The sequence below is a fragment of the Temnothorax nylanderi genome, unplaced genomic scaffold (assembly GCF_030848795.1).
Source record: "Temnothorax nylanderi isolate EJ_2023f unplaced genomic scaffold, tnyl_v1.0 TNYL_tig0040_pilon, whole genome shotgun sequence".
NCBI classification, from domain to species: domain Eukaryota; kingdom Metazoa; phylum Arthropoda; class Insecta; order Hymenoptera; family Formicidae; genus Temnothorax; species Temnothorax nylanderi.
This window is the reverse complement of record NW_027249102.1, coordinates 1-67,953: the sequence shown is the minus strand read 5'-3', so window position 1 is coordinate 67,953 and position 67,953 is coordinate 1. Positions and strand designations below refer to the sequence as shown.

The window sequence follows — 67,953 nt, the reverse complement described above, 5'->3', positions numbered from 1 at the left end:
TATTAAAATAACTATTATGTATGTGCTTAAATTCAGATACAGTTAACTTAATTATTATTTAATAATATCATTAAGTAATTAGTTTATAATCCTAATTAGATTTTTGCACAAGTTTCTTCTGTCTTAATAAATTTCTAATACACGGGTTATCAAGATGATTGTCGCGGAAGAGTTAATTATAGTGAGAAGTTTCAAATCACTTCATCTTCGAATTCCTCGCTGATCGATGTAGAACATTAACGCATGTTAACGGGTAACGAACTCTTACTCAAGCTAACGGACTTTTTCGTTCGAGTGTTGTTGAACGAAAATCTCAGATTTCGAATAATCTTTCTGTTCGTGTATGATCCATCTTTTGCAATTATTAGGAGGCAAAAAAACTTGCTTCAAAAATGTAAACGTAAAAATAATAGAAAGTGTTAGTCTTTCTACAGAATAATTTAATTATCACGTGAGAATTGTTTATCAATGTTTTACCAGAAAAGTTTATTATTCTCGACTTTTATTTCTATTATCAATGTTTTAATTCAAATAATTTTTATTATAATTTCAAATGTTGAGATTAATATAAATAATATATAAAAGTAATGAAAAATGTTTATTTGAACTTAAAATAATTACAATATTGTAATTTTTTAACTATTTTAGTTTCTCTATCAAAAATATTTTTTCTTTTTTTGAAAATAGATATTGCCCGTATAATAGTTAAAGACATTTTAGAATAATTGATAAATACAAAATCAAAGTAATATTTCATAAAGTCGTTTTCGATCAAACATTAAGCAGAATTGAATATGTAAATGTTACATTAAAAAAGAGATAATGATGATTATGTAGGTAAATTATACATATATGTATGTATAATAAAAAATGTTAAAGAGAGAAATTTAAGAATAAAAATAATCTTAATCTTCAGTCAACGTGAATCATAGAAGTACACGTGAGTAATAGGCATGTCATCGTGAAAAAATGTCAAGTTCCTTTAGAGAGAGACACCTGCCTCTCTATCTCCGATCGATGTTTCGCACGGGGGTCGGAAAACGTTCCTGTAGATCGTAAAAATGTTGGAGGAGACATGGTCCAGGATCGGCTCGGAATGGAGTAATAGCAGTAGCAGCGGTAGTATAGTAGAAACAGTAGAACGGAAAGGGAGGGAAAGATGAAACGGGGCGCGGGTGGGGGTGGAGTAGTAAGAAACAGCTGGTGGGTTGAACGAGTCGCGCGAGTTCAATGACTGGAGAACGAAGGAACCTGGTTTTGAGTTAGGTAGGTAGGTAGGTAGGTAGGTAGGTAGATAGGTAGGCGCGACGAGTGGCGCAATTACGCGCGTAGCTACGCATAATGTATGTACGCGCGCGTCACCCGTCGGGGTTGCTACATCGATATCGATACTACATCGTGGTATCGATATTTGGAATCGAGTGAAAGTACCGACGCTGAATTTCGTGCAAGAAGGAAGAGACAAGAGGGTGAAGAAAATGAAGAAAAAGGCTTGGTATTAATATCAACTCTTTATAGGATATCTTGATGGTTTATAATTAAGACTATTGACAGCTTTTTAAAATGTCGAAAAGGAAAAGTAAATATCAATGCGCAAGTATCAAAGAAGGTAGGTTTCTATTAATAATCGAGTGGCTTTGTGGTATCGTTAGTATATTCCTAGTTACGCGTAGCAACGGTCTTTCGATGCTGAATTCGTAATGACGATTGTTCACTGTGGTGTAAATGATCTTATTTGCGCGATATTTCAACATGATTTAATCCTTTTAATACAAGAAACGTATATGGAAAATCATATGGAATATCATTTGGAAAAAAATTAAAAAAAATTAATTGTTTATATCTATTATACTGTATGCGATTAAGCTCGCGATTACCTTTTAATTAAGAAAAAGTTGACAAAAGTCTGAATTCTAAAGCTATATGTTATTAGAAGAAAATCGTTATTTTGTATATATTTCTAATTTACACAACAAAGAAAATGCAATTGTTACGCAATTAATAATTAAGTCATTTCATAGGCTAGAGTAACTGCAACTTATGAATCATTCTTTCAAATATGAAATAATTCCAGTTTATGTTCTCGCTGTAAAGCAAAGTTACCTATAATTTCGTAATATATCGCAAATTGCGACAAGCCTATCGTGACGCATGAATCTTTCGATTGTTGCTCGAGGTACGGGAAGAAGTACTGCAAGAGACGAGGCTCGAACTCGCTTCAAGTCGCTCAGAGTCGCTCGGTCATGGGCCTACCATAACGGTACCCGGCAGCGTAATTTGGGTAGAGGCTCCCATCGACATATACAGGCTCGGTTCATCGCCTGCTTATACCCTTCGTGCGTTTCGATGTACGCGATGCGATATGCTTGGGTAATGTCTTTACATCGGTCGGGCCGTATGCGACTTATGCGACTCTTGTGGGGATATAAATAAATATCCGGGGTTACCGCCCTCTTTCTCGCGCATTCTGGAAAACTATAGTTTAATAGGGTGATTTTATATCCTTTGAAGTAGTTGCGGTTTGAGGATACGGATGGTTTGTTCGCCGATAACAGGCAGTCTTCTATACTTGTATTATTTTATATAGAACAAAAATTGTTTTTTTAAAAATATTTTTTATTTTAAAAATTATTATTATATTATGGAATAATAGAACGCTAATATATGTGTACGTAATCATTATATCGATAGTCTGTTTGAACTAATGATATATTTTTAATACTTCATTAAACTTAATCTTATTTAGAAAAAACTTAATTTAAAAAGATTGCCTTTTAGTGTAAAATGAGAAATTTAAATATATCGTTATCTTAATAGTTGAAATTAGAAGTAATAAAATTGGTTAATATATTAGATCCATTATTTAATTAAATAACATTATATTCATGATTATCATATCAGTCATAAATCTTCAAAGAATTTTTTTTAAATTTATTTGTTAATCAAAAACTCAATAACGTTTGTATTGATTGGTGATATAGACCTGTATTGTTTAACTATATTCCGAACGGCAAGGCAGAGAGGACTCTGATGATTGATTTTACTAGCACAGAATTGATCCTGTTTTAACAAGTAACGAACTGTACTCGGTATATACTTCATTTCCTGGTTCCGAATTTATCACAATCAGAATTTTATTTTTTTAAATTCTACCTATGATTAAAATTTAAAAGAGGGGAAGATTGGCGTAATTAAATAATTCCTATATTAAAGAGTAATAGAAGAGTAATAGAACAAGTAGAAATAATTACATATATAAAAAAGATTATTTGCAAAGTAAAAAATTATTAGAATTATATTAGAGATATTAGAGTTTTAACAACCAAAATTTTTTGCAGATAATTACATTAAAATATATATCGGGACTATCGGGAGAGATAGTTACATGAGCAACTGCTGTATATCTATATTGTGAATTTATTTTCACGTGACGCCAAATCTTTCTCTATACGTATACATATATGTATGTGCATTTACATTGCATGTCATTGCAGTATGACGCCTTCATTTTTCGATATCACGACATGGGTACCCTGAATTTTCATAGCGATTTATGTCATGAATTTTCATAGAATCTCGTATCACTTTACCTCACGGAAAAATACGACGTCAGTGCCACGTGAAGCTGGTCCGCAATCTCATCTTTCTATCACGATGGAATTCTCTCTTACATATCTCAATTTACTCCCATTTTCACCGAGCTCGAATAAACTCTTCTTCGCTTTGCCAACGCCGAAATTTTGTTCACGACACCGCGCCATATCGCGCGTTCTGCGCGATAAAGATAAAGAAAAATGGAGAGACTCGAGGACAAAGACGGAGAGCGGGCGCGCACGAATGCGTGGAGGGATCACGTGCGTGCGTGCGTTCGTTCGTGCGTTCGTGTGGTATGGTGTACGTTCAAGAAGGTTCATTGACCCTCGCTTTTGTTCGTGTACCGAGCGGCGAGCTTGTCGGCGCTTAGTTCGGCAAGCGGGCGCAGGCCCATCCGAGGCCCGCGGGACCGGGAGGGCATCGGGTACCGAAATCTGCTTCATGGCCGTGCCCGGTTAGGTAATCGATCGCGCAACGCCCTTAAGTTTACCAAGGTCTTTGCCACCTGTCGCAGGAAGAGAATCTCGCTTTTCATTACCTGCCCTTCCCTTCGCTCGCGTGTACCTTCCCGCTCCCTTTTCTTCCTCCCACTTTGCCTGCTCATTTTTTGTGCGTTGCTCAATTCTCGATTACGTAATATTTCTTAAGGTATAGACCCTAACGTTTTAACTTCTTTTCGGTAATTTTAAATTACGTAAGTTCTTTAATATTTCATAATTCGTTTGGTTTTTTATTTTTGAAATATTTTTGGTAGTATTGGCCATTGTATAGCGTGTATTCTGTTTTGTTTGCTTTATTTTTATCACATGATTTCACATTAAAATGCCTACGTAGTTATTGCTTTCATTAGCGTAATTTGACACGTTACATCTGCTTTCGCATGCATTCCTTTAACATCAACTCATCTACGCTTTGTCATGTAATTTTTACACCTATACTACACCACCAAGTACAAAGCATGATTTATTGCTACTACTATTACCTTTACATTTCTGATTTCTCCCTTAGATATTGCTTTATATTCTATTTTCTGTTACGGAAATTATCATATAATAAAAAATTGTGTGTGTGATTCGCGTATAAATCTTATAAAATATTATTAATATTATAAGTTCATTTTAGTTATTTTATGGATTTGTTTTAGTTTTTACAATTTTTAATATTCATGAAGTATTAGAAAATAGAGAGTAAATTGGAGGAATAAATGATTTAAACATTTCAACGAAGGGTGGACAGTTTTAATCGATATATTTCCAAAGTTAATCTCACTAATATTTTATTTAATTCTATCAAGCGAACCTGTATAACGGATTCTCCATTATCATGGATATATATATATATGTGGACGAAATTACCTTCGTTTAAATATCATCGTATCCCATTTGATTTTTCGATAATTCGCGAGACAAGACATCGATTAAGAACGTAGTGTAATTTACAGGATGATCAGTTTATTTAACTATTTACGTTCATTGTAATACGCGCGCGGTATAACTACTAAAATCAATCAGCCGATTATTAATTAATTCTATTTGTTACATTTTTCAAACAATTAAATTCTTGATTTCTCTACAATGAAAAGAATTAAATATTGGCCGAATTATTTGTTTTTGGTTAAAATTAGACTGTTAGTTATCGTATTCAAAGAAAATATATTCAAAATTACACTAACTGTAATCCATTAGTCAACATGATGTCGTGTCATAATCATCAGAGATAGATTCGGTAATAACGATAATTCCATCATTGAATGCGTATATCTCTATACAGAGATATACAGATATATAAACTCAAAAGATGTGTTCTAGAACTTTAGCTGTTAAACAACTATAAATTACTTTTATTTCGCAAAAATTAATCAGTTTTCTACGTAAAATATATATAACTATATTTGTCTAATTAAGAGATTCAGAGATACATCAAATTACGTTAATTTAATAATGTAATATTATCGCTGGATATTTGTGTATCGACTTTCTTTCCCAGTTAATAATTAAAGAAAATTTGGTCATTCGTAATTAAGAATAATAGGCATCAGAGCGAGTGATATCGATAAGTCCAGACAGATGATCGATGGGACGAAGAGATTGAAGAGCGCACACTCGATGGATCTCGGAGAGGCAGAAGAGCGTCGCGGATTACGCGACCGCGTCGTCAGTGTGTTACTGACCTCGAGTGACCCTGCCATCGTGACCGCAACATCGCGTACTGTTACCTTCTGCGAACGAGCCTATTTTTCCCCAGGCAGTATTCCTTTTCATTCCGATTAAATATTCTTTTCTGTTACTACCCTACTCTTCCGAATAATTCGAGAATTGACTCGCTTGCCTTAATCCCTCCAGGAAGAATCAAGAAGCGCTTTGTATAAATCTAGGTAGAGTCACGGAAGAATAGGATATCGTGAAATCTTAATCATTCGTTTGTCAAGATGTACATATGAAATAGCCTTCTCTTTAGCGTCACCGTTATTCTTTGCAACGTATAAATGGAAATTGTAACATTAACTCCAGTTTCAGCGAAAGAAAAGAAGTAAAATATAATTTACGCATTTTTAAATTAATTAAAAAATTAGAAGTCTGGATAATTAAAAACAGGTATTTATTTTATAAGGTAGATATTAAACTGTCACGCGCAACCTGAAAATATCTTATCGAAAGGATAAATTCGTGTGATCATTGTGTCGCCAGAAATTAAATGCATGATGCAAATTATTAGATATTGCAATAGACAATGTCAAATCATTAATTTGTCATTTCAGGAATTAATTTAGCAACAACAGATTTATCAATGAATTTGTGATATCGATGAGAGAATGTTTAACAAACGTTCAATTTTTCATTGAGATTTTCTTCTGTCAATTATGTTATGATTTTTATGAAACATAAAATTCTTAGTGCAAGTTATTACGTAATATACAACTATATTTCATCTTATTTGTTATTAATTTAACCCAAAAAGCCAGATATCGCAGGATGCGAGTGTCTTTTCCGCTAAATCAATAGTCCGCAGTGTGAAAGGGTTAAAGCGCTGAAAGGATCGATGCCATGTGAATCTTTGATAGCGCCCATTAAATCTACACACTCGGATTCGTATTTATCTTTCGCGAGAGACTTCCCGCAAAGTCATTAACCCTTACGCCCAGAATAAGTATCATCGTAATATTTACATGTCGCGAAAATATTTGATCAAGCAAAATTTTATGTAATAACGCGTAACGTTTTATTAACATTTCTTGTAATTATTATTAAAAAGGATAAATTGTTGCAATTAAAAAATACCCGTGTTGCACTTCACAACACAGAAAGTGTCACGAGATCGTCGTGAGGCCTGACTTGCACGTAAGTTCCTATTTATTTTCGATAAACCGATTTAAAGTGTCACTCACCTCTTATCGTGCTAGGCATCTTGTCCGAGATCGCATATCCTGGTATCCACAACGCCGCCTTTCCCGAAAATCGCTCTTATCTCTCACCTCGACTCTCTCACTTATCACCCACTTAAGTAAATCCCGTTAATCACTATATATACGCGTTAAGAACAATTCCGTTTCTTCCGGGTTCCGTCCTTTTCGATCGATTTCTCACTGATCATTCAATCGTATATCCATACTCCACCGTTCTCGGGAACACAAATCAAAGAACGCGCCGCCGCCACATAGCGATATCGAGCGCCGCGACGCTCGATACAGGATCGATCAGGGTTCCGTCTTCCACCGATGATTTTCTCGACTCCTATTCGCACTCTCGCACATTCGATATTATCCTTTCCTCTCTCCCTCGTAATTCTTCCGATCTCAAAGATGCAAGTACGAATTTTGCCTGAGGAGGCCACGGTTCTGTATTTCTTCAGGTTCTCCACACAAAATCTAATTGATCCTTCGAATTGATTATTGGAATTGATCACTAGCTTAATGATTTAAATTATCACAAATTCTGTTTGCAGGTTGCAAAATCAATTTTGCGTTAATATCAATTAGATCGCGATCACGGATTCGTTCTGGAAGCGAGCTCGTCGCTCCTCGCGGATCCGTTCCCGCGAACGTCACTGCTGACAATGACGCCGCCTTTGAAATCGGAACTGGCGCGATTACAAACCGCAACAGCTGAATGAAAAGTCCAAGATTGCGATCGTCTTTTTGATTTTTCGCACCGGGGTCAATGCATACGTCGTGCCGCGGGTAAGCCGTACTCCGATCCTTTACTTTGCGTATCACTGTAATCCCAAATTTACACTCGTAGTGCACGATGAATTCTTTCGCGATCGCCTTTATCTTCTTTTCCGTATGAGATAAATATTTCCCGATATAATCAACCATTAGATATTATCTTCCTTCATCTTCTCGTTCACCGTGCCCTTCAGCCTTTCTGGATCTTCACACACGCGATCGGGAGACGGTTCTTTTCTCCTCAACGTCAGCACGGCTAATAAAATCGCCGCGGTCGACCGCAATCACCCTTATCCCCCACCTTTTTTTTCGGGGTAAGGACTGCCAGGTATCTTTAGGCGATCGTTTGCCTTTTGTTTTCCAACTTTTTCTACTTCTTCCTCCGTCTCCTCACGTTTCGTTGGTGCGCGCGGCGTTACCGTTTCCGTTCGGTTCTACCTGTACACCTCGAGGTTCGGCGGTGGTCCGGTGGTGGTAGCTGGTGAGTGACTCTACCGCAGAGATCCACAGGTGCTCGCGCACGGTGCTGCTCGTCATCATACCCTCACCACCGTCGGCTGCCGCCGCCACCGCCGCCGCCGTCGCTGCCGCCACCGCCACCGCCACCGCCACCGCCGCCGCCACCGCCGCCGTCACCCTGCCCCCTCCTACGTGGGTTCACCGGTTCACTCTTCTGCCTCCATCACCGGTTCGTCGTCGTTCGCGTGCCCCTACCAGACGAGCGGTAGCATAAAGCGAACGGTCTTTCTTCATCCCCCACCCAAAGCCCTCCTCTCTGTGGTCCTCTCCTTATGTTTTTCCTCCTCTTCCTCCTTCTTTGTCCTCTTCATCTTTTTTTCGCCTTCTTTCTCGTCCGTTTTCTTGTTTTCAGGCCCCTTGTCTTGCCCCCTACGTGCTTTCCCCGCGCTTTCTTCTCCCATCTTCTCATTTTTTTATTTTTTTCCTTCTCCGTGACTTCCAACCTACGTTGATTCTTTGTCCTTCTTACGTTTTCTCGCTTCTTTTCCTTTTCTTTGGTTTTTATGCACTTTTTGGTCGTCTTCTTTCTCTTTTTCTCTTCTTTTGTTATATTCTTCTCTATTCTTTCATTTCCGTGTAGTTCTACCACTTCGTTCTCTCTTCATCTTGAGGCTTGGCCGCCTCCACATTGCTGTGCACACGGATCTCTTCCGTGACGAGAGTCACTCGGTCGCGCCGTTCACCGTTATTCGCCCGTAGGGTGCCACCCTCTTTAGGTCTGGTATCCTGCCGGATCTGGCGTGCATTGAGCACGCGGGAGCAGATTGATCAAAGATATTCAGATGCTCAGATATCAGATTCTTTTGATATTTAACAAAGTGAGAAAGCAAGTAATGGTAAAGTCCAATGAGAAATCGATCTTACAACGTTTAGCTATATTTTATGAACTTTTAGTGATTTGATTTAATTATTTGCCTAATAGACATTATTAATAACTAGACATAGTATTAATAACTAGACATATTATATATTAATATATTAAATAATTTTTTATAAAAATAGTACGTTATTGAACATTGTAGTTAACTTGTGTGATTAAATATTGTTTAAGAATAGCCTATTTTAATATAAATCGATAATTATGCTTTTGATTAGTTCTTTTTTATTTATTACACAAAGAATATATATTTTTCTCAATACGGAGATTTAATATCCGCAAAATTACAGTGGTTAAAATCATGCCCTCCGAAAAATGATTAATTGCCTTGTGCAGATTCTTCTTACAATTACCGTTACGGATATTTCATCGTAAGAAAGTTGATCGCAGAATTTAACTGTATAATTTAAACCTATTATTACAAGAAGATAAATATCTAAGGAAAGAAATTTATGAACATAATGAACATTAAATTCATATTATATTTATCTAAAGAAATATAAATACATGTAAAAATTTCTTTTTAAGAGTTTCGCGATTCTTATAGAACATTTTCTATTGTTAATGTTAATCAAAAGTATATTAATTTTGATTATATTCTTGTCAAAGATATAATGAAATTATGATAAAAACAATTTATGTTAAAAGTTATACAGAAAACTTTCCAAAAACTTCGAAACTTGCTTTAATAAATATGACGCTAATATTGATAGGTATACCTATTTCAAAAAATGTCAAAAATTATTTAGATTCACTGATAATTTGTTTTTATATGTTAACAAAATTCTTTTGATATTATCAATAAATGTTACATAAACGATGGCTTTTAAGGTACAGGTAATAATTAAGTAGATTTTGTGTGGGTATAAGCGATAGGATCTACGCGAGCTATTAGGAAACCGTTCTTTGAAATAGCGTTTAGTTTCACGAATGTATAGAATAAGATTGTCAGAAATTCGCACAATTATTGTACTTTTTGATTATATCAGTCGATATACTCAGGCTTGTAATTAAATCTAGAAGTTTGTTTACAAATAAGCAAATTGTTGATAAAATCAAATCGCATGTACGTGTGTTAATATTTTTTTTAATTTTTGGATTGTTTTTGGATCAACGTTTTCCATGTTAAAAGTACCCTCACCTCATTATCTATTTTTTTTTTTAAGAACTAAATTCCATTTTTTATCGGTGATGGTGTTTGATCCGAAATGATCCGTAGAAATATCCGAATGACGTAACGAAGAGGAAGGTATTTCAATGACAAAGAAGGGATCGAGATTTGCCGAAATCGATTCGTCGCGTCTTCCGTACCCTTGAATGCGCGATTATCTCAAGCCTGAGGAATCGCTCGGACCGAGCTCGCGGTCGTCCGCGCTGGCCGAACGTGAATATTACGATGGTCATTGACCTCAGGCCGGTCTTTGGCGCCAAACCCAAGGCTAGCCCGAGTCTCGTAAAACGCTTGCTACCAGATATTTAGTTGTAGATCTTTATATCTGCGCTACGGCATTTTTTAAGGCGATGAATTTTCTAGTTCGAGCATATAGTGCTTTATGATCCTTCAATTCTTCCCCGATTTTATTTATCCCGTCCATGTTCGCGCGAGATATACATTGATATTGATCGATACTGTTGATATTGCATCGATCGCACATGTATTTAAAAATTTATTCGATAATTAGATCACCTAGAATTCTGTGCATGTAAAATCGCTATCTATTATATAGGCTTCTTATCCTTTATATATTTAAAAAATTGATACTTCCAGAATTTATTAATATTTCCAAAGTACAAGAAAAAATATCTACATACAGTCTTAATTACGTGCTGTTTGTTGAGTCTTTATATAATTTCAAGCTGACATTTTGCGTTGCCGATGGGCAGCTTTCGATTCTTCCCGCGACCGATGTAGGTGCGTCGACGCTGTTGATGTTACCGGAAACGACGATCGATTCGAGCCGCGCGCAACCCCGGTAGCGAGTTGGCGGCATGTTATTGGCGGATCTTTCACAGGAAAGCCTCACCGAGTTGTTCGAAGAGGTGAAGATCTTCTTCTCTTTGATTCCGCTCCCTTGGTGCCGCTCGCGCTGGGTTCTTCTTTCGATCAGCGCGACTGCTGATACTTTTATGCAAACGATGAATAAGGATCATGTACACTGAGGGAAAAATTTTGTTGAATCAACAAAACAATTTTGCTTGGCAACATACAATCTTCCGGTTTTATTAATTCAACAAAACAATTTTGTTGATTTTTTAATTTATTGATCCAATTATTTATTTTATTGAATTAAGTACACGTCTATTATTTGAACAAAATGAAATAATTGAATTCTGAAAATGGTATCATACAAAATCATTTTTTTCAAGTTAATGATCAATTTTGTTAACTCAATAAAATATTTTTGTTGAACCAAGAACATTAACGTTTTTAAAAATAGTAAATTTATTCAAAGAAATATTTAGTTAATGTTATATTATGTATAATTGATAGTATAAAATATTTAGTTAAAAAGAACAAATCAATATAGTCAACAAACAAAATAGTCAAAAAGAACAAAAGAACAAAATATTTTGTACAAATATTTTGTTAAACCAATCAAATCATCTGCTTGGCAACATACAATCTTCCGGTTTTATTAAATCAACAAAATTTTTTTTGAAAAAATAATTATTTCTCTCAGTGTAGCAGTTAGTGCTGTGATACATGAAAACACAACGCGTAGGTATATTCAAATTTTAACAAAGTTTTTCCATAGATTGTTTACATATTTTACCGTCAGGTTGAAATGAGAATTTCTAGCGATCTTAATCTAAGCCATTTTCCGACATCTATCTCGATTACAAATCTTGGCTACAAAAGGACATGCGCGGTGTAGGAATTTGCGTGCTCAAGACTGTGCAAACCCAGCACGCATGTCCAAAATTGGGATATTTGGGGTCTTATGATATGATGTCTAAAAGACGTCTTACGTTCCAATTTTGGAAAGGTGCTGTCTGGGAAGGTATGTTTGTTTAAATAAGAACGGAGCTCATTCCAAATCTCGTTTGTGCGAAAGCTTTGTTTAAGTACGTCCATAAGTACAACCGTGTAATATGCTTGTACATACAAGCTCTCCAAGCTCGACGCGCTCGTAAGTAAGCTCGCTTCGCTCGAACATGCGCGCACACGGGCGCTACGCTGCTGAATCGGATCGCGCGCGCAAAACCTCGCTCTGCGCGCGAGTAGGCGTGCGGGAGAGCAAAGAGGAAAACGCCGGCCGGGCCGCAACCGCAGCCCGCAGCACGGATGCCGCTGGATGCCGCGTGAGCGAACGAGCGGCTCGCAACGGTAAAACGTAACCGTTGTGCCCCCGACTGCGAAAATTGTGATGAGGTGGGGAGGGGGCACGACTGCCACGATGGGAGACGCGAGAGGGGGGGGGGGAGAGGAGAGATCGACGATGTAACACATAGCGGTACAGCATCCCCACCGTCCGGTGAAATCATCCTCGGGGTTCACGGACAGTCGTAATTCGTGGCTATCGCGCGCGTACGGAGCTCGTTTTTTAATTTTCCGTGGGATACCGTGACCGATAGGCACGGGAACCGGTATTTTATGATAATATCGCGCTGTATAAAGCGCTGTTGAGCAATAATAATCTGTTTATTTCTCTCCGGCACGCCGCAACCGTGGTAATTCAGATGTCAGCAGCACTTACACGTTATTTAACTCTTTTATTATAAAATTATATAAATATTTTATAAATAAATAAAAAATTGTTTTACTTGAATTTAATTGCAAATTTAATTCTAAATTTAATTTGATGTAAAAAGGAAAAAAATTGAATAGATTGTAAAATCTTGAATGTAATATAGTTTTTAAAGGAAAGTTTATTAACTAATAAAAAATATTTTTTGAGGAATTTATTTCTTAATAAAAGTAATATTTTCTTCTTATTATTCTTATTATCATTAAGTATTATCCTGCTGTAGAACAGAAAATTCTTTTATTGTTTCTATTTTGATCAAAACATATAGAATCATTAAGCGTTATTCTATCTAATCACGAAGACATTTAATATTCTAAACTTATAATCACGACTTACTTTTTCCGATAATAAATCTAAAATTAATTAATATTTAGAAGAAAATTATTTTCCATATCTAACAGATTAATCTCTTTCTCCTCATACATAACCGGTTTATCGGTATATGCGACTGTAAAGATCATAAAGTTACTGTTAGAGAGCAGTATCTTTATTATGTTTTGTATTACGTTACAATCTTAATAAGTTTATAAGTAGTTAGTATTATTTCCTTTCTCATATTCTGGTATTATTAATCTCTTCATACCAGAACACATGCAGTAAAGCGTTCAGATTTCTAAAGTAATTATTCTAAGGTAATTTCCATAATTATTCTGAAAATAAAACGTTTCTGCTATTAGAAATAAAAGTAAAATAGGCATAAGAGTATTGTTCTAAAAATAAATTAAATACAAAAATTGATTTTTCGAGAAAAAGTAGAATATAGATAAATATGATAAAATTGACAGTCTCTTTTTTACGGTAAATTCTAGATTGCAATAGACAGTTGTTAATTTGTTAATTTTAGAAAAGTTAGAAACATATAGAATCGAAATAGTATTAAAAAAGCAAAAAGTCGTATTACATTAATTTCATTTTAACCATAAATGATGTCAGAGCGTTCCTTGTTAGAAAAATGATGTCTTCGATAGAGCGTTAATAGTTGCTTTCCATTTACATCAAAACTCAGATAATTCTCACTTGTGATGTCATTCTGTCTTTATTATTCATTAATTCCCAAAAAGGATAGAACGACGTTACAAGTGAGAATTATCTGAGTTTTTATGTAAATGGAAAGCACCTATTGTCATCGTAATAAAAAGAAGTGTCTAACGGTTGACTGTGATCGAGACAAAAGTTAGCAAAGACGTGGGTTTCAGGTATCGGGACTTCGAAGTGCTTCGCCCTATCACTGCTTCGTATAATAACTTCGATGCTGTCGTCTTCGAGGTTCACGGTCGGTCGTTTGTGTCTATCGCTGTTACACGTTTACGATTACTTTGGTTTTATTTATAGTTTTGCTTTCAGCACTCTTACACAACATCATAATAGAAATGTTAATTTCTTCGGAGAGCGATAATTTGCAATGCCGCGGCTTCAGTAAGACAATTTGTTATGTCGTCAAGTCAAATCAATCGATCACAAATCACTAATAACATGATATAATTATTATAGTGTAAGAATATTGTAATTTTTTGTAATAAAAATTAAAATAAACTAATAAAAATTAATTAATATCGCTTGATATACATATATAATAAGTTTTATTATCCAAACAAATATATACTTAAAATAATTTAATTTATAACTGCGAGTATAATATGTTTTATTTGATCTAAAAACTAGAATTTTCACCGATCGATTCGTATAGTTATTATCTATACCTGTAAAACATTATAATAATTTGTGGTCATGTCAGTTTTTAAACTTTTACCGATGTCGGTACGTGCCAAATTTGTGTCTGCAAGAAAACAAATGATTCCTAGCCATGTCACTGACCATACATTTTTGCGTACGTCGTTCTCCGTGAAGTTCACGGTCGGTCGTTTGTTCACTGTTCGTTCACCATTACGGACCGTTTGCTTCCACGCTGGATAATAAAATCCGTTTTATAAATTTCACGCCTTATCTTATTTTGGCTTTGGCGATTTTATCGAGGACTTTTTTCTTCCATGGTCGAGCTGTTTGTACGATATGATTGTTCGATCGTAAAAATTATCAAGACCAAATAGCAAGAGGTACCGATACTTGCAAGTAAACCCTAATCGAAATGCCCGCGCGCCCTGTAATTTCGGATGCGGTTGAACATCATGACGTGTTCAATTCTTCGAATCCATCGAGAATTATATTCCAAACGGGACGCGCGAGATGGGAAGAAACTGGCGACGCGCGGAGAGAAGAGAAGAGTCGAAAGACTTGCGACGCCCACGGCGATCAACGGTACATCGCACCCGCTCGCAATTCCTCGTACAGCAGCCGTACGCGCGCCTCAGGTAATAAGTCCATACGTAAATATGTAAATCTTCTAGCGCCTTGTGTGTACTACATATGCATCGCGTTTCGTTTTTCGCGATGTCGAAAAGGCGTACGCAGGATATCAGCAGCTATTGCACTTCCTTTTATTCATAGTACCGTAACATGCGGTAAGATTGCAATATAAAATATAAAATTTTTTTACATGATATTTTTTAACATGTATTTTTTCTTAGAATCAAATATATTTTACAATCTTATTTTCTATTATTTTATGCTTTATTATCTTATCTTTTATTGATCTTTTCAAAAGAAGTAAAAGAGAAGGGAGGGGAAGAGAGAAAGAGAGATTCTTAAATGTTAATAATGCATGTATATAGATAGACATTTATAAAGATTTCTTAATCACACTTATGCTTAACTTATTATTAAGAAAGTATTATATAATTTGGCACGTTTTTTCTAAACATAAATGTGTTCTTTTGTTTTATTCGCCACACAATATTTGTATAACTAGGAATAGACATATAAAAAGTAATAGAACTTGCAGATATATGTAAGAGTCAAAATTTTAAAACTTTCTCTCTGAAAGAATTTATTGTAACTATATATTTAGTAAATTGTCTTAAACAATATAGGTCAATAGAAAATAACTTTCAGAATTTTTTATGTGCATAAGAATTTAGGCATTAAGATATCATTAAATAAAAAGTTTCTTAAAATAAACCTTTATGAGCAAAATACTTTAATATGTAATATCTTTTTTCCTTTAAAATAACATATAGAAATGAATATTTTTAGTGTTATATATTAATATGTCTGTTTTATTTTTATATACCAAACGTAGTTTATAAAATTACAGATTAGTGTTTATAGATCGAGTTTATGTATAACTCTCACTATAAGCGTTAAGGAGTTTTGTTGTCATTCTTATTTTTATTCTTCTAATTTGCTATTTTATTTCAATTTTTTCTCATCTATTTATTCCATTATCTTGTCACAAAAGCTTATATATGGAAATGTATATAAGCTTAGTACATTTAAAGTGATAATGTAGATGTATGTGAGTGTCTACAATGTATTGTCTCGGGTTCATGGATTTATTACTATGCCTAAATTCGAAAAATGATTGTGCAGATCAATTATTTTTACAGAAAATATCTAGGAAAGGTTTATTCTTCGTAATAGGTGCGCCATCGACCAAGAAACGAAGGAAGGATCCGAATATGTACTCGAGGAAAAGAAGGTAACGGAACGATTATCTTCCGTCGTGTTCATACATTCTATTTTACCGACATTGGAGATTTTATTATTTGATGTTATTGTCACGCGTTGCAGAATATTCTCATTTAATTACTTTTTTTACGAATAAAAAATGACATAATATAACAATACAAATATTAACATAATAAAAAATTATTATATCTTAATGTTAATAGTCTTGTTAATTTACATTTGAGTCTAAATATCTTTGAAAGTGGAATTATTCTTACATGGAACAAAAATCTCTAATAGATGTCCATTAGACGTCCGTCATTGAAATTTGAATACCCCATTAGATTTTCAAATTTTTATAAACGTCTACTAGATATTTATAATTTCACATTTCATACTTCGATCGATGTGTTCATACTTACGTATTCGTAGATATATCTTTTAAACGTTATATAGATCAACTATTGATGTTTCATGGAGCTTCGATGGATAAATAATAGATTTTAACTTAATTTAACGTTTTATAGATTCTTTATTAGTATATGAATGTTTTATTGATAAAGATTAAGAAATTAGACAATTATTTATAAGTTGTTGCATATATTTTATTTACTCATTTTTATGTGTGTAGATATAATGATTGCACCGAATACAAGATATATATTTTATAAAATAAGAATAGTACTTATTATATATTTAATACATTTAAAAACATGTAAATAAAACGTATATTCAACTACAATTTTTGAATAATTGTTTCCTTTCTAAACTATACTGTTAGTGCACACACACAATAACTGTGTATAATTCTCTTATTACAAATAAATATGTTTCTAGTTTTATTGCTTTTAAATTTTTAGTAAGTTGTAGAATATTTTTATTCTCGCAATATATACATATATAAAACTGATGTCGGAAATCACAATTATTCTTAACGTAAATATGGAAGAGAGACAATTAATAAAATATGTAAAAATAAATTAATGAAGATTTCTTAGGTACTATTTTGGCCAGTCGTCTGTATTAAAGTTTAAAAAAAGATGAGCTATTTTAGCATGTTATAAGTTATAATTACGATAAGTCATGTGTTGAAAAAGTTTTATTGCAATCAAAATACAGCAAACTGTAAAAATATTGCGGCCGGTCTTTTAAAAAATATTTCATGGAACAGATACCTTAAAATTACATTTGACTAATCGTAAATGTCGCAATATAAGAAAACTCTCAAAATCTGATGGAGGAACTGGTCATTCATCAGACACATAATTTTCTGCAGTTATAGATTGTTGTATCATTGTATCTACGTTATAAATCAGGTTTTGAGAGTTTGCTTATATTATGACACTTACGATTAGTCAAATGTAATTTTAAAGTATCTGTTCCATGAAATATTTTAAAAGACTGGCCGCAATATTTACAGTTTGCTAAAAAAATTATTTAGTAATATTTGTTACATTTACCTCTGCTGAGCTTCTTGATTTCCAGAAGCTTAGGAGAGATAAATGTGACAAATATTACTAAATAATTTTTTTAGTAATTGATATATATATATATATATATATATATATATACGTCAATGGCGCAACAGTCTGAGTCGGACTTAGGCCTCCCCCAAAGTCATGTGCTTGTGGTGCGCACGCAGGTTGTATGTACACAAGCACATGGGACCTACAGTTTAACGCCGTATCTGAACGGCAAGGTTGAGGGGGTTTCGAGGCAAGGGATACTCCTGACGGGCTGCCATTCCGTCGAGGAGGAGAGACAAGCGATACAATTTATTTATTTTGGTTCTACCAGGACTGGATTCGAACCTGAGATCTTTGGTTTAGCAGACCAGTGCGCTGTCTGCTACGCCACGCTTGCTCTCTAGTAATTAATATCATTAGAAAAATATCTAAAAAAATCGCCAATTGCACGTGTCAGTATGAAAAACTGTTAGGTATTGAAAAACTATTGTACAAAATATTGTCTAAATACATATCCAATCAAAAATATAAAATAATAATTTATTAAAACATAAATGTGTTAATTAAAAGAGAAACTTTTAAGGATGTATATCGCTTATGTCAAAATAGAGGGATGAAGCTGAAATTTACAGAGATTGTGCACTTATATATCCCAAAAACCTGTGTTAAATTTGCGATTGATTGTCTGACCCGTTTCTGAGATATTTGCTTTAAAAGTTACAGAAATTTTATATATATAGATATACTTTCCATGTAAATATCATAATATGTATCTCTGCTCCTGTACAGTAAAAATGAATGAAATTTTTATGGTACACTTCTATGACATCGAGAATTGCAATTACGGTTTTTTAAGTTTTTCTGTTAATATTTTTTTTTAATTTTTTAATGATTTATTTAAACAATATCAAGTACAAAAATGGGACAAAAATGCAATTTTTTCACTTTTTCTGTCCCAATGATAACATGTTGTTCATGAATAATTTCTGAGACTAGCTTTACACTGTTTTATCAAGAAAACAAAATTATACTACATATAGCTATACGTAAAACATCCTTAACTAAATAACTAGTGTTGGAATAAGAAAATTGCATCAAATAAAAAGAGGAAATATGATAAAAGTTATAAAAAATTAAACATTTTTAAACCTATATACCAATATAAAAGAAGATATTTAAATATACAACATATACACAATATATATACAATATATATATATTTAATAGAAAAAAAATGTTTAATGTAAAAAATTAGGCGCTGCTAGATATTTAAATACTATAAGATAATGAAAACAAATAACGTTTTTAATTTAGACTTTAATTTGACACACACTTCTTATCTTATGATGTTCGTTTATTTATTTTGGCCATATACTGAAGCTCAGAGAAATAAACTTTGCGATATAATAGTTACATATATTGATGAAAAATTTTCAGAGTAAGTTTGTGCAATTTATTTTATTTATTTAATATTGAATAGCATAGTGATTATCATAATACATACTTTCACAGGTTGCCAAATGATATAGCAAAACATGTTGCTGAAAAAATTTGTGAGGCTTTTCCAACTGAAGTTGTTAAAACTTATTATATTTCTCCAATAAAAAAGAAAAATTCGGCAGATAACAAATCTAAAGCATCTAAAGGCAAATTGATATCAATGTGGAGAAATAAGAGGAATAGGAATAAAAGGTTTTCTGCCAAAATTCCAAAACCAATAGAAGAGATTGAGAACGATGTTTCAGATGGTAGCATTATATTTATTTAGTTGTATGTATAATATTTAAATTTGCCTGTTGCAAAATTTTTTATTTTTTATAGAAAATGTTGATGAGAAAGTTTTGGAAAGTATGAAATGGTTGGCAGCTAATGAGGCTCCTTGGACAGAGGTTCTATTACATTGGTCTGCAACATATGATTTAAGGAAAAAAGATTTGCACAATAATCAGGATAGAGATTTGTCTAATATTTTTTCTAAATGGACACATTACAAACATCCACATGGTTATAACCTCATAAATCAAGATTTTAATAAAATTGTCTCTGTCAAATGTTGCTTTAAGCGAATCAAATTTTAAACGCTTCTTCAATATAATTCTTCAAAATTTTTCAATTAATTCCAAAAACAACGATGGATATGAAATGCTCAATAAAATAAAAAAGGAGGATTTGAATAATGGTATTTATTTTTTTATCATTATTTATACATTATTATACGAATATCAATATTCATATATCAGAAGAATAGATCTATTATATGTTTCAGAACAAAAAATATTAACAATGTTTAAACTGTTACCTCATCTAATACCCCCAAAAGCAATGAAAAAAATTGATGGAGTATGCAAAAAGGCTTCTATTTATGCTGCCGAGAAATGCATGATAAGGACTGTGAAAGTATGTACATATTTAACCCTTAAATGCCACCCGGGGTCCAGCGGACCCCAGACCCTTTAGAATGATATATTTTCAAATGTTCCCTCCAAAAATGGAGCTCATATTTATTTATTTATTATTTTTGATTTTTTTGATTTTGGAGCCAATATTTTAACTGTTGGCGATCTTAATTTTTTATACTATGTTGAAATTGAAATTTTAACAATATAAGTATTTTATTCTTTTTTCTAAGCCTTGAACAACATTGAAAATAATTTTCATAACTAAATATCAAAAAATCAATAAGTAAGGAGACATTTTTCATGCTGGGGTCTTTTAGACCCCATGTGTCATTTACGAGATTCTTGAGAGGTGTGGCATTTAAGGGTTAAGAAAAAATTGAACTTTTATGGTCTATTCTCTATTTAAATTATATTTGGCTGTGGATTTTTTTATTTAATCATATTAGTAACTTTGAAGCAAGCCAAATTTTGCACATTTTAATTATATTTAGTTCTTTCGACGTTAAACCGAACCGAAAGCGTTCGATGGACATTACATATATAGAGAGATAGAAAGAAAGATTAGAAGAGGCAGCGTGAGCATTACGCAAAGATGATTGGCGGCAAATGTGTTAACGCTAGACGTTGCATGCATAAAGAGAAAAAACGAAATGAAAAAAGATAGAAAATGCTTATTACAGCGTTTCATTAAAATGCACAAAATAAGGCTTATTATAAAATTTGATAAACAATATATCAGTTACATTATTGTTTCAACTATTTCTTGTTTTTTTTTTTTTAGATTGCTGAGATGTTACTTTAATAAGGCATGAAGCAAAGCAGCAAGCCCAAATGTTAAAAATTACACTTCAACCATATATCATTAATGTCGATGGAAAGGATCTGCATGAAATATATGTTTGCGTCGATGACATTATATAAAACAAATACTGCTTTAGAAGCTATTGATGCCTGCTTTAAAGCATTTCAAGTTTTTCATGTAAAATATCCATCAGCTTGCGAGCATTTATGGTTGCTAATTCAAAAAGGTATTTACATGTTCGATACTATATATGATGCACAAATACCTCATATACAAAATGTGTTGAGCAAAATTGTTAAGCCCGATGAAAAGAACATAGATACTTCTGATCATCCTGATGAATTATCAGATTAATATTGAATCTTTTGTTTTACATATATATATAAAGTTCTTTCAATTTACAGTTCCTTTAAATTACAGTTAATACTTAATTTCTAAGTTCTGTAATATAAGATTTTTATTATTTCTTTCAAAATGAATTGTTTTTTTTGCGAGAAACAATTTATAACTATGGACCTTGTTATGCAACACATAAGGTTAAAACATAAGTTTATGTTAAATTGTACCGTTATGTGTAAGTTTGGACAATTGTAATGATCAGTTTATATATACTAATGTTTACTCTTTACGAAGACACGTTCTTAATAAACATTATATATCAGAAACAAAATTAGCTTCAAGTATAACTTCAAAGCGTATAAATGATACAGTTCTTGCCACAAACGCTTCTGAAATTTCTGATGCGACTTCAACTATTCCTCATTTTGATCCAAAGTCAAACAATTCTAATGAGAGTCAAAAACATATGTATAACACGATTGAAACGAATAATTCTGTAAATAATGAAAAGTTTGACATTGACGTTTACCAATCAACTGTTTTTAAAACGGCTCTTTCTACTATAGTAAAAATGTATGCTGACTTCCCAGGTAGCAAAATGATATCTAAAAGATATCTAAAAGTTAACCGAAAAAGGACTAGGATGACTTTTCAGTTGGCTAAAAAGATTCCTTTTTGACAACAAAATTGTGTCTCATGATTACTTAAACGGCACGTAATGGATATCCGTACGCTAACTGTCGATGTCCATATGCTAACTGTAAGGCAACTTATAGCGTTTACCAAATTGGCAACATATGGTCATTGGTCAACCTGTATCAGTTGCCAATAGGTCAACGTAAAGTTACCGAATTGCTATACCAAAATGCTGTACAGAAATGGCTGTCATTCAACAGATGTCTTATAGATGTCCAAAAGATTAACGAAATGGCATCTAAACGGCACGAATAAATGATGTCCAAAAGATATCTTATTTATGGAATATATAGGACAGGGACAGGTGAACAATAAATGATAAAAGTTTATTGTTATCTGAAATCTGGATGTACACAATATAAAGTTAATTGTATTATCTAAAATTATGAGTACACAGTTAACAATCAACTAGTATATTTTATAACATAAAGTTGATATAATTATAATTATAATATATATTATATCAACTTTATATTATATTATAAAATATACCAGTTGATTGTAACCTGTGTACTAAATAATTTTAGATAATACAATTAACTTTACATTGTGTACATCCATATTTCAGATAACAATAAACTTTTATCATATAGTATATAATACAATTAATATAAATCCATATTTCACACTATTATTTATATATATATATATATATATATATATATATATATATATTTGGAACTTTGATAAATATTACTTACTAGCTGGTTACCCGGGCTTCGCCCCGGAGGACATATGTAATAAGACACGCAAATAGTCTCTCTCTCTCTCTCTCTCTCTCTCTCTCTTTCTCTCTCTCTCTCTCTCTCTCTCCTCTCTCTCTCTCTCTCTCTCTCTCTCTCTCTCTCTCTCTCTCTCTCTCTCTCTCTCTCTCTTTCTCTCTTCTCTCTCTCTCTCTCTCTTTCTCTCTCTCTCTCTCTCTCTCTCTCTCTTTCTCTCTCTCTCTCTCTCTCTCTCTCTCTCTCTTGTGCAATCTATTAGTAATAAGGGGATAAAAAAAGGCACAGGTAGGAGACCTATTTATGTAATTGAGAATAAGGGGATTATGGAAAATTTTGAGCCAATTAGCGCAAGAGACCTGGAACAAATTGTTAGGGAACTACCACGAAAGAACGGAACAGAGGAAGGGATAAATAGTAATATACTGAAAATGGTGCTACCTGTGATAAAGGATGAGTTTGTAGGGGTAATAAATGATTCGCTTAGGACAGGTAAATTTCCAGAAGGATGGAAAACATCCACGATAATACCGATACCAAAGGTAAACAAACCAAAAAAAGCGAGCGAGTATAGACCGATTAATAGGTTACCGATATATGAAAAAAGTATTAGAGTTAGTTGTAAAAAAACAGTTGGAAAAAATTTCTAGAAGACAATGAAATAATAACCGAATACCAATCGGGATTTAGGAAACAGCAGTCGTGTGAGACAGCATTCAAAGTTTTATCGAGGAATGGAAGTTGATAATTGAGGAGAAAAAAATGGTGGGGGTGTTATTCCTGGATCTCAGGAGAGCGTTTGAGACAATAGATAGGGTAAGATTAGTGGAAAAATTATATCAGTATGGAATAAGAGGAGTGGTATTGGAATGGATAATATCGTATTTAAGTAATAGAAAGCAGCAAGTTAGATTCAATGATATATGTTCTAAAATAATTGAGACAGTATATGGCGTGCCACAGGGATCCGTATTAGGACCTCTATTGTTTATTTTGTATATAAATGATATAGTTAAAGTCTGTCCGGAGGGAAGTATATTTAGATTATTTGCAGATGACACGACCGCAAGTGTAACAGGTGAAAGTTGTGAGGAATTAGAAATAAAACTAAATATGGTGCTCGGTATACTTGAAGAATGGATGAATGTGAATATGTTAAAAATGAATGCAGATAAGACCAAATATATGATAGTTAGAAGTATAAGGAAAGAAATAAAAACAGACATAATAGTAAAAAGTTTGGATGGAACTATAATTGAGCGTGTCGAAATAACGAAACATCTGGGTGTAATGATCGATAGTAAACTCCGTTGGGAGAATCACTGTGATTATATGTTAAAGAAAATAGGGAAAAAAGTGAGTTTTCTGAATAGAATAGGAAATGATATATCGGTGTACACTCGATGTACTGTGTATAAGTCTATCATAGCGCCTCACTTTGAATATTGCGCAACGATGTTAGTAGGCATGGGTGAAACGCAACTGAATCGACTGCAAGTGGCACAAAACCGTGCCATGAGAGTCATACTGCAATGCTCGCGATATACAAAGGTAGAATTGATGCTGCAAACCCTTAAGTTTATGAATGTAAGACAGAGGCTAATGTACAATGTATGTATTTTTATTTTTAAGATAGTAAGAGGCATAATGCCAAAACATTTAAAGTAATAGGATAGAAATAGTAGGAGATGTGAGTGGACGGCAAACGAGGCAGGCTGAGAATATTAGAATTCAATATCGCAGGACGAGAAGCGCACAGAAAAGTCTATTTTATGAAGGTTTGAATATGTATAACGGCCCCCTACCGATAGAAATTAAGCAATGCGAAAGAATTGAACCATTCAAACGTAGGTTAAGAGAATATATTGTACCTCATGTAGAGAAATTAATTTAAGAAATTATGTAAAAAAATAGCCGAGAAGGCTAATAAAGCTCAATCTCTCTCTCTCTCCTCTTCTCTCTCTCTCTCTCTCTCTCTCTCTCTCTCTCTCTCTCTCTCTCTCTCTCTCTCTCTCTCTCTCTCTCTCTCTCTCTCTCTCTCTCTCTCTCTCTCTCTCCTCTCTCTCTCTCTCTCTCTCTCTCTCTCTCTCTCTCTCTCTCTCTCTCTCTCCTCTCTCTCTCTCTCTCTCTCTCTCTCTCTCTCTCTCTCTCTCTCTCTCTCTCCCTCTCTCTCTTTCTCCCTTTCTCTCTCCCTCTCCCTCTCCCTCTCTCCCTCTCTCTCTCTCCCTCTACCCCTACTTCATGTATAATTCTTTGAGATTCAATCAATTATTTCCCAAAAAAATTGGAAAAAATTATAAAAACCAGTTTCCAAAAAGATCAGTAACAAAAACTATACACATCATGGCGCTCCCCGAAAAATTCTACCCCTACTTCATATACAATTCTTTAAGATTCGGTCAATTAATTCCCGAAAAATTGAAAAAATTTCGGTACCGGCTTCCAAAAAGATCGGTAACGAAAAATTATACACTTTATAGCACTCCCCGGAAAATTCTACCCCTGTTTAATCTATAATTCTTTGAGATTCGGTCAATTATTTCCCGAAAAATTAGAAAAATTAAAAAAACCGGTTTCCAGAAAATCAGTAACAAAAAACTATACACATAGTGGCACTCCCCGGAAAATTATACCCCTATTCACATACTTTTGGTAAAAATTTGATCTGTAATTCTTTGAGATTCGGTCAATTATTTCTCGAAAAATTAGAAAAATTAAAAAACCGGTTTCCAGAAAATCGGTAACAAAAAACCATACACATAGTGGCACTCCCGGAAATTCTACCCCTATTTCATATACTTTTGGTAAAAATTCGGTTCAGGGGTTTGGGCTGGGCGTTGATGAGTGAGTCAGTCAGGACATCTTCCTTTATATATATAGATTAAACATCCTTACATCTAGAAGCTTAATATTATTTCGCGTGGTAAATTATCGTATCGCATTTTATTCAACTAATGAGCAACATGGACATTTAGAGTAAACTTATCGCTATGAGCAGTGTTACGTGATGTGGGCGCTAACATTCGTATAACTGGACGGGCTACGGAGTAAAATGTCATTATCTCAGGTCAAATTAAGCCGCCTTCAATTCTACGACAATAATCGGACTCTTCTTAAAGTATTAATTCACTCTATTAATAAACAGAATTTGTGATGCCGTTAATCGTTAGTGACAATCATTAATAGAATCTATTAATATCTATTAATCATTAATATCTATCAGTCGTCAATATCTATTAATCATTAATATTATTAATATCTATCAATGTATTAATTAATTATAATTTATTTATTATTAATCACTAATCAATGTATCGCCATTAATACGCCAACAATATAATCTTAATAATAATTTATTATTATTAATAAAATCTGCGATAAACATAAATTCATATTAATTATATAACTCATTAGAAAATCTGACAATTTTTACGAATGTTAGCGCGCGTTATTATTATATTCGTGAAATAAACGATTAATTCTTAGCTAATTGGACACTATCGTGCTGACGAAGTTACGACAAAGTTACAAGTATCAAAAAGCCGTGTAGTGTGAACGAGTTGTACCTATGGCAGAGATCAAGCTTGTTTATTAGCAAAGATCTGAAGCATACTTCCATTTATCGACTTTTCGTTGATGTAACAACGAGCAAAGATGAATTCGAAGCTTAATCAATTACAATAAAAACGTGTGCTGGCGCTAAATATTTCAGTGATAATGCTCTATCAACTAAAATGTATTGCGACTAATGTACAGTATTATATGTACGATAAATTAATAAAGAGTGACTAATACTAAAATTTCAGTGCATTGCGGTGCACATCGAGCTCCAATCTCTCAGATATCTGCTGTCTCTGTAATTTACAAGTATGCAAGATGCTTCCGCGACGATAAGCATTTGATTTTGCTGTGTCAGTATCTATATTGCGTGTATAGACTTTTTGACCACTATAGGAAAAGTGTTGATTAAGCAGTGACAGGATACCTGAGTTATGAAAATGTATGAGCACTAATTGTGTCTCTTCATCTCGTGACGACACATGTATATACTGATGGAGAAAAAAAATTAAAAAACAAAATAGTTATCTCTTTTGCGTACATGTAATTGAATATGCTGGATAAAAGAAAAATATCTCGTCGAGTAAAGAAGTATAGATATTTTGTTTGCATTCAGTGCAATCAACTACAGTACAATCAACGAACAAAATGTATTAATAATTTAGATGAAAATCGCGTTTAGTTTCTTAATTTTTGTGACAATTATATTACTGCGTTGTAATTTCACAACTGTACGTAACGGAATCATCTTGCATATTACATAAACCATCGCAACAAAATAGTATCATAGATTCTCTTTGCTTTTTTCCACCCTTTCTTCAAAAATAAATACCCTATAAAACTTTCGTGTACATGGGATATTGTATGCGAGCCATTGAATACTATATTGATATTTTGTGTTTGTATGTGTATGTATGTGTGTGTGTGCGCGCGCGCGCACGTGCGTCTGAGCACGTGCTAATATTATTCAGATATAAATGTAAATGAGATCGTGTAAATAGTGAAGCATAAAATCACTCTAATCGTCTCACTGTTAGAGCAACTTCAATATTTATCTTATAAAAAAAGGCACGCGTGACGCATATTATAGACACAGGTACAGTAATATATATCTTGTACATAAACAAACAAATCTCACATGAGCAAAACACAGTTGCATATAAACAACATTATCACATCCACTTATTTATATGAATATTAGGAACTTTTTGATATCTATATTTATCTTATTTAAAAAAAGGTACGCGTGATGCATATAGACGCAGGTACAGTGTAATATATATATATATACCAAATACAATGCTGAATCCATATCACTGATGTTGAAGATTTTGACGTTCACGACGTTTATTTTCTGCTTTTTTTCGATCGCCCCCACGGCGAAGCCACTCGGCGATTCGGTCTTCGACAGTTTTGATTTTTGTCCCTTCAAATGTGTTACGTACAACATCTGAAAAAGTAGACTATGAGACGTGGTAACTTTTTTACGGCGAAGAACTTAACAAAAGTGTTATATGCCATGTACATACCAATTATGACATATGGAAACGTGAACTTGGAGATTTTTGGTTTGTTCTCAGCTCCGAGGGTCCAAACGACTTGTTGAGTTAAATCATCCGTCATAACTACTTCCATTGCATATTTCACTGCTTTTTGAACTGATTTTCCGTCGATGTCTTGAATTTTTTTCATCTAGAAAATATCAACAATTTAAGAAACTTAATTAAATATTGACGAAACGATGTATCAGCACAGTTTCACAATACTCGTATACGTACAAATTGATCTCGCATTTGTCCATTGTCTTTGAGATCACGATCGAATCTTTGTAATTCGTTAATATCAGTGAATGGCATCTGGGGGAGAAGTGCATAATGATGACGATCTATACGCTCCACTGGGTTATCATTTCTTTGCCCTACTTCCAGCAACTCATTTAGTTTTTGTAGAATGCAATTCTCAAAACCCTTTCGTTCCTGTCTACAACCATCTGAAAAATAATATAATTAATACCCACTCGGCATGTTATGGCACAGTTGAGAGCATTAAAATGTATGATCTGAGGTTTACTTAATAAATGCTAAAGAACCACGGGTCCCAAATACAACACCCACTCGGCATGTTATGTTGCTGAAATATTGAAATATTCGGAAATGGTGCAGAAATATTTCGTTAACATTTCATTTGTAACTATGCATCTGAAATATTTCAGAAATGTACCTGCATCATGTTTTTTATAATATTGCATTAACAATATTTCTGAAATCTTTCAGAAAGTTGTTTACAATATTTGTAAGTTTCTGTAATATTGCAAAAAAATGTAGCAGATGCAATATTTCAGAAATATTTCTGAAACATTATAAAAGTAATATTTTGTTTGCATTGCACGAATAATATTTCTGTAACATATCAAACGCAACATTGCATTTAAAATATTTCTAAAAAATTTTTGAAAGATTGCGTAGGTAATGAAAAATTGAATTGCAGGCAGTGAATTTCTACAATATTGCAGAAGAAATATTGCAGATGTAATGGTTTAGAAACATTTCTGATACATGATAAAACTATTATTACGTTTACATTGAACGCGTTATATTTTTGAATGTTTCACATACAACATTGCATTTGTAATATTTCCGAAAAATTGCTGACAGACTTTAGAACTTATAAAAAATTAAATTTATTATTATTTAATATTGCATTTTATTGCATTTTTTCTTTTTTATTAAGAATTTTCCAATATTCCAAATTTTGTCATATGGCATTTTTAATATAAAATATAAAATATTTAATAATATTTAATATAAAATAATATTCGACGCTGACTGGCAAAAAAGATTTATTCGTATATCTGTATTGTTAATATTGTTATGCGATAGCTTTATGCTCACCAAAATAAGCAAGTATAAGAAAGAAAGAAGGGTCAGAGTCAGAGGATCACCACTACCCTGTTCGATCATCGATGTCAAGCAACAAGGCGCCGGTATACTACTTGGATGGGTGACCGGCTGAGAGAGCGGATTTCTTCGGACAAATGCGCGGCGGCTATACGCACATAGCTTAATATATTTTTTTTGTTTCGGTAACAAATTATTTCATTTTTCACATATCAACAAATAGTTTTTTCGTCAGTAACAAAATTTTGTTTGCTAATACAAAACATTTTTCTCAGTGTAAAATGTATTTGAAATATTTATGAAGTGTTTCTGCAATATTTCGTAGATATATTTCAGAAATATTTCAGAAATATTGCCGAAATCTTTCAGCAAAGTTGCATTTGAAATAATTATGCCGTTTGAAACATTGCAGAAATGTTGCAGAAACGGTCGTGAAATATTTCTGAAATATTGATGAAAGGTGTAATATTTCAAATGGAATTTTGCAGAAATGTTTCTGAAATATTACATGCCGAGTGGGCAGGAACAATCGGAACTCTGTCGCTTTCCACTGAGCGACTTCTTCCAAAGAACGCGGATGTCGTGAAAATTCTGCTGGAACAGATTTAGCTAACCTGCGATAAAAATCGTTAAATGCGGCAAGCTTAGCTAATGCTTCCTCGGATTTTCCCATAGCGCGGATCCAAAGTAATAGAAGTTTTTTCATCGTTCCTAGGCACAACAGGTGCATATAATCGAGAGGGAATTGCTTTATCATATCAATAATACCTATGATTTCAAAAGGAGACATGATATTCAGAAATGCAGCAGGTAATCCTTCTCTGAAAGTCGCATTAGTTCTCAAAGTTGAATCCTTCTCTAGAAATATTCGTCGTCCATTCACAGTTTTACCAGGTTGAATGCATTTGGCACAACGGCTATTATGAGCGGGAAAACAAGAGATAAAATTTCGTGCAGGAGTATCAGCAAGGATTGCGTTCAATCGTACAAAATAGCTTCGATTTTCGTAAATAAAACCCTCATTGTACAATTTCATGTACTCTGTGAGAAATGCTTGTAGAAATTGAGCAGCGGATGAAGGCTTTTTATTTCCATGAAACGCTCCAATAACGAATGGTTCGACTAACTGAGTTCCAACAACTTTACCTAATATGGGCCACAACTGACTCTTAGAACTCTTTGATAGAGGTAGTCCATCGATATTAATGTTAATTTGGAGAATCACAGAAATTTCCGTGTCCGAACTAGCCAGCTGGAGGCACAGATTAATAGACAGATAGCCAATGGCCCTTCAAAAGTCGAGACCAGCATTTCCGTGCTTTGATTACCGACACACTTTGCCCCTTACCGACAGACTTTGCCCCTAGGATTGAGTCCGGACTAAATCACATTACAGACTTTGCTACCTGGGCAGCGATCGCCTAAGAATTGGTGAATTTTTTCACTTTTCACTTTCCACAATTCGTAATCTCACGTGAATATTTCCAGTTTTTACATATGCACTGAGAGTGATCGCGTACGTATAAAGTGGAAAAGTGAGATAACTAGAACAATTCGTAGTTGGAAACCACCTTCACGTCTGTCCTGTAACCTCAAAATATCTTGAAGATATTGAATATTGAACACGATAACCAACAAGAATATCTTATCATATGTTATTGTATCTGTGCAATAAAATTTGGATTGTTGAAATCGCAAGTATGTATTAATACAATTAATTATACTACATTATATCGTATTACTCTATGTATTCGTTTATATATATTGTATTATTCGCCATAATTTGTGATAAATATAAATAAATAAAAGTTTTAAACAAATAAGGCATTTGTTAGAATAAAATGTGTTATTCGAGTGATAGGTAATCATTTAGTCATAACATAATCCATATCTATATAAATATTACACGATATTAAAAACATATATAATTTTAAAATATCATCTTTTTAAACTATATATATACTGAAAGTTATAAAAATTGTGTCAAATCCTACGCTGCCTGTATAATACAATAATATAGTATATTTAATAATAATATGTAATTAATCATTTAATATAATTTAATTAATTGCTTTAGTATGAATGTCACATACAAGCAACGGGAAATTCTGCTGGATTCCCTGAAACAGCATCCGGAAATAATAAGAGGTCGAGTTTCAAGAAAGTCTGAGAGCCGGAAAGAATTGGTTATTATATAAATATAATAATTTTGTAAATATTTGTATATATATTTGTATTCAATATTAGAAATGATTATATTATACATTGCAGAAAGATATATGGGAGCAAATAACAGATAAGCTAAATAGCTCCGGAGAAGGACCGGTTAAAACAGTACAAGAATGGATAAAGGTATACTGATTTGTAAAAGAATACACGAAGAATATTAAAAGCAGTGCATATATTTTTATGTTTTTTCATAGAGTTGGTCAGATTGGAAAATGTACGTTCTTAAGAAAGAAACGAATAGGAGGAGAAATGTACAAGGCACAGGCGGTGAACCTCCAAAAATTGTTAATTTTACTGACCTTGAGGAACAACTATTGGAAATTCTTACTCCCGAGGCAGCTGGGTTGGCAAATATACCTCAAGCAGGATTTAAATCAAAGAAGGTAATTGACCACTCTGGCCACTCCCTCTACTATAAGTGGTCATATAGCATTATCAAGTCGTGTGATATAAGTAGCCTGAGAAAACCCAGAAGCTCTGCTTTTTGCATCCTGCATGCGATGGATTTAACGTAACGTTGGCAGACTGGGATGCTCCCGATACTTATTACTAATATTATTACTCTTATTAATATTGTTATTATTATTATTATTATTATTATTATTATAAGGGAACTGAGATACCTCATCCAGAAGTCCCAGAAGTCTTAGAAGTCCCAGAAAGAAGTGTACAAAATGAAATCATAGATGATTTCGATGTACTAGACATCGATAAAGTGCCAATTATTTATTGCGATGATGATCTCGGCAATTCCACTACACGTACCCAAAGTGGTTGTACATTTGAAGAGGATGACGATAAAGAAAACGTGAATTGTGAACTAAAAAATAAAAAACGAAAGGCAGGATTACTACAGAACTCACTTTCTGAAATCGTCAACTGCAACGATCCATCTAGTACAACTGCCGGCAGCTGTAATAACAGATCTACAAAATATGGATCATCAGATAAAAGAAGGTAAAGGTAGATTGTTCCTACAATGAAACCGAACAGGTGACGAAGAAAAATGAAAAGCAATCTGTTGCGTTACCAGAAAAATAAAATCTTTAAGCGAAATATCACATTGATGTTACGCGTTCAAGAAGAGACACTTGAACTGAATCGTCAAGAACTTCAACTGAGAAAAGATGCGCTTAAGACGCAAAAAGGCATTTTAGAAGAACTAAAAGAAATAAAAAAACTTTTGCGTCCATGAATTGTGAATAGTAAGTATGTGAATACCTCGTTGTTGAGTGAATTGTCTTAATAATTTTAAAATAACCTCGTAGGAGAAAAAGTCTGAAAATTATCAAAAAATTTATCTGAAAATGTCTTCAAATTGGGACCATTTTGAAAGATCTTGGTCAAAAAAGCTTGAGAAATTTTCAGAGAATTTCAGAGACAGAGAATTTCTAATTTTTCAGAGAATTTCAGACGTTTTTAGAAAGGTGTTTCAAGATTTGAAGACATTTTCAGAGAAATTTTTAGACAATTCTCAGACTTTTTTGTCAGTGTGATTCTATCCCGTTTATATAAGCGATGCAGTATGTCGCATGGTTGTATCGGCTCTTAATAAAAAGAAATAAAGAACAAGATTCACATTAGTCCTCGGTCCCCGTCTACAATAGGTGTTTTAAGCCTTAAGCCCTAAGAAATTGACCAATCACAGTCGATTATTTTCCTCAAATTCGACTGTAATTGATCAATTTCTTAAGGCTTAGGGCTTAAAACACCTATTGTAGACTGGGACTTACCGTATTATTAAGACAATTCCGAATTTGTCAACGACAGGTAGTGTACATATATACATAACATCAATTCTGACATTTACTACGTTTACGCGAGCGTTACTTCTATAACAACTTACAATAATTCACTCGTTTACGCGGAGTAAATTATCGTAAGTTACTACAAAATTCCGTTTACGCGAGGGAATTATCGTAAATTACTACAGAAGTAACGCTTGCGTAAACGTAGTAATTTTGTTTATTTGTTCTGTCATTAAATATTTTATTTTGTATTTTAAATTAGCATAACAATAGTTACTATTGATTATTTATGTCAATAAGATTGTTCTTTTTTTTTATAAAATGCTATGAGCAGCGCTATTACAGCTTTCTCAACGAACTGTTATGTTAAAAACCAAAGAAAACGTAGACTGTAAGTTCAAATAACTACTAATTATTTAAGACAATAAGATTGTTTATTTTTGTTGTAAGATTCTATGAGCAGCCCAATTACAGCTTTCTCAACAAACCGTTATCTTAAGAACCAAAGAAAGCGTAGACTGTAAGTTCATATGACTACTATTTATTTGTGACAATAAGATTGTTCTTTTCGTTCTTTTTTGCGTAAACAAAGTTATATAACTGTTGATTACAAATTTTTGTAAATGAATAAAAACGCAAATTACATAAAAAAGCGCCGTATTATGTTCTCTCGAACTTCATTTCCTGTACGACGGTTAGGGACATCCATGGCATCAATTCCATTGGCATCGGCATCATGAACTTCAAGGTCGATGTCGTCGAAATACGGCTCTGGATCTGTGATGTTGTACCATTTTGCGACGTTGTGTAGAACACATCCAGCATTAACAATCAGTGCTACATAACAAATATCAGTTTTCTTTAGTTATTGTATATTACCCCTCTTTTAAAAGCATCATGAAATACAAATAGGAATTTTACCTGCAAATTCTGGTTTGTAGTGAAGCGCCCGTACCTTCCGCAAACATCTCCAACGTCCTTTCAGAACGCCTATGCACCGTTCAACTGAACATCGGGCCTTTACATGTGCATTAATGTAAGCTGCAGATGGTGACCCTGGTATTTGATTTAGCTTAGGAATCATTAAATAAGGTAACAGTGGATATCCGGAATCACCTATACATCAAAATATAGTAACAAAATCATATAGAATAACGAAATTGATCTATCTAATTTTCATATTAAAGTGTATACCTTCTCAACATAGAGAATTATACATTTAAAAATGTTCGTCAGAGTATTTGCGCATACCTAACAGCCATGTACCCGTCCTGCCATTCCTATGTTGTTCTTCCAGATGAACGGACACTTCAGAAGCATTCCAAACCCTTGAATCGTGAGTCCGGCCTCCATGCCCTGCATTAACTGCCAAAATCCGTAGATTGTAATCACTAATCTAAAATTGAAATTCGGAAAAGTGTTAATTTAAGTATATTAGACCGATTAGCGTAACATTTTATAACTCTGGATGAATCTACTGTAGCTATTTTACGAAACATGATTACACTCACAAGCATAACGTTCAAAGAATGGTAAAGCTTTCTATTTAAATATAAATGCTCCCTGATCGTTTCCGGTGGCCATATCGCTATATGGACTCCATTAACAACACCTATTACTCCAGGAAATTGGCAATTGTCCCAAAATCTTAATGAAAAATATATTATAACAATTTATTACACACATATATGATATTTAAAAAAAGTTTCTATATTCATCAGAGTGCTTTTTTTTTTTTGCGTGGGGAAATCTTCAACTACCGGGTTCCCGGACCTGACTGTAAATAGTGCAGGTCCGGTATATGGTCCGGTAGCCCCCTCTTTGTGGGAGGGGAAAGACGCCCCCACCCCCGGGGAGGGGCGGGGGGAGTGTCGGATTTCTACCGACTAAAACCCCACGGATGACCATCTGAGGCGCGTTTTTCAGTAGTGAGGGGAGGCCCCGGGAAACGCGATGATTCTTCCGGGACCCCCCCCCCCCCCGCGTCATCAGAGAGAGTGCTACTAATATAAATATTAAAGAATGATCAAAGTACGTATTAATAGAGTATGAGAGTAATTAAATATTTTAACTGTCAAACTAACTTTCATGTTCCCTCACCGCATCTTTTGATAATCTAAAAATATTATATAAACTTTTTTTGTGACAATACACATCAAACAATTGTATTGCCATTTAACGATCTATCTTTCTATTCCAACCCAAGTGGTAGTAGCTTTAATTTTTTTTAAAAATATTTATTGTATCACTCAATTAAAAGTTTTAATCGATCTCCGTAAACATGGAATTTATTTTCCGAAAGCTGCGCCCTCCGTGCGAGAAAGGCTCTTGTGCGGAGCAAAATGGGCTCCGTCTTTCGGGAAGAGACGTTAAGCCGTTGGTCCAAAGAGTTAAGTGAGAGGAGAAGGGTAGTGATGGATGAGAATTGTAACCCTACGGGGATCGATTAAAACTTCCATTTTACTCCATTTTTTTACTCCACTCAATTAAAAGAATAATATCATAAAATTATGTTACCTTTCAACTCAAGTGATATGTAAAAATTAATACAAAATTAAACATTTATTTAAAAGAAATAAGAATTAAAAATACAAAATTAAAAAAATTCTATAAGTTTTAGTTAAAAAAACTTGGCGCTATTAAACAAAACGGTATATTAATATCATACCACTTAGGTCGGATTTTTGGATTTACATCCCACATAGCACATAATATTGCAGAAATATTGCAGTAATATTGCAATATAGTGGAAATATTACGTATTACAATGAAATATTTCAGAAATATTACTGATATATTACACGTTTTTAAATAATATTGAAATATTACAGTAATATTGCTGCAATATATTGTTGAAATATAATAAAAATATTATTTAAAAAATATAATTTTATTAAAATTTTATTAAAATATTATTAAAGTTAATATATATATATACATATACATGTTATTCTTGGTAAGATACAATAGTATGTAATATTGGCAAAATAATAAATTTATCTTTGGTCGGAATTTTATAAGCTTTTGCTTTTATATTTTGACACAACCATGATTCTATACATCTATTTTGTTTGGCTATGACTATTCCAAAATGTTGTGATTCGCATGGTGTAGTGAACAAATTTGTATCAGGTATCAGTTTTTTTCCTATAATATACAGATTATTATTTTGACTTTTAGCAATATTGTGGACGCAGATAATAGTATTGTCCTTCAATAAAACGCAGTTATTTTTGTTATCGTCACAATTTAAATATAATGAATCTATATGCAATATTTTATATTGTTCTTCATAATCTCGTTCATGATCTAATGGACCATCTTTGTGGTCTTTCTGTAGAAATTTTTTATTATGTATTTCGGAACGGCTAATACAAAAATTTAATTCATTTAATCTTTTAGCAATTTGTTGAAGTGGTTTATCTCCTTTTCGGACCAGTTTCTTTAAACCACAAATATAACTTTCAAATTGGAATGCGCTAAAACCATCTAGAGCACCAAATTGTTTTACATCAGATGTTAAATGTAGCAAATTGTGGACATTATGAGAAAAATGGAAATTATTAAAATGGTTTAATTCCTAGCAATATTATACAAATATTACGCAAATATTATAGTAATATTACTGATATATTGCAGTAATATTACGTAATATTACTGAAATAAATATCAGTAATATTACTGATATTCATTTGCGCGGACATTTTAATATTACTGAGATATTGCAGTAATATTACTGCAATATTTCTGCTATATTTCATTGTAATATTGCAATGGAAAAATAATATTGCTGCAATATTACTGAAATATTATGTGCTATGTGGGATATATCACTTGGGTTGAGTTAGGTAACGCAATAAAGCTACCATTTAGGTTGGATTTTGGACTTACAACATACATTGCGCGTGTACTTGGCATCTTTTTACTTTTTATGAAAAAGGTAAAAAAGATGCCAAGAAAAAGGTAATTTTAAACTGATATCATGCATTTTGTAGTGTTAAAACAGGGATCGGCAAAAATTTCCATTTTTTAATTTTTTTTATTATTCCCGAAATTAGAAATAATAACAAATTAAATTTTTATAATTATAGTAAATTAGTAATTAGTCACAAAAAATTACTAATTACGTAAAAATTAATATTTAGGCAAAAGTGAATTACTCATTACTTAACAAATTGGTAATTTGAATCGTTAAAGAAAAATTTCTAGTTACGTGAAAATTAGTATTTAGGCAAAAATAAATTAATTTCTTTTGTAAATTGATAATTAGTAAAAATAAATATTTTAATATTAAAATAATTAATAGTTTGTCAAAAATGAATTACTACTTATTTGAAAATTAATAATTAGTGGAAAATACTTATTAATTTTTTAAATAATAAGTAATTAGTCTCATGTGAATTACTTATTTCAAAAATTATTAATTGATTTAATATAAATAAGCATATAACTTGCTGATTTTTTACCAATTCTACGTTTATCAACATTTCAAATTATATAGAGAGATTAGGGTTTCTCTCTATTTATCGACTAGATTTATTTTATAAACTTATTTTAGCCAGCATCAAACTTTTGTAATAGTTCTAACACACGGTCGTATAAAAGAGTTTTCGCGTTGATTGCCCACAAGAAATCGAGGTGATTGAAAAGTTTATATGAAACTTCCTCAGTTAGGAGAACATTTGGTAAGCGTTTGCCAAGTTCCAATACATTCTGAAAATTAAAAACATGATGAAAGAAATGGTATTAATTAATGACATGATGATTTAAATGTATGAAGAGTAGAAAATAGATCCGATTGTTACAAATCAGCTGTTTTCCCTTTTGTACTTTGCAATTATATTCAATCGGATTCTTTCATATTGTTAAAATATTATATATGATCATTATTTCATTATGTTTGTGTAAATATTTCTTTCTCTTGCTTTTATTTCAGAGTAAAAATTAGACAATGAAAAACTTAACGGAGACCTATTACCTCTTCTAAGACAATCACATCGTTTCCTGAGTAAAATAAAATTATTGGAGCAGTAATCTTTTTCAGATCATAACTTGGGGGTGTTTCCTGTTTGTATCGTTTATAGTTTTCAGCTATTCCATAATCATAGTTTTGAAAGTCCTCTGCAACAATCGATATTAATCATACATTTATAAATATCCAAAACTTGAAAGTATATTTGGAAAAAAATAATTACATGTGCATACAATTATAAATTAATCTATAGAAAATTATAAAAATTAATTTAGATCTTTCAACGATATCTTATTTTAAATGGCAAGAAATGTTTATTGCAACATTACATCAACCGGAATATTGCTTTATAAAAGGAAATATTGTTTTATGAATGGGGGAATACTCACTTATACGAATATTTTGGTAAAAATGCTCTAATGTTTGTACAGAACTACCGGCTGGAAAATAGGAGAATATATCTGGCAGGGTTGTCTATAACAGAAATAATTTTATAGATGAAAAGCCACATAAAACAATGAGTAATTAGAAGAATAGGATTGGGGTGGTTAAAGCCGTAAATTTATTTAATTATAAATAATTGGAAATTTTATGTAATATAATAAAAAGTATTCACGCACATTATGGACATAATATTAAGTTCGTCTTTTGTGTGTTATATATGTTAAAACTTACGGTGTTAAGTTGTGCTGAATCAGGACCAGCTATAATGAATAATATAGTGGCACAAATAAATTGAGTCATTATATTGTCATTACATAACATTCTTCCTACCGTAACCGTCGCTAAAGATTGTGGGAAAACATCGTATATTTCACGCTTTCGTAGAACTTCCTGAAACATGTAAAACAAAGAATTCAAGTATTAGCTTATACTAGATAACAAATATTTTTAGCGCATTAAATAATAAAAATTATGTTTGTTTAATCTTGTATTTTAAACACTACTACTTGTAGTAAAAAAATCACAGATTTCGACAGTTACTTTGAATGTTGGAAGAATGTTAGCAAATTCGTTAACTGCAGGTGATGCTTTTAGCCAAAAAGAAGTTGGAGCCAAACAAATAGCACATTTTATTTTTATATTGTATTCCGGTTTTGATGACAGAAGAATGAGTAGCGCAGCATTCCCCATTGAATGACCGATATAGTATAAATCTTTTTGCTTTGTATAATTGAGAATGTAATCGAACATGGCCGGCAGATCTTTTGTTCCAATCTCGTGAAAGCTGAAAAATAAAAATTATGATAATAATACATTTCACAAAACATATTTTTTCGTTCTTTCCCTACTTGACAAATGTACGAAATCAATTTACAGTGAGAAAAAACCCGAGAAAAAATGATTAGATATAATCACCTATGATTATATAAAATCGACATTAGATATAATTAGATATAAAAAATGGTCCGATATAATTGTATATAATTGTATATAATTATATATAACCACATATAATTATATAACCACATATAATTATATAACCACATATAATTATATAACCATATATGATTATATATAATTGTATGTGGTTATATGTAATTATATACAATTATATCGGGCCATTTTTTATATCTAATTATATCTAATGTAAATTTTATATATAATCATATGTGATTATATCTAACATAATAAATATTTTATATATATAAATATTAAAAAAGAATTCTGTTAGGAAATTAAGTGTATATTTTTTCAAAAGCTAGAATCAAAAGTGAAATGGTTTACATATAACTTGGCGCTGCTTGGCGTGAGATACTGCCGTGTCTCTTGATACCATTCTTATACCACTGTTTGTCAAATTTTAAATACGAGAAATAAATCCTATCGAATGCCATCTATCGGATAATCCGAATTTAAGTTTATATATGGTTATATATAATCATATATAATCTACATGGTTAAATGCTTAATTCTTATATATATACTTTATATATAAATTATATGAACTTATATATATAATCATGTCAAAATGTATGTGAAACTTTATATATATATATATTCGATAGGATTCGTTTCTCGTATTTAAAATTTGACGGACAGTGGTATAAAAACGGTATCAAGAGACATAGGCCAGTCATTTTAGACGAAAATATGGCTTCTGCTCAAAAAAATTAGTAACCACTATTTTTTTTTTAATCGCTTTATTTCGTTGTTTTAAATAACATATTAAAAATAGAGAACGATACCGTGTGCGCTAAAAAAGTTATTCAAGGTCAAAGGTCACGAAAATCAGTTTTTTGCAAAAATCTCGTTTTGTATGGCTCGGAGGTCAATTAAGGTGGTTACAAAAAAGAAATATCATGAAATTCTCTACAAAAATGGTTCTATTCATTTTTCACGTACGATGAACCGTTTGCGAAATACAAAGTGACGAATGTGTACGTCGAGCGTTGTATCCATTTCCGCACCACCTTTGAGGTAAGATACAAGGCGCGTAAAGCTAACTTTACACTAAAATTTATTTTGCTAATAATAATTACATTAATGACCAACAAACGATTCGCATAGAGAAAAATTAAGAAAGTGAAAGTAGGGGAGCCGACTTACTGGAGGTATAAAATATGAGAAGTATAGTAACCTTGGCCACGTTCCGTAACGCGCATCTGCGCGCATTTTCTATAGTAAACGTTACGTATGGACACATTCAAAAACGTCAACATTGCAACAAAACAAGCTCGTGATGATGCAGATGTGTTAATTATTGAAACAGCAATGGAAGAATCAATCGTTAACACCACTGTCGTAGTAGGCGAGGACATTGATCTTTTGGTTCTTCTCATAGGGCATAGTCATTCACAGCAACAATTATTTTTCATGAAACCAGGCAAGGTAAAGGTCAAGACGCAATTTTATAATTCTTCAAGCTTTGACAAATATCCTCATTGTAAGCAACATATTTTATTGCTACATGCAATAACCGGATGTGATAGCACTTCTGCTCTATTTTCTAAAAGAAAACTTAAAACAATGAAAATCTTTGAAAATCGTCCTGTGATTTATATCAAGCTGCAGAAGTTTTTCAACAAGAAAATTGCTCTCAACAACTTATATTTGAGAATGGAGTACGGATAATTTTGGCAATGTATGGAGCTCCTAAGTCGGAAACATCTCTTGATAACTATCGGTACTTGAGTTTTGCGAAATCGACTACATTCAATACTGCTGTAAAATTACAATCGCTTCCACCTACAACTGCAGCAGCTCAACAACACCTGTACCGTGTATATTACCAGGTCCAAACATGGCTGGGAAAAGATATAGATCCACAACAGTGGGGCTGGATCTCTTAAATAACAATATTTTGGAGCCCGTTACAACGTTGTTACCACCTGCGCCGGACAGTATTCTTAATACTATTTTTTGCAATTGTACAAAAGGATGCGGTGCAAACTGCGGATGCAGGAAAATCGGATTATCTTGCTCCATTGTATGCGGCAACTGTCATGGACAATCATGTCTTAATGCCATGCCTGAAGCTTCTGCTGCTAATACGTCCGATAATTATTCCGCTGAGTATGATGAGATTGATCCTACTGATCTTTTATTAACAAACACGAGTAAAGATGATAAAGATAACGAAGATGTAGAACTAGAAGAACCTGTTGATGAAATACATGACATTCATGAAGAAGATGATGAAACGTAATTTGTTTAAATGATGAAGCTAGAGATTAAATAAAGAAAATAAAAAAAAATAAAAAAAATATTTTTACATTTGACATGGATTAGGCCTACTAAGGACACCATGTAAAAAAAAAACGCGCCTTGTATCTTACCTCAAAGGTGGTGCGGAAATGGATATAACGCTCGACGTACACATTCGTCACTTTGTATTTCGCAAACGGTTCATCGTACGTGAAAAATGAATAAAACCATTTTTGTAGAGAATTTCATGATATTTCTTTTTTGTAACCACCTTAATTGACCTCCGAGCCATACAAAACGAGATTTTTGCAAAAAACTGATTTTCGTGACCTTTGACCTTGAATAACTTTTTTAGCGCACACGGTATCGTTCTCTATTTTTAATATGTTATTTAAAACAACGAAAGAAAGCAATTAAAAAAAAATAGTGGTTACTAATTTTTTTGAGCAGAAAACCTAAAATGACTGGCCTAACACGGCACTGTCTCATGTCAAGCAGTGCCAAGTTGTAATATATGCATGGAATAAATCATTTCACTTTTGATTCTATAGCTTTTGAAAAAATATACATCTTAATTTATCAATGCTTTATTATCGAAGTTAGCAGTTCTTTTCCAATATATATTGACTATATATGGTCATATATGATTATATATGATTATATATAATTATATATGATCATATAGAGACAAAATTCATATATAATTGCATTATATATAATTATATATTTATATATTTATATTATATATTTATATATTATATATATTATATATTTATATATATTTATATATTATATATTTATATATTATATATATTATATATTTATATATATTTATATATTATATATTTATATATAATTATATATAATTTCTTTTCCCGGGTACGCACACATGACCTGCAGTATTATTTTAATACTGAATTATATAATATTATGTAACAAATTTTTAAATTTAGGATTAAATATCTGCCGCATATATGATGACTTGCGAATCTATATCTATATAGATACAGTGCTATATCTGGTTGTACATAGGACAAGATTAGTCACATTAATATATCTGGCTATATATGACTACATATATAGTTGTATATAATAGTTGTATATTTTTTCCCGGGAGAGTGAAAAATAAAAGATTTAAATCTTGCTAATGAAGAGAATACTGTGCAAATTTTAACGTTTACAAAACATGTTATATAAATATAATATCCTTCTTTCATTTTCATGTATGCTTTACGTCCTCGTTGCAATATAATGCACTCTTTTAGAAATTCCTGACTTTATATTCATATCACTTGGTAAGTATATATCTATTTAGTACTATTCAGTACAAGTAACGATTACTTTATCATTTTGCTTCATAAATATCTAATTTTTAGACAGGTCGTTTTTCGATTTTATATGGACTTTTAAACTAAAGATTTGACGTTCTCTCAAAATAATTTTTATGACAATGTTTTACCTATATTGCCAGAATTTGGGATCGTATGTCGTCATATTCACATGCGATCTGCAGTAACTATTTCCTCTCATATTTCCAATCCATACGTCATATCCTTGATCTGCCAATAAAAATGCTGCAACATAAGATAATAATAAGCTAGTGCACTATTAGTAGAATATATAAACTCGACGAAATGCATATCGAAATGTATGTATTCTAACATTTAAAATTAGTTTTTCATTGTTGCGAATCGAATAAATGAATATTCTTCGTGAAAGCGAACATTCTTCGAGATCGCTCGAATGGCTCCAAACCGCGACGGTTTACTTCCCCCCTTTTTTTTTGGTGTTTTCGAGCAAACGGCTCACAAGTGTTTCTCGCGTGATCGCAAGCACCGCGACCAATCAGCGTTTCTCACGTCACCGAATTCCTCGCGGCCTAAACGCGAAGCTCCGGCCGCGATCCCTTGCCTGCTCCGGCCGGAACGGCCAGTGAGCCATCACAACTCGTACGCGATACTTGTATTTATCGACGTCGAGAAAACGGAGTAGAATTCAGTATTGAAATAGCGAGTGCGAAATTGAAACGCGCATATGTCAAAAGTGTAACCCGCTTTAAATAAAGTGACTCTTGTCTCGTTTTACACGAGAAACCTGACTCTTATTTTCTTGTGCTTTCCTCGGCGCGCTTCGCGAAAACTTCGAGCGGTCCACTAACATTCATAAACATTATATTTCGCAATTTTTAAAACTTTAATATTTGATTAAGCTTCAAATTCTATTTAATTTCACTTCAAATTGAAGAATAACTAATGTTCCATTATGTCTTTGTAATCTTCTTTAAAATGTAACTCAATAAAAAGCTCTTCATTTTCAGTAGCTTGAAGGATGATAAAATAATATTAAATATTGTTGCCTCGACATTTTTGTATATATAAAAAAAAGATTCGACTAAATTTTAAAATAACATATTTACAAAAAACATCACAGCATTGGTAATTTTCAAAATTTTATAAGATTTGAAGGTAAAATGTTTTTCACAAAAACACTATATGGTGAAATTTTACACGATGCTTTGAATTGATTCGCACGTTACGTTAACAACTACATATCATCAATAAATACGTACCGAGATCTTTGCCAGGACCGTACAGTACCCAGGAATCAGATAAACACAAAAGACCGTGTTGCACAAATACAATTTCCTTCTTTTTTTTGCTATTCAACAACAATGGACTTCCAGGTATCCTGTGTATTTTCAAATTGTAACCATCCTCCGTTGTGACGCTATGCTCTTCAGCGGGATAATTATATTGTTCCACCAATCCAATCTATGTTAAAGAATAGCATGATATGTAACATCCACAAAGTCGTTTTATCTCTATTTCGATTTCAATGTATTCTAAATTCAAAAAATATTTACACAATATTCAAACATAATACTTTTGGCTTAACAATTTAAGACGACAAAATTGTATAGTTTGATCTATATTCACCATAGAATTAGAAAAATAAATATCATTTATTACAAAATACCTACATGTAAATGTAAATTCAGGACTTAAATCGAAAACAATTTTTACTCACAAAATCCAATATTTTTCCACTGTTTATTTTTTCGGCTGGATCCATTCTTCTTACTCTCACTAAACCAGAGTCCTTAGGGAAGAACAAATTTAGGAATTCGTTTTGTAGAAACGATGATATGCTCTGCAATCTTCCTTCGGAGGACGTCATAATAATTGAAAATGCAACCAACATGAGTTTTATACCTGATGTCATCATATCAACTTATTGTATAGTAGATTGTAAAGAAAGTCTTAACTGTTGGCAATGTCACTTAAAATACTTTTCGAGAGGCAACTTGTTCCTGCAATGCAATCTGCAATGAGAAACAAACGCGATGAGTGCTGAATCGACAATAATTTAAAAACGTTATTTTAACAGAGTTTCAATTTTCCATCGTAGAAATGATAAAATAGTTAATATTAAAAAATTCCTACAAACAAACTTTGAAGAATAACGGATTTGAAGATAATAAATCAAAATGCATATGCACAAGCACATTTAAATTTTTATAAATTTTCCAATAAGAACTATTAAAGTCACATTTTACATAAATATAATTCAAAGTGGAATGATCGTCGTAAAACATTTGTATATGTTGTACACAAAACATGTCATAAGCAACGTTAACAGGTGGGAAACAAATACTTCTCACTGAAAATAAAATATAACACAAAGTATCATTCTTAAAAAATTAAGAATAATAAAAATTATAAAAAAAGTAAAAACGTTTTATAAAACTTATCTGGAAAATAATCTTGAATACATTCAAAAGGAAAAGAGAAATCTTTGTTGACGTAGCAGTAAATGCTAAAATATTTAAATGTTTAAATGCTTGAATACAAATGCATTGTATGCTTGCATGCAATTAATATTATACTGTTACTATTACACTATTAACCCCTTGATACACACAACTGTCAAAATATACAATGATAGCCGCTCACGAAGTAAGCGCTGCGAGAGAATAAATCGGCATCGCGGAAAAGAGGCAACAATAACCGCTATATATTCGAGTATCGACTTTACACGCCTTTTTTAGAGAGGGAGGGAACAAGAATCAGAATGTTGCTTTATCGGATATATTATTAATATACATGGAATTACTAAGAAATTTCTGTTCGTGGTGCTCGACTCTACATTGTTTTCTAAAATATTAAATGATTCAACTCGTGTTCTTCTGACTTTGCCAGGCTTGATAAAAATTAATAGTGACAGCTTGTAAGTAATGATGTTTTTTTGTATGAGCATTTCTCATGTAATTCTATATAATTAATAACAACATTTATTTTTGTTAAAGATATCCATCAAATAGATTAAAAACGGAATTAGTTAGCCAAATAGTTACACAGTTCCCGAAACTTCGTTCAACTATCTCTGGAAATGGCTACGTAAGCAGATAATAATTGCTTTAATACTAAAAAAAACTTATATTACATTCAATATTGCTTTCAGGAGCATTTTTATGACAGTAAAACAAATCAGGGCTTCATTGAATTTCGTTTAAAAACTATGAGAAAGCGTTTATGTCCATCTAAGAAAAGAAGAACAGTGTCCAAAGAGTAAAAAAAAAAACAACAGAAGTTGTTAAAAGAAGGAACTCTACAGAATGAATATCTGGAAAAAGATTTATTTCAATTAAAAGTAAATATAATACAATTGTGCATAATGGTGAAACAGTGTTTTAGATTAGTAATTAGTAATTAAAATTAGTAATTATCGCTTGTTGTAGGTTGGCTTTAAAAATGCCAAATAATACAAACAAAGATGATATATTTAGATTAAGCGATGAAACAAGATCTAATCGACAAAGACTAGTGAAAAATTCTAATGAAGAACTAACACTGAGTAATATTTTACAAATGTATCCACGTTTTAAGGATTATAATAGCGAATTGTAGCTTCTATGTACCGAGAGTTTTGCAGTATTCTTCCTTAAACGCACCAAATTTACTGCATTCAATGAATGACATTGAAGGTAATAAAATAAATGAAAAAATTTACGGAATACTTTCTCTGAATATATATCTTAATAAACATTTTTTTTATACACAGAGAGAAATATTTCTTTACATTCGTTATTTCCATTTGTTTGGATTATATTTATTTCATAGAAACAATATTACTTTAAGTAAAACATTACTCTGAAAAAACCAAGTGGTAGTATCATTAATTTTATCTCACAAAATTGTCTCACAAAAATTGTCTCACAAATTGTCTCACAAAATTGTCTCACAAAATTGTCTCACAAAATTGTCTCACAAAAATTGTCTCACAAAATTGTCTCACAAAAATTGTCTCACAAAACTATTAAATTACAAAATTGTTACTTTATTCAATCCAAGTGATATCTATCTTAACAAAATTATTAAAAACAGAAGTCGTTTTTGTTCGACCCAACTGGCCTAATAATTAATATATTTAAACTCACAACGTTTCGAAAAATTATCTCACAAAATTGTCTCACAAAAATTGTCTCACAAAATTGTCTCACAAAAATTGTCTCACAAAATTATTAAATTACAAAATTGTTACTTTATTCAATCCAAGTGATATCTATCTCGAAAAAACCTAAATAACAAGTGGTATCTATTTAAAAAAAAATATGTGAAATCTTTTAATACTGCGCCAATTACAAAGAGAGAATATATATATATATATATATACCTTATAACAAAATTATTATTATATCACGAAATTGCGTTACCAAACTCAATCCAAGTGATATATATATTTCAAAAAAATATATGAAATCTTTAAATTACGCCAACTACAAAGAGAATATATATATTGCTTTGAAAAATAATTGTAGTGCAACTACTCTTAAAAAATAAAACAAATTTGTGTTATCTAACTCAACCCAAGTGGTATGTATCTTTGTATTCCTGAGGATCTTTCTATCAACCCAAGTGGTAGTAGTTTTAATTCTCCTTGATAAAATTATAATATTACAAAGAATCATTTAATCATTTTAATCACAAAGAATTAAAGAGGTAACATTATAAAATAAAAATATTTAATTAAAATAAAATAAATAAATTTTTCTTGTAAAAAACTTGGCGCTGCTTTTTTAAGGTTAATCCAGACAAACTTGCATAGGTGCATAAGCATATGCATAAAGAGATGGATTGGTCTATTTCCTTTTGCACATATATCTGAACCAATAAATTTCTTACGCTTATGTTTATGCGCGATGCAAATTTGTCTGGATAAACTTTAAAAAAGCAGCGCCAAGTTTTTTACAAGAAAAATTTATTTATTTTATTTTAATTAAATATTTTTATTTTATAATGTTACCTCTTTAATTCTTTGTGATTAAAATGATTAAATGATTCTTTGTAATATTATAATTTTATCAAGGAGAATTAAAACTACTACCACTTGGGTTGATAGAAAGATCCTCAGGAATACAAAGATACATACCACTTGGGTTGAGTTAGGTAACACAATTTTGTTTTATTTTTTAAGAGTAGTTGCACTACAATTATTTTTCAAAGCAATATATATATTCTCTTTGTAGTTGGCGTAATTTAAAGATTTCATATATTTTTTTGAAATATATATATCACTTGGATTGAGTTTGGTAACGCAATTTCGTGATATAATAATAATTTTGTTATAAGGTATATATATATTATAAATACTTAGAAAACTATAATGGAAACGTAGACTATGTTATTAAACGCCACTTAAATATTTCATAAGAAAAACGTAGCTGTGAACATCTCATAAACAATTCCGTGTTTAAATTTACATCTTATAAACAATTTAATAAATTTTTTAAAACTCAAATGAAACATCTACTCAACATTTAAGCAAACATTTTATAAACATATTATTTTTGCCAGGGTCGTCACGGCGGTCGCGGTATCTCTCTCGTGCAGCATCCACCCGCTCGCTGGACCACGACGCAATGGCCCGCGCCCCGCCCGATATCGACGCGTATACGTCAATATCGCAGTGTCGCGACACATTGCCCCAAATATCATATATAATTTCATAGGTATCAAATGTTTCGCTAACGAAACATATCATTACATATCTTCCAACCTTGACTGAAATTTAGTCGGCGCACAGTCAAGGTTGAAAGATATGTAAGATAGCAATAAAAATGAAACTTTCGCGCATCATTTACAGCGCTTGGTTCTTAGTTAATAGCCCGTTTTCTATATTCGTGCGGATCTTGAATTAAATTGTGTAATTAAATTTATATGTCGTCTAAAAACTAGGATTTTATTGTCTACACTAGTTGTCGCTCTTGCAACATCGAGATGCACCGACTAAATGTCAGACTCGAAACACAGTGCCGGTTGGAGTAATAAAATCCTTCCCTACACCTAATTAAATTGAATCGATTTAATTTTTGATGCTATATGCATCTAAATAACTGTAAAGAAATCATTGCGAAAAATATTACCTCAGCCAGGGTTCGAACCTGGAACCTCCTTCATTCCGTGAAGGTGTCGTACCAGTTCGACCACTGGGGCATGTGGTAATATTTATCGCAATAACCTATTATATTATATTGCAATATTGTCGAGATGCTGTAGCAACGCATGTTTCCTTTCTTAAAAGTTTTATTTTTTAAATGTTGGTCTGCAATATTGGTTTTCCGTGTATAGGAATTAAGTGGAAGTGATTGATGGTATAGGATAAAGATGGACGATATTTTCATTCATGATGCGTATCGATACTTTCAGACTGTATCACCCATCTCTAGTATAGGATAAACAAAATAATAATTACTTACGCGACGTAAATGATTATATAGTTTTCCAGATAAATATGTTAATAACTACTCTTAGTTATTTAGAGAGAATCCTAAGGTCATTGCCTCACTGTGCCAGTATTATCAATGCAATTCTGCCGTAGTGACACACTGTCCGCGTTGGTCCAGTTTTGCATAGAGAACTTATTTAATATGGTTTAGCGTAATGCAAAAAAACCAAAAATCTTTAATTTTAGTGTTATATGTAGATAATCGCGTTAGCAAAATATTAAGTATTATTTCGGATAGGTATTATTCTCGTAAGGAAAGTTTCATATTAGGAAATAAGAACCTTTAGTTAAGCGTATGTCACACGCAATCAATTTTACACTGACCGTTAAACGCCTATTTTTCTTACGTCTTACGTTTTTCAGCTAATGCACAACGAGCTGATATACTTACATTTAGAATTGTTCATATTTAGATTATCGGAACATTTAAAACGTTGTGTCTGGAGGAGCAGCTTATTTGTTTACTTTTCTAAACGCGAGATTTTATCGCTCCTATTTCACGTGCTGGTTCTCGTTCCCGTAAAACAGATTGCGTGCGACGACGAAGTGTTTGGCTTGCGTACGTTGTAGTCAATTTGTGATACCAATCGTGTATTTGTGCAATATGTACCAACAGCTCAACGAATTTTGCTTCGTCTTCTCATTTTGTAATGGGTATGTTTCGTCGAGAGGATGACATATAGTTAATATATGTATTTTTTTTCCTTGAAAAATATATATTATGTACAGCGACATGTGCACATACGTATGTAACATGATATATGTATACTTATGCATATATGTGTGTGTGTGTGTGTGTGTGTGTGTGTGTGTGTGTGTGTGTGTGTGTGTGTGTGTACATCTATGTATACTGAAGGATGGTCCGTATATGGAAAGACAACTATATAATTTTGTAACATATATAATACAACACGTATATTGAAACATCCACGAACATATGATGCCTTCTCTTGCCATATATGTATCATTCGTATAATTATAACTTGCCGCTTACAGCTGTAAATGCGCTGCAATTACGTTACAAAATTTATAAAGTTATCTTCTATCCGAAATATCGAGATTACTGTCTGACATAACTTACAAGATAATTGCATGTTCGCACTGTAAAAATTGTTTGTCTTAATGTATTATTCAATTGAAAATGTATTCACGAGATATTTGAACGATTGCAGTGTTCTCGAATTTTAAATCACGCTTAATTTGTAAGTACATTTTTCTGTGCAAACGATAACTTACGAGTGAGGACTCAGATTTTTAAATCTTTCCAACAAGTCGTGTGACTATAATACATTTTCCTATCCTTTTGTTTTAAATAAGCGTCATTAGATACACGACATGTAAAAAATGCATACTTTCCTATTTCTTTTTTGTTTACTTATGTGCAATCCTTTTTAAGAAAACGATTATTTTCGCTAGTTTTAAATATGTACTTCATATGTACTCAAATCACTATGTGATTTAAGTACATATAATAAGTAAAAAATATAAAATATCAGGTAAAAAAAAGCTGCTGATTCTTGGGAAACAGAACATTCTCACTCTGAATCTTCTTTTGTCTCGAGTGAAAATCGAATCACTCATCCTGCAAAATTTGCAGGTAATAATTGTAATTGCTCTTTTACTCTTTATTTATAGTTTGTCAAAATTTCTAGCAAGTTTTTGATACTAATAAAAATATCAGATATGTTTAGTAATAAAGAAATCAGATTTATTAGTTAAATATTCAATACAGAAGGAGAATACAATTTTATAGCTAATTTAAGTATGCAAATTGTAGGAAATAATTAAGAGATAGATTCAAAACTTGTTTAATTTTAATATTTTTGGTATTTTTTCAGGAAGTTGTGATCCAAACGACTCTACAGTTAAAACTGCAATCGCCTGCTTAAAATATGACAGTATTGAGTCTTGGCCTGAACTTTTGCGCAGTTGGTCAGTGACACATCCTTTGCGCTTTCAGTATCTGAGAGAAACCAGACCGATATCGCAGCTGAATAAGGCAACGTCTTCTGTCCAACAATCGCAAGAGTCTGATGCTTTAGTGAGTGATTATTTCAAAAATTGGGGCGTGCTCGCACTACTTAATGGATATCTACTGGTGAGAAAATTGAATTTATACATGTTTTGAATGTGTGTGTGTGTGTGTGTGTGTGTGTGTGTGTGTGTGATGCTCTTTTTTTCTCCTTTCGAATTTATTCCCTTTCAAACATGCTAAATTAATTGATTTGTATATGGTTGTAGATTCAGCAAGATTTTAAAGAATTATATCCTGGAAGAGAAGATGGTTTGATATCAAAGTGGGATTCAACCCCAAAGAAGTCTTAATTAATCTTCTTAATGCTGAAATTGCTAAATCAGATGAGTATGGCAGGAAGTTACTTAAAGATTTGACTGTTACAGATACAGGTATTTATAAAAAGACTGTATTTTGTGGCTCAATTTCTTTTGTTACTTATTTGTAATTATATATTAATTTATATAACTGTTATTAATTTATTTTAACTACTTTATTTATGTTTTTCAGAAAAAATGACGTAATTCTATTTCATTTACTGCCATCACTTTGCTGTAAAAGGACAAGAGGTGCGAGCGTAAATATACCATCTGTCGCAGAAGCCAGAAAGGTCTTTATCCTCCATATCCTTGTAATTATCATTTATAGAAAATATTTCTATTTTATGATAATAATTAAGTACATAAACTGACTGTTTTCAAAAATATTTTGCAGATTCCGGGGGACTTGAATCGTCAAATCAAGATTCATAGCGAGTGACTGGCAAATCACGGCCTCAACTTGCAGCCGACGTTAGTATTTGTTGGACCTACTTTATCGAACATTACTGCCAGTTACGTTCAAATAGATACTGTGCGGTATGAGCTTCGTACTCCATTAAAGCTCTGGACACGTGTTTCAAGGCGTTTCATGCGCTGGACGCTGCATATCAAGAGGAGTGCCGAGCAGTCTGGCTTTTTATTCAGAAGTATTTTTACGATTTGTATCTTAAAGAGGATGATAATATTCCTCGAGTAACAGTATACTTAGTTCCTTAATTGAATTAGTTTCAAAGAAAATCTAGTGCTTAAGGCTATTCCACGATTTCGTTTTACGTTGCAGAACTTTTCTTATTTTAATAAATGTATATTTGTAAGAAGTATAAGGCATAAATGCCGCGTCTAAAGTCCTCGTCAGGATGCAAGGAAGGTGCGTAGCATACAATACGAAAGACTAAACGACAGTTGCAATATGTATGCGTTCATTTAATAAATAGCGAATATTTATTTGTAGAACTGTTTTATGTTATCATGGTCAATAATCCCAAATAATAAATAATATAATAATATAACACTGAGAGAAAGGTTTTGTTACTATGTGAACAACCAACATTTTTACTGCAAGAGCTAATTAATTTGCAATAATAGCAAAGTTTTACTGAACTTTGCTATTGCAACAAAGGTTTTGCTATTATTGCAAAATTAATTAGCTTTTGCAGCAAAAAATGTTGGTTCACATAGTAATAAAATGTTTCTCTCAGTGAATAATAAGAAAACATTCTGTTGAGAATCAAATAAATGAATGTTCACTTCGCGAATATTCCTCGTAAAAGCGAAGATTCTTCGAGATCGCTCGAATGGCTCCAAACCGCGACGGTTTACTTCCCCCCTTTTTTTGTTTGTTTTCGAGCAAACGGCACAGGTGTTTCTCGCGTGATCGCAAGCACCGCGACCAATAGACGATTTGGAGCCAGTCAGCGTTTCTCACACCACCGAATTCCTCGCGGCCTAACGCGAAGCTCCGGCCGCGATCCCTTGCCTGCTCCGGCCGGGACGGACCAGGAGTGAGCCCTAGAAATCCGTTCGCGACACTCGTGCTTCTTGGCGAGTGTTCCGCGACATAACGCATCCGTATCGTGACGCGTGCGGTATCGTATCGGAGCGAGGGCGCGACTGTAAAGCTGTGAAATAAAGAACTACTTTCGCTATCTCCGACCACCTTTATTTATTGTGCTTTCCTCGACTTCCACGGCGCAAAACCCGGAGCGGTCCACTAACATTTAATGGTCCTTCGAGCCGGATCAGTGATAAAAGACCGGCATAGACAGTTCGACCGCCTCAACAGTGATCGCGTCGTGCCACTCCGAGATCGACAGACCGTCGCGCCTACACGACTCGCTCAAAAAAGGAGTTCGCCGTTCGAACCGTTGTCCCGGTTCATCGGGTACTTCGCGATACGTGCCCTCGACTCCGTGGCTCACTCCGAACATTGAGCGCTCTGCACCCGCTCTCCTAAAGATTGGTGCCTTGTGATTTGTGAAGTGCTTCGGAGGCTCCTGCGCGACCTCCAGCAACCGTATCGTGCACATTGCGATACGCATCCGCCGCCCGACGGCGCCCTGCTTTGCGACGTGCTGGACGTCCCTGCCTCCCGCGAGTACCTGCTACTCGCCGCGGAGTCACCGAGACGTGCCAGACGTCCCTGGCTCCCGCGAGTACCGCCCTGCTGCTCGCCGCGGAGTCCTACAAGCTCCCGCGAGTACCGCCTTGCTGCTCGCCGCGGAGTCCTACAAGCTCCCGCGAGTACCGCCTTGCTGCTCGCCGCGGAGTCGTACAAGAGCGTCTTCGCTCTTCAACGAGATTGACACGTAAGTGTCGGATCGAACATGAGCGCTCTGCACCCGCTCGCTTAAGATCGGTGCCCCCTGTGAAGAAAACCCGGACCTACCCGGCTTCGCTCTGCTCCGGAGGCTCCTGCGTGACCTCCAGCAAACGTATCGTGCTCATTGCGATACGCACCCGCCGCCCGACGGCGCCCTGTTTGTGCGACGTGCTATACGTCCCTGACTCCCGCGAGTATCGCCCTGCTTCTCGCCGCGGAGTCGTACAAGAGCGTCTTCGCTCTTCAATCCGATCGACACACAGGTGTCAGACCGCCAAAAAAAGATCCAGACATTTCGCTAACATGTCTTCGGATCTCGAAAATCTACTCGTTGCTCAAGGCAACGCGATGGACAGCTCCGAAGGTCGCTGATTAACTTCAGGAAGCTTCCCAAGGCTCAGATCACTCTCCCTAAACGAAGGGGAGGAATGACGAATTTGGAAAGTCTCTGGGAGAAGGTTCAAGCCCTCCATGTCCAGCTGCTGCAGACGGCTACGGCGGAGGAGAAGAAGTCGACCTCTACTTCAAAGAAGAGGAATTTCTTGCCGCTGAGGACGCCTACTTCGAAGCAGCGGACCACCTCCACGAGACCTCCGGTAAATTAAGTAACGACGCTCCGCACGCGCCGTATCGAGGTAACGAATCATCTTATCGCGACGCGCACTCCGGAATGTCATTGCATCTGCCTCGTATCTCGCTTCCGAACTTTTCTGGTGCTTTCCCGGAATGGGAAAAATTTTCGTGGAATTTTCGAGTCCCTCGTTGCGGGGAACGATTCTTTAACGCGAACTCAAAGTTGCATTACTTGAAAGCGAGCCTCTCCGGCGAGGCTGCGTCGTTGATTAATACTGTTCAAATTTCTGACGCGAACTACGAGGGCAGCGTGGCAACTTCTTCTCGACGAGTACGACAACCGTAACGCGATTATTCACCGCGCACATCCATTCGTTCGCCGACTTACCGAGAATGAAAAACGAGAACGTTTCCGAATTGAAAAAACTTCGCGATAATGTGTCCTCGTCTCTCGCCGCGTTAACGAATCTCGATCGTCCCGTCGATACGTGGGACGACCTCTTGGTGTACATCATATCGCAGAAATTTAGTCCGAGAACGCGTAACGAATGGAACCTACACTCGAGGCCATACGGATGCCTACCCTACGTACCATGAAATTCATGATTTCATGACCCGACGCATTCGCGGTCTCGCGGAGTACCCCTCCGCTCTCTCCCCTCCTTCATCGGAAAGGATTAGTTAATCTGGCTGGGCGGGCGGCTCTAGAAACATGGGCCGACCGCTCACTCGCATGCCGGACGAATTATTCGACACCACGCGAATCGTTTGTCGGTTACCTACGTCTACCTGTCCGTCCGCGACGGGAGAATCCCGTTAAACTTAAGTTAAGCTATCGTCGTTTCTCATTAGATTTAAGGACATTGTACAAAACATGTTAATAACAAGTGTATATAAAGCTTTGAATCATAAGACGTCCACACGCTCCTCTGTGCGACCTTGTCCACCCCCGTTGTTTTGCATTATCATGCAAGGCGGGCGGTATGTTGAGAATCAAATAAATGAATGTTCACTTCGCGAATATTCCTCGTAAAAGCGAAGATTCTTCGAGATCGCTCGAATGGCTCCAAACCGCGACGGTTTACTTCCCCTTTTTTTTTGTTTGTTTTCGAGCAAACGGCACAGGTGTTTCTCGCGTGATCGCAAGCACCGCGACCAATAGACGATTTGGAGCCAGTCAGCGTTTCTCACACCACCGAATTCCTCGCGGCCTAACGCGAAGCTCCGGCCGCGATCCCTTGCCTGCTCCGGCCGGGACGGACCAGGAGTGAGCCCTAGAAATCCGTTCGCGACACTCGTGCTTCTTGGCGAGTGTTCCGCGACATAACGCATCCGTATCGTGACGCGTGCGGTATCGTATCGGAGCGAGGCGCGACTGTAAAGCTGTGAAATAAAGAACTACTTTCGCTATCTCCGACCACCTTTATTTATTGTGCTTTCCTCGACTTCCACGGCGCAAAACCCGGAGCGGTCCACTAACACATTCCATTTAGTATATATTCTTACATTTTAAGAATATCTGATACTTAAGAATATCTTTAGTATATATTCTTACACATTAAGAATATCTGAAACTTAAGAATATCTTTAGAGGATTTCTCTCTTAAACTAGAGGATCCTCTTGGCGCTTATTTTAGTGGAAAATATTATAAAGATAAGTGGTATATTCTTAAGATAAGAATACAATTTTTTCGCATCTAACGTATGAATTATGATGTTAGCTCAGCATTAAATTTTTTAGCTGAAGAAAAAAACAAAGTTTCATATAAGTCTACGTCGTGGTTTGTAAAATATATTTGCTCATTGGTTTCAAATAATGACTGCGCGCCATCCTCTCTTTGCTTTGGGGAAAACTAATATAAAGGAGTATATAAAACCATAACATTTCTCAAAGAAGCTATAACTTTTTTTTTCTGAATTAAAAGTGGAAAGGATCAAAGTTGGAAACCATTTCAAACATCAGCTGTGATATCCACTACGTCATATATTCAAGTATCAGAATATTTACTGAATAAAGGTTTTTAATTTGTTATGGGTTCGAGATTCAGCCAAGATTGCTTAGAAAATGTTTTTTGCATTGTACGGCAAAAACATCCTACACCAAATTCCATTCAATTTAAAAATGATTTAAAGCTAATCACAATATCACAATATATGGCAAATGTAAGCCACGGCAATTATGAGGAAGATGATCGAACTTTTTTATCAGAGTTTTTAGAAATTTTAGAAAAGAGAAAGACAAAAAAGACTAGAACTAATGATGAAAAGAAGGAAGAAGAAGAGGACGGCAATAAGAAAATAACTGTAATATCATTAATAATAATAATATTAATGGTAATTATAATAAGCATAATAATAATAGTAATAATAATAACACAAATCTAAATAGTAATCAAAGTATAAAAGTATGATTATACAAGATTCTACACCAACTATCAATGTAACAATTCAACTTAACAATATTGAACAAAATATTTTATATTATATATTACAATGCATCGTAAGAAGGGAAAAATATTGTGCAATATGTGTACAAGCAGTGGGATCAAAAAAAGTACAAGATATATTTATGCCAAATTAACACGTTTAAAACGTATTAGCAACGCCGAGTCATTATATTTTATTAATGAAATTTCATTTAAATTTTTCTAGCAATGGAACAAATTTTTAGAAACCACTTGCAGAGAGTTTTATCAGATTCAACTCTAAATGCTAAACAATACTTTATATCTCAAATTCAGAAACTCCCTTACTCTATTCCTAATTGTCACAACTTAAAAAATAATAGTGAGAGTTGATTGTCTGTTTAAATTAAGATCATCTTTAATAAATGTAATTTTTTAAATAAACCAAAGACTGTGAACGTGCAATCTAGTAAAACAATAGGAATGCATATTTATATTAAATAAGTGATGTATACAATTTGATTTTTCTTAATTTAATATTCTTCGTTTTTGCTAATATTCTAATTTTATAAAAAATTATTTTTTATTTTTATATTAATAAGTGATGTATACAATTTGATTTTTCTTAATTTAATATTCTTCGTTTTTTCTAATATTCTAATTTTATAAAAAAATTTTTTTATTTTTGTATTAAATAAGTGATGTATACAATTGATTTTTCTTAATTTAATATTCTTCGTTTTTGTTAATATTCTAATTTTATAAAAAATTATTTTGGTTAAAAAATTGATAATTTTAATCGCATAATATAATTAAATTGTCATTCATTAACGTGTTATTTTCTTTTTCCCTTTACATATAATTTTCTCTTTTGATAATTCAGAAGAACAGCTGCTTAATTTTTTTTAATTTTAATAGCCTTTGGCTAGTGAACATCAAAATTAAATAGTTTATAACGAAAAAATGTTGCAATTCGAAATAAATTAAAAATCTTTTTCGATATTTTGTCTGACATATTAATGCATTTAAGGAAGTATTTTTTATACCTGCATGTTTCATTTTTATAATATTATTTATTAATAATATTCAATTTTCATTAATTTTTGTATTTTCAGGCAAAATTATCACAAGAACTTAAGTATTGTTATAGCTGCATGTTTTATTATTATTAATAATACTCAATTTTTATTATTTCATTGTATGTTATTTTTAGGCAAAAATATCCCAAGAACGTGTAAATCAAATCATGCAGACCATTGTATTCGTCATAGATGAATTTTCAACATAAAGTCAACAAGATTTATATATCCATAATTTTTTGCGTTTTTTAAACACGAACAAAAATTTCTATAATTTAAATTCCGTTTAATTAAAAATAATTTTAAATGTAGAGGAAAGTCCCCTATTATGAGATAGGCTCCTAATATGCGACAGCGAGGTTTCTGTTAAACTAAGGCCCTATCTGTTGGTTCCACCATGAACTTATTGCCATGAATAAGTAACATGCCAATTATTTTATCCTTCTAATGTATTTGTTATTTAAAATGATTGAAGGTAATTGTTTGAAAAACTTTTATGATTAATAGTACCCACGCAATATATACCATGTAGAACATTGTCCCAAAAAGTGGAAGTTTGTATACAGCTGTAGAAATAAAGCAAAATTGACATAAAATCTCTAGAGTACGTGATAAATTCAATATTACATTGTATAGCTTGTATGACAGGGATAGACAGGAGAGAGAGAGAAAGGACGGTACTTAAAATACAAACCTAAATAAAATTGTTTTTTATACATTTCGTTTTTGGTTATAACTTCTAATGAGCATTTTGGAGATGTATGTTTATGTAACATTTTTTTCTTATTTCTGCTCATAGAACATGTACTAAATGTATGTATTCTGTATTTTATTCTATTTATTTTATTAACACCTTTTAAAAGAAAGATAAATTACAGTAAACCTATAGAATTTGAGTATTATATTCATAATATTTTAGGATATCTACATTAATTTCCCACACATAAAAGAATTGCAGAAACTACTGAATAATTTAAGGATAGCAAATTTAATTATTTAATTACAGTTTATTTAATTTTCAACGTTTCTAATTGATAAAGATATTATATTATCACGGTCTGGAATGTTCAGGTTTTAATTTATCACATTCAATATTCATCTAGAATATTATTTGTATTTTGCTCAATATTTCCGTTTCTAATTTTATTAACATATAAATTTTGATAATATTAAAAATTTATATTGTTATTTTAAATATCACTTTATTTATGATCATTTTATTATTGCCCACAATTTCAAGTGATATATTTTATGTAATATATAATACTAATTAATATGTTCCAGGTGTGATAGAAAAGGCTCATACGTATGCAACAGATGATCAGATATCAGCCCGATAAAAACATGGTTAGCTCATGCAAAGAACGGACTGCCAAAGAAAAAAGAGATTTCAAGGAAGTGCGAATGAAGAGGTATTTTTTGCAATCGCAAACAGAGAGGATTGATCCGCACATTTTTTTATTTTTCTACAAGAATTCGTTTGAGTTAGCCTCGAATATAGGGGTATCTGGAATATAAGCGACTCAATTTAAATATTTTTCTTTGGCCATATGGCGAAGTCAACTTTTAGTCAACGAAATTTGTTATCAAATTCAAATCGGAGTTTCGCAGCTTGTATATTTTTAGAACGAGTCAATTGAAGGACCGCAAAAGTTATTTTTTGAATAATAATAAGACTTCGAGAATATAGAAGTGATTGATTTTAGTTGTTTAATATTCCCTATTAATATGCCCTCATAATTAAGTTTTTGTAACTATTTCTCTTTTATTTAGTTCTGTTCTTTAATATATTTCAAAAATGTAGAAAACTAGACTAACTTTAATGTTATTAATTGTACCGAGCGTGATGTCGTCATTTTAAAAGCTTTTGTAGAACGAGTCATTGAAGGACCGCGAAGTTATTTCTGATAATAATAAGACTTCGAGAATATAGAACTGATTAATTTTAGTTGTTTAATATTCATATTGCCGTATTGAATCTTTTATCCGAGAAATTCGGATTATGTCGTATAAATTCCGATTATATGATAATATATTTTATAAAATGTAGAAATATATGGATTTTATGTGATATGAACATATATGTATATGATTTATGTGATATTTAAATATATTGCAATGTTAAAATGAGAGACATTTTTATATCAAAAAGTAGATACTTTATATAACAATGAATAAAAAGTGTGAAATAACATTTTTGTCTAAAGCTTTTGTTATATATGAATTAAAAATTTTTCACATTTTTTATTTATTTTTTACATAAAATACCTTTTTTACTTACACTATATATTCAAATTATATATAAATTAAATATGCTCAAAATATTTTATAAGTATACTGATAATATACCAGGAGATATTCTATAGTATACTCACATATACAAAAAAAATATTCTCTGCAGATCTTCCTGTTCGACACACTTTTTTAAGACCGTGGTTCAAAATCGACTGATGATTTACCGCCCGTTTACCTTTTTATAGTCTTTTTGTAGCCCTCTCTTATGAGGAGGAAAGTGGGAGGACAAGGAAGTCGGCGGGGGACGAGATCGCGGAGAGGATGGAGGAAAAACTACTGATGGGCACGGACGATGACGAAGCGGATCAGGGGGAGGAGCCAGAGAGAAGGCACTGGAAGGGTAGGGAGGGTATTAGTAGTATTGTATTACGTAATTTGATTACCGCACGTCCACAGTGTAGATTCTGAATTATAGTGTGAGGAGGAAGGGTTGAACTTCGGTTGAAACGCAATTTACTTAGGTAATAATAAAAGGACATATGTAACGAAAAAAAATAAATATTTTATTCAAACAGAATAAAATTAGGTAACGTTTTTTGTAATTATAAATACACATTTAATAACATTAATAATTTTTATAAAATGTATACTTGAATAAAATAACAATTTAAATATAAACTTTATGCATATAAGTTGTTTTTTTCTTGACTTTTTTAACAGTATTATTTTTTTATTTCTAAATTAAGGTGCCTTAATCGAATGTATGTTCTTGTTCGAACCGAGCATGCTAATACATTCCTTGGCGCAGAATTATTATTTTTTCGACACAAGGTCCGTCACTCTATCGAAAATGAAAGGTTCCCTCGAGAGTCCATTACCATGGAATGCTAAGAATTCAGCATTCATAATTCTTCCTACATTTTCAAAATCTTTTGAAGGTTGAATACAATTTCCTCTTGAAATGCAGGACAGCCAGTCACCCGACGGAATTAACGTATGTGTGGAACTCCTAAGTGTGATCTGATAAGTATGATCAGATTACACGCTTTGTCGGTTAGACTAGTAGTTAAGCTTCGAGCTAGACAAATAATGACAAAAGACGAAAAATGAACGAAGAAAGAAAGCTTGAGTAATTACCCGGGAAAAAAGATTATATATAATTATAATAATTATAATAAATATATATGATTACATGTGATTATATATGAATTTGGTGCTTCATATAAAATTATATATGGGTCCATATATCATTATATATGAGCATATATAATTCCAAGTAAAGTAGGAATCTTGTAGGTCAAATGGAATAAAGTATAAATATAAATAAATATAAATATAAGTAAAAGTATAAATAATAAATAAGTAAATATGTATAAATATTATTCTTAGACCAAGGAAGCGCAAGGTGACAATTTATTAAATTTATTTAAAATGGGAACGTATGCATGATGTAAGCCTGATCTACAATGTGTTCTTTGTTTCCTGTTTTTGCTCTTTTAACCTCTTTATCTGTCGTCCAAGATAAAAATTGACGAATTTCAGAAGAGACTAGAAAGATGTTAAAAGAGCAAAAAAAAACAGGAAACAAAGAACACATTGTAGATCAGGCTACATCATGCATACGTTCCATTTTAAATAAATTTAAATAAATTGTCACCTTGCGCTTCCTTGATCTGATCAGACCATGCAAATAATAATATTTATTTGAAAAACACAAAAAAAAAATTAAAATATATGCCATGAAAAAGAGTAAAATAATAGTATTATTTCAAGTATATTTATTAGAATGAGTAATATCACATAAAATATATATATTTTGTACACAAAATTGAATTTAAAGGAATACGTACAATATTTTAGAAATTAGAAAGTATCTCTCAAAATTGCTGTAGTCTTAAGATATAGGATGTAGAAGATATTTAAAATGTATAACATACAGTAGAAAGTAAAATAAAATTATGAAATGTAACAGATAGCGTAATGAGAGGCGTAGAAATTTACAAAAGGATACCGAATTCCTACATTATAATGTAGGATTCGGTATCCTTTTGTAAATTAGAATTATTATGTAATTTGATGTAAATCATTTCTGAAACCAGTCGTTAGATACATGTTTACCGAATTCCTACAGGCTAATCTACAATGTGTTCTTTATTGCTTCCTTTTTCTGCTCTTAATCTCTTTGCGAAATACGCTTTTAGATGATGTAACCGACCGTTTCACCCGAGACAGACAGAAACAGAGACAGGCCGAAGGCTGCGAGGAACTTTCTAATCCAATTCGCGCATTATTTGTGACGCTGTATTAGGCAATTGCCGTCTAATTACTGGGTCTAGGTCCTTCTCGGACGAGGAATACTAAATCGCCTCTTGTCAATCGTCGCGCGTGGCGACACAATTCGCTATTCCCATTTTGAAAAAAGACGAAACTGGACGGTGATGGCAATTCGGAATTTCTAATTACAAAAGCTAGAGAACGAAAAGTTTAAAAAGAAATCTAAGATTTACACAAATATTCTAAAGGACTCGCCATGTGTATCCTTCCCCGAACAGAGCTATTTTTGTTTCCGTTTGCAAGATATATATCTGGCAGGAAATGTTCTAATTTACTTATACAGAGTGAAATCTTCATCTTTCAAGAATATAATAATGGTTTTTCCATAAATATTTGAATAGTTAAAACTATTTTAAGAAACAATGATTAATACAGAAGATATTAATCTGAATTTTATTTTTGTCGTTTGGTTTACGAATTTGAAACATTTCATGACGCGTCAAATAAAAATTTCAACAAAAAATCAGAAAAATTTATCAAGATTATTCTTACGTCAGGATACATTTATTGACGCGCTATTTTCATCGTGTTTTAGGAGCAGTGGCACCGATTAATTTCAAGCGATGTCAATTTCATAATCGTTAAGTGGTTCTTCAATTCGCGAACGAGCGAGTCTAGAAGTTTTACGGGCGGCGCGGCACGAAGGGGAGAGGACCTGTCCGGATATTTCGTAATGCAATGATTGCGTCGCAACGAGACGCTGAATCTTCTCTCGCCGAATCGCCATAATTTAACGCGCTACACTGCATAACGACGATCACCGACGCGTAATAAACGGCTCTCCGCGAGGAGGTCCGCTGAACAAACGTTGCGTCGCGAAGCCGAAGAACTCGAGGGCTGCGGCTTAATTACGTAATTTTCTGATGCTTGAGCGAAGCTTCTAAGTGAATGGTCAATCATCGCGTCGAGGATCAATCCGGAGTCTGCTTTCCCACGGATGTATCGGAGGAATCTATTATTTCTTTTTTTTTTTCGCGAGCAATCTTATGTCTTGACTCAAAGACATCTAGTGGTCAAGAATATATAAACCATTGCAACGTAGTTCTGCAGAAAAGATTGATTATATCGCAGGAGCATTCCGGGCAAGGTCATCAAGTTCTATGTATAGAATTTTCATTGCAATTCCAGGCGCACAGTGGGAAATTCTGTGCCTGTTTTAGACAAAATTCTTGTGACAGCACAATTTTTAAGATATCCCGTTGATTTTTTTTTTTTAATCCTCAGGAAGACTTGTGCATTAATGCAGTACTGCGGAAATATATTGTCGCACAACGAAATTGTTAAACCATAGAGTGCAATCCAGTAAATATGAATTCATATGCAAAAAACGGTAATCCCTTCATAGACACAAGCTTCTAGGGTATAGTTTAACCGAGATGGATATCTTTTAATTATATTTCAAGTCGTTGATAACAATCTTCAAGCTTTAAATTTCAAAATTCAAAATAATTTGTTTAAACAAATTATCTCAAAGTAAGATGTTTTATAAATTTTATTTCAAAATCTGTGGATAGTAAATAGAAAAACATGTAGGGCCTTCAAAGTAATATCTTTTAGATCCAAATTGTTAATAATAATTTACGATTATTTTTTTAATTAAAGTATAATATCTCCTATATCTTTATTTAAAGGAATTACGGAAGATCATCAAGCGAAATGACATATAATTTTCATGATTTTTGATAGCTGATTACAAATTTAAACCTCAGAATTGCAAATTAATTTGTAAAAACAAATTTATTTAAACAAAATATCTGAAAATAATATTTTTTATGAATATTTATTTCAAAATCATTCTGCAGATGGAATTACATAGAAAAAATAGAAAAAGCCTTCGTAGTATACACCTTGTAGAATCTATTGTTACTAATAAAAGGTTGATTATTTTTTTATAATAGTTTTATTTAGTATACACAATAAATATATATTTGAATAATTTTTCTCTGAGTTTTTGTTTAATGCTAATAGTAATTTCTTTTATGATTAACTGTCTTTGGTTAATCGTTTTAATATTAAAAGATATCCCTTGGGAAAATTATACTTAATAAAATTAAAGTTCTTAAAGTAATCTATAAAAATTTAAGAGTTTACTCAAGAAATTTTAGGTAAATAAAGTGTGTAAAGGTTAATCTAAAAGTAATTAAGAAATTTATTTTAAAGTATTTCAAAACTGACTGTAAAAAAATCTTAGAAAACAAAGAAGGTTTAAAAACTGGACTTTAAAATAGTATTCTGGTACTCTAAAGGAGTGGAAAAGTAGCTTTAAAGTAATTTTTAATAAATCTTAGGTCATTATAAGAAAACATTAAACTTTAAAGTTTTTTTATGAATCTCGATCTTAACTTAAAAGTTACAAGGAAGCAAACTTTTAAGAAGATTTATTTCATGTGGTTAAATCTTCAAGGTTTAAAGTTATAAAGTTAAATGGTATAGTATTTTAAAGTTATAACGGTTTACAGTTATAGAGGATAACTTTTAAGTTATTTTCTTTATTATTATTTCTATATTGCATCTGGAATTTTTAAAGTGCTTTAATACTTACCTTAAAATTTACTTATCCCTGAAATAATTATTAAAAGAATTGTTCTTAGATAATTTTTGAAAAATTATATATTTGCGCGGGTTATGACATATGAGACTATATATAACACTTACATTAAATTAAGAAGTAGTCTACCACGTAAGGCAGTTGGCTCACGATCCAGATGTCCCGAGTTCGAATCCCACCAAGGTAAGGTTTTTTCAAATACGAGAAAATATTTATAATCATAGACTGCATCTTAAGAAACAAATGTTAGTTTAAAAATAGTAATAAAATTTCGAAATAAATAATTTGTTTTGTCGGGGGTAACATATTTGTTTTCCTCTAGCATTTATACGAAGGAGAGGCTACGAAGTAAGTTGCCTTATAATAAAGATACCTTAAACCATAGTTTTAAAGTGTCCAAATTACCTTAAATTTTTCTTTAAAGGTAAAAGTTAAGATTTTTTTTTAAGATTTCTAAGGTAAATTTTCCCAAGGGATAAGCCCTCAACCGCGTCAGGTAACAGTACGATGAGATGGGTTTTTTTTTGTGATTTTATGCGTTTTTAATATTTTTTAATTTTTTTACGATTTTTTACTTTCATGTATTATTAATTTCTTTTTCCCAATTTCAGTCAATTGTTTCAAGGTACAATATATTGCGCAAATAATACTATTTGCTTCTCAATGGTTTTTTGACTGGATATAATTTCTAACTTTTCGGCGCGTTGAGACCAATTGGGGGCATATTAAACAGATTATAAATAAAATATAACTAAAATAAAAATATCCATGACAAAATAAAATATATATATTATCACATATAAATATTGTTTTATCTTTTTAATTTTTTTCTATGAGGCTGTACTTGTAAACTATCTTATACTGGTTTTCTCGATAGCAGGCAATATAGATTCATTATACAAATCGGCAATGAATACTTACAAACATGTCCGTTAAAAAAAACAAAATTGTTCGTATAATTTTGCTGTAACTTCATCAATAATGGCATATGATGTAAAACGAAGGTTTCTACAGCACTTTGGACCTATAACAGGCGGAATTTATATCTGTTCAATCCTCTTTACTAGGATAATCTTCGTACTTTACCAAAAGAAAAAAAATACCGACTTTCACCATATATTCTTCCCCTATCTTTCTGCACGCACTCTTTTCTGAAACTGCTTTTGCAGAGGACAAACATCCTCGTCTCTTGATCGAAACAATACAGGATACAGGCATGTCATACGACAGCTTTTTTTTCTCATTGTTGCGAATATTACGTGTTGTCAATGTCCAATGCACTCTGAAAGAGGGCTTTACGAGTTTCTCGGACAACCGTTCTATATCCTTTTTTTTAGCCCTTTCCTTTTGTGAAGGTCATCCTAAATTTGCAAAGAGAATTGGGCAACGATCCCCGAGGCACAGCCGGAAATGACCGTGTACAAATCGCAATTTCCTGAATCTGCTGAAAAAGTGAAGGACAGAAAGAATTCACTCGATCAATGCGCTGAAAATATTTAGTAAAATGTAAAAACAAAACATGTAAAAATAAACGCCGTAAAGATATAATCAGGAATCAAACGAGATAAAAACAGATGTAGGATATAAATAACGTATAAGATATAAGTAAGATTGACCATAAGTAAGATATGAGTGTACATTTATCTGGATACACAAAATAATAGTCTAGAGAGCGGTTAAAAAAAAGTGACCGTTAGAAAGTAACCGTGGCATTATCTCGTTTTAGCTTTTCGCCGGGTTTGCTCTCGATACGATCCTCCCAATACCAAGGGGGAAATTTTTTTTCAGATTCCTTTACTAGGGAATGTACTATCCAGCCGTTGCGTATTTGCTCAGTACAAACAAAATAATATTTGGAGTATCCGGACACGACTGGTCCCCTCCTGAGAAATTCGCCTCAGGCGAATTGAGCGTCAAGACGTACAGCTACAAGACGCCTCGAGCCGTTGCTATTGTCCCGCACAATTACGAAGAAATTGATGTCATCGAGCTCCAGAAAGGGCGCGTTCGAGTTCACGGAGATCGCTTCGCGACTCGTCGCCGAGTTTCCCTCGGTTTTCCTTCACGAGGCTGACATTACATCAAATTAATTATGCGCAGGTTTATATAAATGGTAGAGGCGCGGGTTCTCGAGCAAATGCCGCCTCGAGGAAATTCAACCGCCCGCGCCGGCTGCAACCCGCGTCCTGTGGTTATAATTCCACCGGCTGTACACTCCCAAGGGCGCATGCATGCTGGACGCGGAGAAGGGACCGATGCCAACATCGATTTAGGGAGCGGGGTAGCGTGGAAACTTTAAACCGCTTCGGATTGCAGTTAGCGTTAGCTACGGGGTGTCCCACTTCCACTGCCGTTGGACGTTAGTTAAACCTATGAAGAATAGCGGGCGGGTCTTAATATATATATGTCTTAACCAATAAAATTGTTAAAATTAATATAATTATGCAAGTTTAAAATTC

At 33.0% G+C, this 67,953-nt stretch overlaps 5 protein-coding genes and 1 long non-coding RNA gene across 9 annotated transcripts; 3 read left to right on the top strand and 3 right to left on the bottom strand.

The window, feature by feature from the left end:
• Window positions 1-25,753: 25,753 nt before the first annotated feature.
• On the bottom strand, window positions 25,754-28,374 carry LOC139771494 (uncharacterized). Its single transcript, XM_071704309.1, has 3 exons — window positions 28,166-28,374; window positions 27,917-28,079; window positions 25,754-27,837 (listed from the first exon to the last, which is right to left on the bottom strand). The coding sequence occupies exons 1-3, from the start codon at window positions 28,241-28,243 to the stop codon at window positions 27,701-27,703; spliced, it is 378 nt and encodes a 125-aa protein (XP_071560410.1). The 5' UTR covers window positions 28,244-28,374; the 3' UTR covers window positions 25,754-27,700.
• Window positions 28,375-30,673: 2,299 nt separating this feature from the next.
• LOC139771490 (uncharacterized) lies at window positions 30,674-32,474 on the top strand. Its single transcript, XM_071704307.1, has 5 exons — window positions 30,674-30,982; window positions 31,362-31,470; window positions 31,556-31,636; window positions 31,708-31,896; window positions 32,124-32,474. Exons 2-5 carry the CDS (start codon window positions 31,363-31,365, stop codon window positions 32,472-32,474), a joined length of 729 nt encoding a protein of 242 aa, XP_071560408.1. The 5' UTR covers window positions 30,674-30,982; window position 31,362.
• Window positions 32,475-33,786: 1,312 nt separating this feature from the next.
• Window positions 33,787-36,147, bottom strand: LOC139771472 (putative nuclease HARBI1). Its single transcript, XM_071704268.1, has 4 exons — window positions 34,773-36,147; window positions 34,513-34,657; window positions 34,183-34,377; window positions 33,787-34,098 (listed from the first exon to the last, which is right to left on the bottom strand). Exons 1-4 carry the CDS (start codon window positions 34,776-34,778, stop codon window positions 33,902-33,904), a joined length of 543 nt encoding a protein of 180 aa, XP_071560369.1. The 5' UTR covers window positions 34,779-36,147; the 3' UTR covers window positions 33,787-33,901.
• A 1,270-nt stretch (window positions 36,148-37,417) lies between these two features.
• Window positions 37,418-60,812, bottom strand: LOC139771469 (lipase 3-like). The gene is made up of 9 exons (XM_071704265.1): window positions 60,753-60,812; window positions 44,909-45,203; window positions 44,451-44,652; window positions 43,341-43,455; window positions 39,218-39,461; window positions 38,909-39,067; window positions 38,623-38,707; window positions 38,240-38,382; window positions 37,418-37,974 (listed from the first exon to the last, which is right to left on the bottom strand). The coding sequence occupies exons 2-9, from the start codon at window positions 45,104-45,106 to the stop codon at window positions 37,816-37,818; spliced, it is 1,305 nt and encodes a 434-aa protein (XP_071560366.1). The 5' UTR covers window positions 45,107-45,203; window positions 60,753-60,812; the 3' UTR covers window positions 37,418-37,815.
• LOC139771470 (uncharacterized) lies at window positions 44,452-50,829 on the top strand. Of its 4 annotated transcripts, XM_071704267.1 has the most exons (6): window positions 44,461-44,564; window positions 45,930-46,108; window positions 46,188-46,278; window positions 46,343-46,531; window positions 46,620-46,865; window positions 48,736-50,829. In XM_071704267.1, exons 1-4 carry the CDS (start codon window positions 44,553-44,555, stop codon window positions 46,451-46,453), a joined length of 393 nt encoding a protein of 130 aa, XP_071560368.1. In that variant the 5' UTR covers window positions 44,461-44,552; the 3' UTR covers window positions 46,454-46,531; window positions 46,620-46,865; window positions 48,736-50,829. The 4 variants fall into 4 exon arrangements, 2 of the variants coding, with proteins under 2 accessions (XP_071560368.1, XP_071560367.1); XR_011717911.1 differs by lacking the exon at window positions 46,620-46,865 and having other exon boundaries at window positions 44,452-44,564; window positions 45,827-46,108; XM_071704266.1 differs by lacking the exon at window positions 46,620-46,865.
• On the top strand, window positions 51,144-52,072 carry LOC139771471 (uncharacterized). Its single transcript, XR_011717913.1, has 3 exons — window positions 51,144-51,263; window positions 51,505-51,764; window positions 51,908-52,072. It is a non-coding gene; the product is annotated as an uncharacterized lncRNA (long non-coding RNA).
• Window positions 60,813-67,953: the final 7,141 nt, after the last annotated feature.

Coding starts and splice junctions, on each gene's coding strand:
- LOC139771470 (XM_071704266.1), top strand. Junction 46,109..46,187: donor AAAATTAATAGTGACAGCTT/GTAAGTAATGAT, acceptor TTTTTGTTAAAG/ATATCCATCAAATAGATTAA. Junction 46,279..46,342: donor CTATCTCTGGAAATGGCTAC/GTAAGCAGATAA, acceptor TATTGCTTTCAG/GAGCATTTTTATGACAGTAA.
- LOC139771494 (XM_071704309.1), bottom strand. CDS start 28,243: ATGCCATTCACTGATATTAACGAATTACAAAGATTCGATCGTGATCTC. Junction 28,080..28,165: donor GACAAATGCGAGATCAATTT/GTACGTATACGA, acceptor GATATTTTCTAG/ATGAAAAAAATTCAAGACAT. Junction 27,838..27,916: donor GTTTCCATATGTCATAATTG/GTATGTACATGG, acceptor CTACTTTTTCAG/ATGTTGTACGTAACACATTT.
- LOC139771469 (XM_071704265.1), bottom strand. CDS start 45,106: ATGATGACATCAGGTATAAAACTCATGTTGGTTGCATTTTCAATTATT. Junction 38,708..38,908: donor ATTCAGCACAACTTAACACC/GTAAGTTTTAAC, acceptor TTTCTGTTATAG/ACAACCCTGCCAGATATATT. Junction 38,383..38,622: donor TTACCAAAATATTCGTATAA/GTGAGTATTCCC, acceptor CGATTGTTGCAG/AGGACTTTCAAAACTATGAT.
- LOC139771472 (XM_071704268.1), bottom strand. Junction 34,378..34,512: donor GACGGGTACATGGCTGTTAG/GTATGCGCAAAT, acceptor TTTGATGTATAG/GTGATTCCGGATATCCACTG. Junction 34,099..34,182: donor CTACAAACCAGAATTTGCAG/GTAAAATTCCTA, acceptor TTTGTTATGTAG/CACTGATTGTTAATGCTGGA.
- LOC139771490 (XM_071704307.1), top strand. CDS start 31,363: ATGAATGTCACATACAAGCAACGGGAAATTCTGCTGGATTCCCTGAAA. Junction 31,471..31,555: donor CTGAGAGCCGGAAAGAATTG/GTTATTATATAA, acceptor TATACATTGCAG/AAAGATATATGGGAGCAAAT. Junction 31,897..32,123: donor CAGGATTTAAATCAAAGAAG/GTAATTGACCAC, acceptor TATTATTATAAG/GGAACTGAGATACCTCATCC.